The 72089-nt window shown below is 42.4% G+C and overlaps 3 protein-coding genes across 3 annotated transcripts; 1 reads left to right on the forward strand and 2 right to left on the reverse strand.

Annotated features, from left to right (window-relative positions):
• Positions 1-4133: 4133 nt before the first annotated feature.
• RPL37A (ribosomal protein L37a) lies at positions 4134-15514 on the reverse strand. Its single transcript, XM_089689381.1, has 4 exons — positions 15366-15514; positions 12760-12888; positions 12599-12681; positions 4134-4278 (listed from the first exon to the last, which is right to left on the reverse strand). Exons 1-4 carry the CDS (start codon positions 15366-15368, stop codon positions 4215-4217), a joined length of 279 nt encoding a protein of 92 aa, XP_089545507.1. The 5' UTR covers positions 15369-15514; the 3' UTR covers positions 4134-4214.
• Positions 15438-36186, forward strand: MFAP1 (microfibril associated protein 1). The gene is made up of 9 exons (XM_089689380.1): positions 15438-15632; positions 22051-22270; positions 22903-23035; positions 24254-24435; positions 26300-26408; positions 27814-27974; positions 30127-30286; positions 31786-31875; positions 32232-36186. Exons 1-9 carry the CDS (start codon positions 15554-15556, stop codon positions 32409-32411), a joined length of 1314 nt encoding a protein of 437 aa, XP_089545506.1. The 5' UTR covers positions 15438-15553; the 3' UTR covers positions 32412-36186.
• Positions 36187-39142: 2956 nt separating this feature from the next.
• Positions 39143-58588, reverse strand: HYPK (huntingtin interacting protein K). The gene is made up of 4 exons (XM_089689382.1): positions 58393-58588; positions 46243-46298; positions 44103-44154; positions 39143-39586 (listed from the first exon to the last, which is right to left on the reverse strand). The coding sequence occupies exons 1-4, from the start codon at positions 58552-58554 to the stop codon at positions 39491-39493; spliced, it is 366 nt and encodes a 121-aa protein (XP_089545508.1). The 5' UTR covers positions 58555-58588; the 3' UTR covers positions 39143-39490.
• Positions 58589-72089: the final 13501 nt, after the last annotated feature.

Below are 72089 nucleotides of genomic sequence, written 5' to 3' on the forward strand. Positions count from 1 at the left end.
GAAGGGACCACCTCAGTGTGTTGGGGGGGGGGGGGAAGGGGTGCGGTACGCACCTGGGGCAAGGCCAAGTTCTGAACCAGAGACTTAAAGGAGTCCTAAAGGAGACTTAAAAAGGTACTCATCAGCTCTCTAACAGACTTAACAAGGTCCCCCTGCGAAGGAATCTCCTCCCTAACCAGCCCTTCGATACAGGACCCACACAGCACCTTTTTCCTTGAGGGTCACTTTGCCTGAAGGGCACTTCCTGCCATTCCCTAAAGGAAATGGGTCCAAGAGGGAGTGGGAGACTACAGACCTGGGTTCTCCACCCCCCCTGCCCTAGCACCTCCAACCACCAGAGGGCTGGGAACAACCCTTGGAGCTAGGGGCCCACAGGTAGGGTAAAGGGCTCCACTGAGCCGCCTACCTGTAGCTGGCTGGTGCTGGCCTTGCCTGGTCCCGGGGCCTCTGCTCCGGACATCGTTAGGAAGGTGGTCACCTGAGTGCTGTATCACTAGCCTCTGCAGGATGCAGCACTCACACCGCCGTCCGACGCTCCCCCCCGTATCCTTAGGCCGCAGCTGGAAGCCGCGTCTCGGGAGAAGTCCTGCCTCTCCCGCCAGAAATTACGTCACCCGTCATCCGGCCCAGCCCCAATGCCGGCACAGCGTGGGACAGCGGGACTCCTCCTCCGGTCCCTCTGGACACCAGATACGAGGGCGCCCGGCTCCTCAGTGGGGGCCGGGACGAAGCCTGACCGGTGAGCACAGCCCCCATCTCCTACGAAGGGGGCCTGCCTGTCACTGCGCAACTGTGGGGGGTAGATACCAGCTCTCTGGCCCACACACCCCCACAGCTACACTCTCTCCCGCTCTCCTACCAGGCCCTCCCGGTCCTCTGATCGCACCTGGACTGGCCTCCATAGCATGTTTCCCCACCAGAGGAAACACCGAAAACTGAGGTCGTGAGGGGAGATTCAGGCCTTTTGTTTTGGGTGGAGGTGTTTCCTCAGGTGGGGAGGAGCAGAGGTCTCTCGAGGTGCTGTCCTGAAAGACGAAGAGGGGAAAAAAAAAAGGGGACATTTATATGCTGCACTGATTATCAGAGCAAATGTGTCTCGTCAGGCATGCTCGTTATCAGCTCTCCTTTCCTCACAGCGACAGCAGGTGAGGAAAAGAAATGCCAATAACCGGCAAGTTTGTTTACATGTGATCAGCTGTGACGGGGCACAGGACAAGAGACACCGTGATCATAAAGAGTCATGGGGCACACAGGGGGCTTCCAGGAGGACATCTATAGATGCCCTCCCAGAACTAGACCAGCTTGCTGTAGCCGTCTTTTGGCTATGGCACAGTCGAGAAGTGGTTAAGAATGTTTTGACTTTGGAAACAAGTAAAAGTCAGGGGAATAAAGGTGGTTGGTCAAGTTTTGATCAAGATTTCTGGCCTAGGAACTCTCAAACACTTAACACATCATGTGCAGGAGCATTGGAAAATACACTTGTCAGGCCAGAGTTCTGGTGTTTCCTTCCAGATTCCCATCACCTTTTCATTTTTCATACTTTGTGTATTTGGCTGCCCACTTCTTGTGTCAATGTAGACAGCTCCTTAAGCCTCCTGTGTCATTTAAAAACAATGAATAACTTCATGGAATGTTTACCAGAAGCCTGTTGTAACAGAGGAAAAGGGTCACCCGCACTTTTGCCAACTTTCATGCAAACTTTGTTGTTAATCAGCTGCTCCAGATTCCTTTCACTCATTTTATGTCAGTATCACAACACATGCGCACACGTTATTTCTTCTACTACTCTATAAAGACTAAGTCAACCGGTCTGCAACCCAGACGAGTGCAAGTTAGAACATGTGAGAACACGCTCAAGTGCACATGGCACCATAGTGCTACACTGCAGGCATTCCTGGATTTTAATTGTCACACCTCGTAAATATATTGGAGGGCAGGGATGCATTACCACGCTAACATTGCACTTATCCTTAACAGCCAAAGCAGGCAGATGATTCAATTCACCAAAAAATAAAAACGGAAATGCTAGTTTTGGGTGAACTCAAACTTGCAAAAGTATTCCATCACGTATAGCGCAGCTACTAAAAGACTTCCTATAAATAAAATGTGTCGAGCAAGAGTTAATTTTATATTTTGGGCTAGAACACATCTGTGTACGCACCTTGTAGTAGATTTATATTACCGAATCATAGTTCAAAATCATTAGCTAGAGAGTCACCCATAAGAGCCACTCGGTTTAATGCCAGATCGTCAAGAATTTTAATTTCCTCCACACCTGGAACTTGTGCCATTAGGAGATGAAGGACAAACTGATAAGGATAGCTGTCAATGCAGACAAGTAACATTTATGTTATTGAGACAAATTTGCACTAAGGCCGTTTTTCTATAACTGTAGCATACCAGCTGTCACAATTCCACCATACCCCTCATGGATTTATATGGAAGTATATTTGTACAAGAAAATTTACCTGATGTAACCCGCTAACCTTTTTTCGCACATTCTTCCAGGAAAGTACTCCAGAGAGACCCAAGGAGTGCGAGAAGCTATGCACACCAATGAAATAGTGAGAAAAGTCACAGTCTGTTTTGTATAATGTGAGAAAAACACTTCTAGTGATGTCTCAATGTGAAATGACTGCACAGCAAGGGAATAAAGTAAGATCATGCTTGCATTTCTAATCGCATATAAACAATATGTAACAAAAAAAAAACTAAACACCTGTATCAATGACACAATTAACCACTTCCCAAACGTGCCATAGCTGAAAGATGGCTACAGTGAGGTAGTCTAGTTCTGGGAGGGGCGTCTATAGGCATCCTCCCAGAACCTAGCCCTCTGTAATCGCGGTGTCCTCTGGACACAGCTGATCACAGATCGAGGTAAAGGGCCAATCACAGTGGCCCATTACCATGTGATCAGTTGTGTCCAATCACAGCTGATCACATGTAAACAAACTTGTTGGTTATCGGCCTTTCCTTTCCTCATGCGCTATCACTGTATGAGGAAAGGAGAGCTAATAACCAGCAATCCTAACAGGACACATTGCACATCAGTGCAGCCTGTTAGTGCACAACAATGAAGAAAACTTATTTTCTAATTTTATAACAAAGAAAAAAGGGTTTTTTTTTTTTTTTAAAATTGTCTTTTTTGCTTGTTTAGCAAACACTGATAGAAGTCACAAAGTTGCTATATACTGCTGATGAGAAAAAAGGTATTTAGCAGTTTCTATTTACTAAAAGTATTGCATTTCCATGTTGTGTGTATTGTGAGACCAGATAGAGTGAATGTAGGGCCATGAGTTTAGTAACACTTTAATTAGCTTTTGACCAAAACTCTATGCTGGTTGACTATAATCAAAACAGAGTGTGTTCATAGGTATTTGCAGTTAGCACACGCAAGATTGTGCTACCATCAGTCACTTTCTCAATATATACTATGCCTTGTTAAAAAAAAAAAAAAAAAACCACCACAATCCCTTATCTAGAGATTGCATTTTGCCCCTGTACCAAATAGTGACTGATCACCTGGGTGTGTGTGTCTATACACTTGGCAGACAGCCCTAGCTTCCAATTCTTAGCAATCTGCCAGTTAAATTCACTCTGGCAAATTAAGCCAATGGTCTGCTTTAATCAAATACTGTAATGACCACACATTTTTACAGTCATTAGACAGAGCCTAAATCTAGCCAATCCTCCAATGTCTGTGGCTACCAAAACTAATCAATTGGATATTTTGTGAATTTCAATAAAAAAAAAAAATTTGTCTGCACTTGTCACACACACAGTACTACAGCAAATGCCACAATATTTGAGGCTTGACTGAGACCGCAAAGGTGGTGGGGTGGGGGATGGAATACCATGATCACTACAGACCACTTATTTTAAAGCCTAAAGAATCAGCAGCAGATTCTACCCGGATCAAGCAGCAATCAATAAGAGGCTGTTTGGAAGGGCAAAAAAGTCATTAGCCAGGTTGGATAGAAATCTTCAACCGCTAAGCTCCAAAACCTGTGGCTAACTTAACCCTTGTAAGTAATCATTCAAGTGATGCCATCTAACTTGTGTTTTATCTCACAGATTTCTCCAACAAACACTTTCCCCAAGCCAGAATTTAAGATGTAAACATGAAACAGTTTCCATTTTAGAAGACATCCTTTATTAAAGAACAGTCCAGAAAAACAGACAAGGAGCAGAACTTCAGAAGGATGGTTGATCTATTGGTCTTTCAATTCCTTCAGTCTTCTGATGGCGGATTTCACTGTGACAGCCGAGGTGGTGCTGGAAGAACAGAAATAGATTCAGAGATACACAATAACTGTTCAATCTGCGTTCATCCTTTGTGCTTACATGGAACGCCAAAATGAAAAGAGCAATCTTGCAGGCAGAGGCTAATTACAATTTGCTGCTCAAGTAAATTAGGGACAGTAATTGCTTTTTGAGTACTACTGAGAATTAGGTTTTCTAGAAAAACACATTCAGAAGAACATCTTTTGTTGTTCAGATGCAAAAAGCAGTCATCTCATCAGCAAAAACACAAATCCGCACCTTTCGTTATTTTGGTCGCAGCAGTTATAAATTGTAGTTTAATACTGAATTTGCACTACTACTAATCCCTGCTAAAATGTGTTAGTTTGCTATACAGACTTTACAATGGTGTATACTTTTAGCTGATATTTTGCATGCAATCTTCTAAAGGTTTGATGTAGAATATGCAGGAAAGGGATGTTTAAACAAAAAAGGTATCTCAAGGTGAAACCAATAAATCAATATTAAGGAGCAACCATAGTGTAAGAAAAGCCTAAACTATATTTATTCTTAAAGTTGTCCCCCCACCTATCCTGCCTAATCTGAAGAAAAAACGTGTACTAACCCATTTCTGATTCAGTCCAGTCATGTGATCCTGCAGCTTTGGCTCCCCTCTGCTGGTGAGTGTCAGGAAGCACCAACAGCAGATGGGCCATGGAGTCTATGGGTTTATTTATTTCAGGTACTTCTATATCGCCATCAATTTACACAGCGCTTTACATATATGTTGTACATTCACATCAGTCCCTAACCCTTAAGGGGTGTACAATCTAAGGTCCCCAACTTACATTTATACACATACTAGGTCCAATTCAGAGAGGATTCAATTAACCTATCAGCACGTCTTTGGAGTGTGGGAGAAAACTGGAGTACCCGGAGGAAACCCATGCAGGCACAGGGAGAACATGCAAACTCCAGGCAGGTGGTGCCGTGGTTGGGATGACATGGCTCCCAGAATTCAGAGTTATCCTGTGCTCCCTTACATAGAGCTGCAGGATCACATGACCAAACCGTAGTAAAAATGGGCACATATACAGAATTTAACTCATTTATTGTTTTAAATACAGGTTAGGTAGAATAGAAAGGATGGGGAGGGGACATGTTTAAGAGATTAGTTAGGCTTTTCTTCCACTTTTTAACTTCATAAGCAGTCATAAGAGCCACTCTACTTTCCAAAGGCCCCATTCACACTAGCGATTCATTTGGGACTGGCTGTCCATTTTTCAGGCAGACCTGATCAGACCATCTATTCTCCTCTATGAAGCAGGTGATGTAAATGGACTTGTGTTTGTTTACACCCACCTACATCCAATCAGATCAACTAAAAATGATATGGGATCTGTTCCTTTCCATCTGTGCAGATCGCATCAGACGGCAGTCTGCTGTAAACCGACAACCAGTCTGTTTACATCCGACCACCTCTAGAGGAGAGCAGGTTTTGCCTGATCTGCATAAGCTGAGCAGACACAGACCTGTCATCAGCCTATGCTCAGCGGGGGATCAGCAGACACTTGCAGGGCAAGTGGATTCAAATGGATTATGTCCCCTGTGAAAGGGGCCTAAGGCTGCCCATACCTCTACAATTTTCTGTCCAATTTCCTTTGGATTTACCTTCAACTGTGTAGTGCAAGGGCCTGCCTGACTGGATACAACTGAAAGTGTTGTCTGGGCTTGACATCATATTATGGGATTTTTGGTAAATCTAAAGCAAATATATCAAGAAAATTGTATGATGTATGGCCAGCCTAAGATTCAGTGGCAAATAAGAACTCCCAATCGCAGAAATCCACTGCAATGAGATTTCAGTTTGCTGAAGCCAGATCAGTCACCCAAACAGGTTTCCAAAATTCTGACTTGCAGAATAAACCACCGTGTAAAAAGTCTGCATATGCAAATCCTTAATGGTGGTCTAACCAAGACTGCAGGTGCAATGTGAGGATGAAATGAGCCGAAATTCAACAACATTAGAGAGCATTATGGTTTATGGAAATCGTAGTGCAATAAAGAGCTACATATGACATCTGAAGGTATAATGCATCTGTACCATGGCCACTCAACTGTCCGCCAATTTGGATACACATGAAACGAGCTGCAAATTCACAGCTCACCCATATATGAAGGGAATAGCACGCTGTACGAAGGTGCATTTCCATGCATGTCCTGACCCCTGACAGTAATGTGTTACTAATCATTCAGTACCGCTTCATAATTGCCCACATATCACGGATATCCAGAACAGTCCCCAATGGCACATAGTACAATAGGGTAACACGCTCGATAAATACGCTTTAGTATGGACAGAATATTTCATGAGGAAAACATGAACAATCCACATTAAGCCCTGGATCACACTAAGTCTTTGAAATTTCAAAGTCTCATGTTAGTGCGACTTGTAAGACATGTGTGCAACTTCATGCACAGATGTCAAAGCATGTTGCACCAGACATTGTCAAAAGTAGTACTGGAACTACTTTTCAAATTAGACAAAATCAGTCGCACCAATTCAAATGTTTCCATTGCCAATCATAGGGTACGACTTGTCATGCGATTTGAGCTGTCAAATTGCATGACGCATCAATGTGAACAGGGGTCAAGTTTTCTGCTCCCATGCCTGACAAACAAAAAAGATCCACACCTTTTTGTGGTGTAGAGGACATACACAGCATTGGGTCATGAAGCGGCCATGGAAAAATATATCTGATACATTGCACATACTGTGAAATGCAGCATGCTCAATGCAATGCCCCACAAAATAGCGTGGGCAGCTGTACACCATACAATATCTCACAGAAGTGAGTCCACCAATCACATTTTTTTTATTATTTTATGCTATCTTTCCATGTGACAACACTGAAGAAATGACACTTTACTACAATGTGACGTAGTGAGTGTACAGCTTGTATAACATGTAAATTTGCTGTCCCCTCAAAATAACTCAAAACACAGCCATTAATGTCTAAACCGCTGGCAACAAAAGTGAGTACACCCCTAAGTGACAAGGTCCAAATTGGGCCCAATTAGCCATTTTCCTTCCCCGGTGTCATGTGACTCGTTAGTGTTATGAGGTCTCAGGTGTGAATGGGGAGCAGGTGTGTTAAAAAATTTGGTGTTATCGCTCTCACTCTCCCATACTGGTCAATGGAGGTTCAACATGGCACCTCATGGCAAATAACTCTGAGGATGTGAAAAAAATAATTGTTGCTCTACATAAAGATGGCCTAGGCTATAAGAAGATTGCCAAGACCCTGAAACTGAGCTGCAGCATGGTGGCCAAGACCATACAGTGGTTTAACAGGACAGGTTCCACTCAGAACAGGCCTCGCCATGGTCGACCAAAGAAGTTGAGTGCACGTGCTCAGCGTCATATCCAGAGGTTGTCTTTGGGAAATAGATATATGAGTGCTGCCAGCATTGCTGCAGAGGTTGAAGGGGTGGGGGGGGGGTCAGGCTGTCAGTACTCAGACCAAACACCGCACACTTCATCAAATTGGTCTGCATGGCTGTGGTCCCAGAAAGACGCCTCTTCTGAAGCAGATGCACAAGAAAGCCCACAAACAGTTTGCTGAAGACAAGCAGAGTAAGGACATGGATTACTGGAACCATGTCCTGTGGTCTGATGAAACCAAGATAAACTAGGTTCAGATGGTGTCAAGCGTGTGTGGCGGCAGCCAAGTGAGGAGTACAAAGACAAGTGTGTCTTGCCTACAGTCAAGCATGGTGGTAGGATTGTCATGGTCTGGGGCTGCATGAGTGCTGCCGGAAATGGAGAGCTACAGTTCATTGAGGGAACCATGAATGCCCACATGTACTGTGACATACTGAAGTAGAGCATGATCGCTTTCCTCCAGAGACTGGGCCGCAGGGCAGTATTCCAACATGATAATGACCCCAAACACACCTCCAAGACGACCACTGCCTTGCTAAAGAAGCTGAGGGTAAGGTGATGGACTGGCCAAGCATGTCTCCAGACCTAAACCCTATTGAGCATCTGTGGGGCATCCACAAATAGATGGTGGAGGAGCGCAAAGTCTCTAACATCCACCAGCTCCGTGATGTCATCATGGAGGAGTGGAAGAGGACTCCAGTGGCAACCTGTGAAGCTCTGGTGAACTCCATGCCCAAGAGGGTTAAGGCAGTGGTGAAAAATAATGATGGCCACACAATATATTGACACTTTGGGTCCAATTTGGACATTGTCACTTAGGGTTGTACTCACTTTTGCTGCCAGCGGTTTAGACATTAATGGCTGTGTGTTGAGTTATTTTGAGGGGACAGCAAATGTACACTGTTATACAAGCTGTACACTGACTACGTCACATTGTAGTAAAGTGTCATTTCTTCAGTGTTGTCACATGAAAAGATACAATAAAATATTTACAAAAATGTAAGTGGTGGACTCACTTCTGGGAGATACTGTATGTGGGTTTAGAAGGAAGAATTGAAGCAAGAGACAAATCGTGAAACTTATTCAAACACAGCATTTTTACTGAGCCTATGCCAATCTGTACCAATCAAATCTCATCTTGCTGCTGTACGATTCCTGATTAGCTGATATGTATTACTATATTATTTCCTCCTCTATTTACATTCTTGCTGATACAGCAGGTTCATGCCTTGTAGAAAATCTGATGTGGGAGGTGAAGTTGCATTTTTAGGTAAAGTATTTGTCTGTTTGTCTCTATTCTATTGTCAAAATGACGTCTGTTCAAATTTAAACAGAATATTCTCAACCTTCTTAAAGCAGAACCTAACCTTAAAAAAAAACAAAAAAAAAAACAAAACACCCCCCCCAGTTTTCTGCTCATCCTCCTCTCTCACAATAGCATCATTCTCTTCCTGCGAGCGAGAACCTATCTCTGACAAGTACCCACAGTCGTCTGACAATAGCAGAATTCCCACCCCAACCTCCTAGGACAGGTCACATCTCAGGATGCTGCTGGACCAGTCTGAAAACACAGCAAATCTCATGTATGCTCTATGGAGAACCACAGCAGAAGTCACAGTTAGCGTCCCACAAGCAAGATGGTGGAGCCAGGGACTTAAGACTGGTGAAGAACTGGCCCAGGTGATGACAAGATTCACTTCTGGACTATAAAGTCTATTTAAAAGTCAGCAGCTACAATATTTGTAGCGGTTGACCATTTGAACCATGACTGTAGTTTCCCTTACATATATATCTTTCAGTTACCTATATATTCATATGCAGGTTGCTGGTTCTTTGGCAAGTCTAGGCCTGCTCTATGGCACTGACAGTTTAAAGTAAAGCCCAAGTCCAGGTTTTCTGTCACTTTACCAAGTGATGCTGCTGCGAACATCAACTACACAGCTCTGTGTTACACTGCTGGGACAAAAACCAAATCAATAGGAGTGCTTTTCTGCCAGAAGAAGCCCTGTAATTTTATCATTGGACACAAGGCTTTTTCTGATTGGCCAAGATAGAGATGGGTGGACGATGTGTCACAATACAGCTCAGTCTGCCAAGTCACTGCCAGAACACAACGCACTGTACGTAGCTGATGCTTCAGTATTATACAGGGCTCACAGAAGCCACTCCACTCCGTAAAGGAAACAGTATTCCCCAGCTTCCCCTAAATAACTTAAAAGTGACAGAAAACTTGGGCTTAAAAATAACAAAACAAAAACTTGTCAGTGCCATAGAGCAGGTCTAGGTTCCCCCAATCAGCACTTGGCAACTGCATATATAGGCAGCTGAAAGATTCAGATTTAAAGTAACACTTAGAGAAAAAAAAAAAAACACAACAAAAACACAGTTCACCTTTTGGAACGTGTTACACATTCCACCTGTATTTAAGGTGGAACATGTTCCAAGCTCTGGTAGCCAATTTCCCCCTCATTGTGACAGCGGGTGAGGATTTTCTCCCTGTACCCACTGTCACAGTTCATAAGCAGCGTGGCCATGCAGGGAAACCCTTTTCAATTTTTTGCTGTTATTTGGGTCTCTGAAAGAAGTCCTAACTGAAAAAAAAAAGGAAAGGTGATGACTTGACATTAAGGGCTCGCACCATGATGCAGTGACATCAGTTTTTCTGCACACGTTCTGCAAGACCGCAAATCAAATCAATTGTTCCCTATGTGTCCCATCTACACCACAACACTAGTATCACGTACAGATTTTTTTCTGCGCAAGAATCTGCAACATGTATAAAACTCATTGAATCGTAAACTGTTCCTGCAAGTGGATTCTGCACATGAGTTTCCATCTGTTTTCTGCACATATGGTGTGAACGAGCCCTAAATAACAGACTTGGCAATGAACAGCATTTAATTGCCACCTCTTGCCCACCAGCAGGGCCCCTTTTGCATGTTCATCATGGGAGGAACTGTTCAGATGGTCCATGCTCCTTTATGGGCAGTCAAGTCCATAGAAGGGGGTGGGGGGGGGGTGTAGTATACCACTTCCATTTAAGCGGATCAGAGGGCAGTGGGGTATAAACCAACAGTGGAGTCCATTTACACTAGGCTGCCCATAAATTAGTCTAAAATCATATCTGCCGCCACATATTTGTTTTTTCCTTTTTTTGTAGAGTGGGAAAGAAAAAAAAACATAGTCGTTTTTATTTATATCTGTGACCCTACTGGGCAGATTGCCCTCTTTGCTGTGTACAAGAACTGAGGGCTCAAACCTGTCTCCACTTTAAAGCCAAATTTTACAATTAAAAAAACAAAGCAGAACAAAAAAAACAAACAAAACCACCAGCGCACAATCAGCGCAAAGGACATTACTTGACTCCAGTGAGATGTGTCCCTTGTGCTTCTGTGTCTTTCCCTTTTCGCCCAGCTGCTTTTCCATAGAAGCTATTACTACACGAATGAAGCATAAAGTAGAAATGGAGGGGGCAGACCTTCAACTGGTCTTCCTCCATTTATAGACATTTCACTCATGGAAGCCATAAATATGAATGGAGGTGCTGTGTGGAAAGGGTGGCCCTAGTTCAGCACACAAGTGCCTATCACAGCCCTCTAGTTCTATTAACCCCCGCTGCACTGGAAGATTACGGTGGCAGGGGGATCATCAGACTCTAGTGAAAGGACAAAGGAGTACAAAAGACATCCCCCTGAAGATAAGCAATGTCCATTGTGCTGGTTTTATTTCAGATAAGCTTAGGCTTTAAAGAGTTATTTTATTGGTGTCCCCACTGGAGAGGTCTCTCAGTTTCTGCCCTAACGGGAAGTAGGGGTAAATGTCCATAATAGGGACACAGACAAACTGGCAGAGGATCCAAATGTTTACTGTTCAATTCCCAACAAATAAAATACTTTAGCTGAAGTTCAGCTTTCAAGCAATGTAAACACCAACAGCTATTAAAGTGCCTGCAACATTTACATTGCCGCACCCCTGGAAGTGATCTGGAGGTTTAACAACCATCCAAATTGCTTCCACAAAAAGGCCAACAATTGGAGGACGCACAAAAACAAGCTGTGCTGCCACATATGTAGTACTTCCATGGCAGAAAAAGGGTTAAAAAGGAACAATTCTAACTATTTAGATATGTGATCAGATAAACATTAACCAGAGGATCATGTGGACAGACTAAAAATTGAGTCTGCAGATCCCCCCCCCCCCCACACACAGGTTAGAGAGGATAGGTAGTGTGGGGGTGGGAGAGACATCAAGCATAGGCTGGAATTCCATTTTAAAAGAGTGTCAGAGGGGGAACGGAGCAAACAACTGTAGGTAGGCACATACCTTGAGCAGTCTCCCAAGCTTCCCATCACAGTCAAATGCCAGGCCAATAAACACTTCTCTGAGTAGTCAGAGCTTGGCTATGCCCCAAGTAGACATTCCCACTGACCCATGTCTATGACAGGAAGCCTCAGTGTCCAATAGGAAACTGCATGAGGTAGGACGTGTTGGAGACGCTCCATCACTATGAGAAATAATAAAGCTTTACCAGCACTGCTGTGACAGTGCCAAGTACAAGCGCTGGAAGAGGTCTACCTTCCAATAAACTGGTTACCATGTGCCTAAGTCAGCAAAGTACAAGTTCACTTGGTAAAAAGGTTTTACACACCCCAGAAGGCAGACCATGACTGTCAACTCCAACTGAGACTTATGACAACAATATCTGAATCCAACCAATTGCTGCAAGGAATATCCTACACCGAAATGTCTCAATCCCCCAACAGAGAGAACTCACCAATACCAGAGTTTTTTTTTTTTTTTTTTTTTTTTTTTTTTTAATTCATCCAGTTTTTAATTTTCTGGGAATTAGATTGTGAAAACCACACACATTTTCATCCAAATTTGGTTTGGCCTTGCAACTTCACTTACTTGTAGGTCCAGGCTCCTCCAGCTACAATTTTCATGCAAGAACCGCAGTGCCAGATTCCTACAGCCTTCCTCTTCATTTTGGTCTAAGGAAAAAATACAGATGAGACCCCACAATAGAACACAATATCCTTTTCCCCCTCAATGACTGAATGAGCCTTTACCTTGCCACAGAAGGAGCAGGTGTACTTGGCGTGTTGGCTGATTTCAATTTTCTTGACCATCTTCCTTAGGGAAGCACCATAACGGGTCCCATATTTACCCACAATGCCAACCTTCTTTGTGCGTTTGGCCTGCAAGAATTAAAAAAAACAAAAGAAAAAAAAACATAAGATTTACACACAACTACAACTCTCCACAAGGTTTGGATTGTCTGCAAACAGAACACTTTCAGTAATGCAACCATCTTCCCACATAACAAATCAATGAGGGGAATAAAGTCAGGAACAGAAACCAGTCCTCCTCCAATCAACGAGGGCTCTATCCAGCACTAAAGAAAGAGCAGGGCCCTCGATCCCCTCATGTTTTGCATTGTATTGGTATTGTTCTGTCACATGTTCTGTCCCCCTTTGTAATGTAACTGTTGGCGCTTTATAAATACTGTATAATAATAAGAATAATAAAGAGGAACTCTACCCTCCAATGATTTTATTTTTTTAATCCCCTCTTATCTTTTTACATTAGTTTCCACAAGAAACATACACACACAAGAAGTGCCAATTTACACCAGTGCGTTGATCGAGGTTTTAGTGCAGCTGTAAAACGCAGATTAACGAAAGGACAGCTGAAAATTTTTTAATGTGTCCTAGTCACACCATAACGCTGCCTTGCGCTAAAATACAACATGTATGCAATGTAGCACAACACAGTGGATGTCACACAATGCACAGGATATCCTATGACAATGCAGTACTCCAACATGCACTAAAATGTATGTCAAAGGACATCAGCACGCGACTAAAATGGATGGAAATGTACATCCATTTTCCATACAATTTAGGGGCGTTCATACCTGAATGTAGGTAACCTCCACCCCAGTAAAAAAATTCCAAATATGATGGGGGGGGGGGGGGTTTAAGAGTAGGGATGCACCAAAATTTTGGTGGCCGAAACAACCTTTTCGGCCATTGGCCAAAATGAAAAAAAAAAAAAAAAAAAAAGCACTGATACAGGTGCTGAAAAAATCCCGCCCCTCGCCACTCAGTAGTTCTCAGCCTTACCTGATAAACCATCGATCCTGGTGCTGGGCATAGAGATGAGTGAAGGAAAGATGGCCGCCACTCATCTCTATGCCCTTGAAGGACCGGAGTGATGTCACTCTCCGTTCCGGCCATTATTTTTTTTATTTTAAAGCACTAGGTTAATCCTTTTTTTTTTTGCTCCAATGCTTTACATTGCAGAGGAGAGATGTGGGGTCTTATTGACCTCATATCTCTCCATAAAGAGGACCTGTCACTAATTATTTCTATCACAAGAGATGCATGCATTTCTTGTGAGAATAAAAGTTTTTTTTTTTTTTTTAAAAGGGACAGTGGAAAAAAAACAAACAAAACAAACATTAAATAAATTGGAAAAAAAAAAAAAAAAAAAAAAAAAAAAAAAAAAAAAAAGAGTGCTCAGACATAGTGGTGAACGCATACGCAGGCCAAGCCCACATATGTAGCTGGTGTTCATACCACACATGAGGTATCGCCAGGAACGTCGGAGCAAGAGCAACGATTCCAGCACTAGACCTCCTCTAACGCTACACTGCTAACCTGTAGATATTTTTAAAGCATCACCCATGGAGATTTTTTTTTTTTTTTTTTTTACGTACGGCAGTTTCACACCATTCCACGAGCGTGCGCAATTTTAAAGCGTGACATGTTGGGTATCTATTTACCCGCCTTAACATCCTCTTTTTTTTACAAAAAAAATTGGGTATGTTTTCTTTTTGTTCTTTATAATCAGCATTTTTTCCCCAAAAATATATTCATTTTTCAAACCTGGGCATGTCAGTTTTCGGCCAAGTACATTTTGAATTTTCGTTTTCAGCACCAGAATTTTCATTTTGGTGTACTACCAGTTAAGAAAAAAGTGGAGCTTCCCCATCAGAGCGATGTTCTACTTTGAATTATATCTAAAGGAAAAACATTTTCCATTTTATTTTTGCGAAGAGGAGATGGATCCTCAGTCGGGTTTTTACTGCAGTTTCCCCATTAGGAAGAATCCCACTGTTCATCCAGGTGATCATTCTCACTGAACACAAAGAAAGCCCCCAGCTGTGGGTTGTCACCAGAACAGGAATATTAGGGAACTCTGCCAATGGGGACACTAGTTCACTTCCTATGTAGGTTCTGAGACAGGAAGTGAAGGGAAATCTCACCAATGGGCAGAATAAACCTGCCCAGAGTCATACCTGTGCCTGGCTCTATCCAAACTGGAAACCCAATGCCGTGCCCTGTGGAAGCCCTCCTGTGTACACACAGCCCAATGAGGGTGTATGAGGAGCCTGGCCGCACAAGGTGTACATTTCCCCCTCACTGGAGGCCTGTATGGGGGGGACCCGGCCTGTGTACAGACCACCATCCTGGAGAGGACACGGCCATCACCCTCTATAGAAGGTCTATCCGAGGCCTACCAACCGCCCCCAGCACATCCATAACGCCCCGGCCCGGGACAGTAGAGCCCCCTCAAGCAGACACATTGCCCGGCTATAGAGCGGGACCTCCCCCGGGAAAGGATGACAACAGATTACATGACCGGCCGCACACACACACAAAACTCTCACCATCTTCCTCCAGTACCCGAGCGGAAAGGGAGGAGCCTAGTGCGCATGCGTCCTTTACGCACCACGCACCAGGAAGTGACAATAGAGAGGGCGGCCGTCTTTCCATCATCTCTGTGGTCTCCGTTCCTCCCAGTGTTTTGATCTGTTCTCTGTAGGTCTGTGTGTCGGTTCTCCCCGCTACCGGAACCATGGCGTCCTCCAATGCGCTCAGCAAGCAGCCGCCGATCCAGTCCACGGCCGGGGCCGTCCCTGTCCGCAATGAGAAAGGTAGGGGCTGAGGTAGGCCGCAGAGCCTAGTATGGGGAGGTCCGGACCCCCGGGAGGGGAGTTCTGTATCCGGGACTGGGCACTACAGAGTATTGCTGACCATACACCAGCCAATCTGATTGTACAGTCAGGTAAAGGCGATAGTATAAGCCCTTCTGCCTGACCATACAATCTGATTGTACAAACCCTTCTACCTGACCATACAATCAGATTGTGTGGTCAGGTAGGAGATTGTACAGTGTATGGTCAGATTGTGCAATCTTCACTACCTGACAATTTTTACCATACAATCAGATTATATGGTCAGGTAGAGGGGTTTGTACAATCAGATTGTATGGTCAGGCAGAGGGGTTTGTACAATCAGATTGTATGGTCAGGCAGAGGGGTTTGTACAATCAGATTGTATGGTCAGGCAGAGGGGTTTGTACAATCAGATTGTATGGTCAGGCAGAGGGGTTTGTACAATCAGATTGTATGGTCAGGCAGAGGGGTTTGTACAATCAGATTGTATGGTCAGGCAGAGGGGTTTGTACAATCAGATTGTATGGTCAGGCAGAGGGGTTTGTACAATCAGATTGTATGGTCAGGCAGAGGGGTTTGTACAATCAGATTGTATGGTCAGGTAAAGAAGATTGTACAGATTGACAAACAGGAGGAGACGGGAAAGTCTGTGGGGGACCTGAGAAGGGAAGGATTTCGGGCTGCTCTGTGCAAAAAAGTAAAGACATGTTTGTTATTTTACGGATAATAATATAAAAAAAAAAAGAACCGTTTAAAATCGCTTTAAGGATTTAGAGAAGATCTGTAAAGAAGTGTGAACCAAAATCCCTCCTGAGATGTGTGCAAACCTGGTAACCAACTACAAGAAACGTCTTACCTCTGTGCTTGCCAACAAGGGTTTCTCCACCAAGTTCTAAGTCATGTTTTGCTTGGGGATCAAATACTTATTTTACTCACTGAATTGCAACTCAATCTATAACATTTGTATCGTGTTTTTTTCTGGGTTTTGGGTTGATATTCTGTCTCTATAATTTAAAATACACATATGATAAAAAATTATAGACCCTTCATTTCTTTGTAAGTGGGCAAACTTACAAAATCTGCAGGGGATCAAATCATTATTTTCCCACTGTACATAGTTTTTGTAGATCAAAAAGATATTGTACAATCAGATTGTATGGTGTATGGCCAGCAATGCTTTCTAGAAGTCTTTATAAGACAAATGTCCAATCCAACTAGAGAACTCTCGAGTCTCTCACTGGAGAACATGGACATTTTGTTAAAGGATAAGTTCACCTTTTGGAATATTTTATATGTTCCACCTGTCTTTAGGGTGGAACGTGTAACATGTTGCTGCTCCTGCTGCCAGTTCCACTGATTTCCACCTCCCAGCCCCCTCAGCGTGACATTGGAAGGGGATCTTCTCCCCGCACCCACTGTCACTTTTTTTAAAAGGTGCGGTTGTGTGGGGCTCCGCCCACACAGCTACGTCATTCATTCACAGTTCCCTGTGGATAAATAGACTACAAGTACTGTCAGCCATTGCGTCTGATGGCTTCTAGTGCTCAATGAACTGTGAGGGTGCTGGTGAGCGCTGTCCTAGTTCATTGATCTTCCTGCTGCTTGTCTGTATGTGAGGTACAGGCAGACCGCTATCCTGACAGTCCGCAGGAGCCTGGCATTGCACTCATGATCTGCTGATTGTGGGTGCAATGCTCTGCCCGCTCCTTAGAAAAGAAATCAGAAACGCACATTTTTTTTTTCTTTTTAGCTTCAAAAAAATGTGCATTTATTATTTGTTGTGGTTGTTTTTTTTGTTTTTTGTTTTTTTTTCCCAAAAGGTGAACTTATCCTTTAAAGCTGAAGGAGATAATACAATTTGATTGTATAGTGTGTGGTGAGCTTTGCACAATAACATGACTCCTGGGGATCAATGTTTACATTTTGCAGTACAGAGTCTCCTCTGTGAGCTCTGTGGTGGACCAGGGTCATCTTCATGCATATTTACATCTGAGAAGTGTACTGTCTGATGGTGCCACAGGTAGATCAGAGGACAGTTCTGGGTTACACCACAAAAGACGCACTCCAGATCTGTTCTGGAAGTGTTTTTGATGCATACCAGATTCCTTTTTTCTTTCTTTTTTTCACTGCTTGCAACCCGTGTGTTTTTGATGCATTACTGTGAATTTTTGATGCGTTTTACTGCGTTCCAGTACAGGAAAAATGGTGTGTCTGTCTGTCTGTCTGTCTGTCTGTCTGTCTGTCTGTCGGCCCAAGAATTGACTGCACTGGTGTGAACTATGCCATTGGAAACCATAAAACCTGCTTTCCATGTGTTTTTGTTATGCAGAAAAGAAATGCACTGGACTCAGGGTGGATTTGATTTAAATCCTAGTTTTCTACATAAAGACTAATTCTTGCTGGTATAACTTTAATATACAAGTAGATGAAGATTTTTAGAATAACAACTTTTCATATTAGTTTTTTTATCCCCAGTTTAATAGGTTAATCATTCATATTTGGACAACTTTTCTGTTGTACTTAGGAAGGAGAAAAATAATCATTCCCTTAATAATAACAATTTAAATAGATTTATTCAACTGAAACAATAACATTCCAGCATATGTGATTTGCTTAAACATCCATGTTTGGTAACTAATTTGGCTAAACAAAATATATATATTTTAAGAAACGTAGACTGTCAGCCCCTTCCTCCTCACACTGTCAGCCCCTCCCTCCTCGCACTGTCAGCCCCTCCCTCCTCGCACTGTCAGCCCCTCCCTCCTCGCACTGTCAGCCCCTCCCTCCTCGCACTGTCAGCCCCTTCCTCCTCACACTTAGTTTCACTTTCTTCTTGTGCAGATCTATTCCACTCCAAACAATCAGAAAAATATTGTTTCTATTCTATTCACTGAACTTCTTGAAACTTAGCACTGAAGGGGTTGATTCTGTATTCATAGGTTTGTAGAAGTTAGGATGAAGGTCTTTTTCTTAACTCTGTTCATGTTATAACATTTTTGCTGTGAAGAAGAGGCCTGTGATCTCCGCTGAGTCAAATTCAGTTTTGAGAACTGCAAAAGTAAACCAATCATCTGTGATAATATCTTGTAGGCAGAGAAACTGCCCAATAATCTTACAAAAACCTCTGGAAGAGCATGACATTGTGAATGGATTCATGGAATTTATTTACCAAAATAATTAAACATATACAGCCTTATTCTACATAATTAAAAAACTAATCTTTATTTCATGATGGAATAACCTTTGGATGGTAATATATTTTCCTCAAAAAGCTTTTTATTTAAAAAAAATCCAATTTAAATAAAAACTGATTTTTTTTTTGATTTTTTTTTAAAAAATCATTGATTTTTATCCACCCTGGTTCCAATACAGGAAAAATGCATCATGTTCTCGTGTGTTTGTGTGTGTGTGACAGCCCAAGAATTGACTGCACTGGTGTGAAATATGCCATTGGAAACCATATAACCTGCTTTCCATGTGTTTTTGTTATGCAGAAAAGAAATGCACTGGACTGTATGGTGGTGTAAACTGAGCTTCAGTACAGTGAATGCTCTGATTGGTCACTGCAGTTTTCTTAGTCCGTTTAGCTTTGATCCCTCACTTTCCATGAGTGTCAGCTCAGCTGCCACCTTGTCTCTTGTGTCACCATGTATTGAAGATGGCACAGCGAGTAATGTTTTGTAGAGTTGTATGACCATGTATCCTGAGGGCGATGCTAAAACTGCAAGTGTTGGCCCAGCCAGTAATCCCGACCTATACAGGGAAGATCCATCATTACTATAATATAGAGGAGAAAAGAAGAGGTCAGCAGTAAACACAATCGCACTGCATAGAAACATTGTATGAAAGGCTCAAAACCTCAAAAGTAGAGGGGCTTTTGAAGTGTAAGTTCACCTTTTTAAGATTTATGAGGAGGTGAGCTAACTGCAAATATCCTGTCCACCCCTCCAGACCCTCTGCACATAGAGGCCGTGATGTCCCCCGCTGCCAGTGTAGGAGTCCGTACACCATAATACACAGCCCTAGAGTGAGGAGACATCTTAATGCTCGCAGTGGCAAGCACTCATTGGTCAGCTTAACCACGTGAGCTCGCTGACCAATGAGAAGTTCCTCTTTCTTCTGTGACAGGCTATCACAATGACAAGCACTGTGCTGACCAATCAGAAGCTCCTCTTTCTTCTGTGACACGCTATCACAATGACAGGCACTGTGCTGACCAATGAGAAGCTCCTCTTCTGTGACATGCTATCACAATGACAAGCACTGCGCTGACCAATGAGAAGCTCCTCTTTCTTCTGTGACATGCTATCACAATGACAAGCACTGTGCTGACCAATGAGAAGCTCTGTGACATGCTATCACAATGACAAGCACTGTGCTGACCAATGAGAAGCTCTATGACATGCTATCACAATGACAAGCACTGTGCTGACCAATGAGAAGCTGTGACATGCTATCACAATGACAAGCACTGTGCTGACCAATGAGAAGCTCCTCTTTCTTCTGTGACACACTATCACAATGACAAGCACTGTGCTGACCAATGAGAAGTTTTGTTTAGCAAAAAATAAAAAACCCAGAGGGAGGTGATGAAATACCACCAAAAGAAAGCTCTATCTGTCTAAAAACAAATGCTAAAAAGTTCATATGGGTACAGTGTTGCATAACTGCGCATTTGTCATTCAAAGTGTGACAGCGCTGAAAGCTAAAAATTGGCTTGGGCTGGAAGGGGGTATAAGTGGCTGGTAGGCTAGTGGTTATACGTGTATTACAATATGTGTGAACCAAATATCCCTATTTATTGCAAAGTCTGCTGGAAGGGTATATACCTGTGTGCAGAGGGCCTTCAGAATTTCTAGCTTATGATCCAAAGCACACAACGTCATCTGCAAAACATGGCGGAGGCATTGTGATGGCATGGGCATGCATAGCTTCCAGTGGCACTGGGTCATTGGTGTTTATTGATGATGTGACAGAAGACAGAAGCAGTCAGATGAATTCTGCAGTGTTTAGAGATATACTGTCAGCCCAGATTCAGCCAAATGCAGCAAAGTTGATTGGCGCTTCACAGTACAGATGGACAATGATCCAAAACACACTGCAAAAGCAACCTACGAATGTTTGAAGGAAAAGAAGTGGAATATTCTGCAATGGCTGAGTCAATCACCTGATCTCAACCCCATTGAGCATGCATTTCACTTGCTGAAGGCAAAACTAAAGGCAGAAAGACCCACAAACAAAGAACAACTGACGACAGCTGCAGTTAGAGCCTGGCAAAGCATCATAAAGGAGGAAACCCAGTCTTTGGTAATGTCCATGGGTTCCAGACTTCAGGCAGTCATTGCCAGTAAAGGATTCTCAACAAAATATTAAAAATGAACATTTTATTTATGATTATATTCAATTGTCCAATTACCTTTTGGTCTCTTGAAAAAAGGGGGGATGGCTACTCCTTAAGAACTGTAATTCCTAAACCCTTCCTCCAATTTGGATGTACATACCCTCAAATTAAACATGAGAGTCTGCACTTGCAGTATATATCTATTATATAACTATAGCTTGAATATGTTTTGGTAAATACCTGAAAAAAAACTCTAAAACCTGTGTCCAAATATATATGGGCCTAACTGTGTGGGTGTATGTGTGTGTATATATATAATACAGGATTTATATAGTACCAACAGTTTGCTCAGCGCTTTACAATATAATGGGAGACAATACAGCAACATTACTGTTCAATACAAGCGGAATAGGAGGGCCTGATCCTTGGCGCTTACAATCTAGGAGGTGTGTGTGTGTGTATAATATATATTAGTATACATACACACTGTATAATTATGGTATTATTAAATTAGAGCTTTACAAGAACTAACTTTTTTCTATTTTTTGCTACATTATTTCATTTGCTTTAAACTTCAGATATATATTATATATACAGCAAACGGGCAGCATGATATGTACCAGAAAATACCATAAAGAAAGCTTTCAGTGGAAATTTACAGAATTATCTCAGCTCCACTTGACCTTCTGAATTCTGGTGATTGAATGCTAATGATGAGCACTAATGAAGTACTTATTGACCACTTCAAAACCTTCCCTTAGGCTTGACCTGATGTCAGGTGCATGGACTCGTACAGGCAGATGCAGTTCTCAGAAACACAGGGGACCCTTTTTAAATTTTTAATTGTGGATTAAAGAGAGGTGGGTGATGCCAGTGGGATATGTTCTGATGCTATAAATCTTTTGATGGACTGAATTATTTAGATGAAAATTTCTGTGTGTTGTGTACCCAATGTGTTTGAGGAGTTGCTTACTTTACAGTTCGTTTTTAGCTAAAACTTAACTTGCATCAAAAGCTCAACTGTTGCCGTAAGTAAACATGTTCCATTTCTTCCAGGTGAAATTTCGATGGAGAAGGTAAAGGTAAAAAGATATGTCTCTGGTAAAAGACCTGACTATGCACCCATGGAATCCTCTGATGAGGAAGATGAGGAGTTCCAGTTCATAAAAAAAGGGAAGGAGCAGGAGGTAGAACCGGAGGAACAGCCAGAAGAAAGCACCAGTGATCCACGTCTGCGCCGGTTACAGAACCGCATGAATGAGGATGTAGAAGAGAGGTAATGGATTTGTTTAAAATTGACTCATAAGTAACTGTGCTCTTCAGAAGAGTATAGAGTATATTGTGTGTAAATAAAAAGATTTCTTACCTGCAAAGGTATGTGCATTTATTCATGTATTTATTTTTCTACACTACTTCACTCAAGCTTGATAGCCAATTGACTGCTATACGTTGCTGCAGAACTGCCTGCCTTTTACTATTTTATGAGCACGTTTTGGAAACCTTTTTATGAACTGAAAGTTCACAAATGTCAATATATGACTGCCCAATTGTGCTAGTTATATTCATTCAAAGAACTGAATATTGCACCCTATTAACCTCTGAGGAATCCTGGAAATAATGTTCTGTTCTTGGGGAACTCTTGCTAAAACCAGCTCATCGGGGAAATATGCCACCTACATCGGTGGTAATTGGAAAGCTTACAGTGCTGGTCAACATGCACCCCTTCCAGATAGCTACAAAGATCAATGGTGTCATGCTGCTTACTCTGCCAAGTGGCATTGGTCCCAGAACTATGTAGGAACTGACAGATGGGAGGTCAGTTAGCCACAACCGAAGGAACCCCTAGCAACCTGTGGAGGAATCCTGGTGGAGAATGGCTGCTGTAGCATATGTGTTTGCTCATTGCAGGTTGGCCAGACACCGTAAGATCGTGGAACCAGAAGTGGTGGGTGAAAGTGAGCCAGAATCTGAACCCGGAGAGGAATGGCGAGTTGACAGAGAGGACACCACTGAGGAGGAGGAAGAGGAGGTGGATGATGAGGTAATTCGAATATCTAGAAACTGGAGAGTTACCTTTTGTTCTTTACTTTCTGCTTAACCTCTTTGAGCCTAAGGGTAAAACAAATATTAAATGCCTAAGCACAGTTTTGCAACTTTGACATGTGTTAGTAAAACCGTGCATATCATCACAAGGTACAGGTGGATTATACCTTTTTTTTTTTTTTCCAGATAAATTGCACGTTCATTTGGTGCTAAATAGTAATGAAGATCTCCTCCTCCTGATTTTTTTTTTTTTTTTTTTTATCATCCACCTTAAATCACACTGACACTAACTGATACTAATTTAAAAAATAAAATTTCAAATCCCACCCAAAAACCACTGACCCTGACCCAAACACTACACCTGGCACTGACCAAAATCAAACCTTGATCTAGGTGGGTTTTTGTTTTTTTGTTTTTTTTTTAAATTTATATATATATTTTTTCTCTCTCTCTAAATGGAGAGAGATGCAATGTATCTCTCTCCTCCATTCAGAGAGAGAAAACACGGGGGCGGGTTTCACGCTGACTGATTACTGTGATAGCCAATCAGATGCTATCACAGCAATCAAGTGACCTGGAATTGGGAGTTCTGGGTCCATATCGTTAATTTCAGACCCGGGGCTCTCTGCGAGACCCCTGTCTCTGTGCTGGGAATGCGGTGCGCTCTCAGCACAAAGATAGGTACGCATTAGGTGGCCCGATGGAAAATAGCCCAGTCCAGTGGAGCCGCATATTTGAGTACGCTCAGCGGGAAGATGCAGATATGCATAACTTCTGCCTGAATTTAGTGAACATATAGTCGGAACGAGGATCACATTCTGCAACTTTGTGATTTTTAAAGTAAACCAGGCAGAAACATGGGCGTTACCATCAATGATCTTTTGACAATGCTAGTTGCCCTGCTCTTATGCTGAGAGTGTAGATTATCGCTGCATTTTTCAAAGTTTCCTCTTAATCTGTTTTACTCATAAGAAACTGAAACTGAGTGGTGGAATAATTGGCATACATTAGACTGACCTTAGTATGTGTGTATCTGTCTGACTTTGGTAACACTATTGAATTGTAAGTCCCTTTTGGGATTGATGAGAATGATTGTTTTCTGTACAGTGCTGAAGAATAGGTTGGCACCATATAAACAAGTGATATAGATGGATACTTCTACAACTCTTGATTCATGATTTTGGCTCATCTTCACGCTTGTATTCTTTTTTTCCAGGAAATTGAGCGTCGGCGTTCTATGATGCGGTTAAAAGCCCAGGAAAGGAAAAATGAAGAAATGGAAGTGTTGGAGGTAGAGGATGAATGGAAGTCTGAGGAAGAGATGGTATCTGAATATGAAGAATACACAGATAGTGAAGATGAACCGGAACCAAAACTTAAACCAGTATACATTAGGAAGTAAGTGAGGGGGGTACCAGGCACTTTCCATAGTAAAATAAAACCCAGTGATGCAGGTGATAACATCCGGGACCAGATATGTCATATAACGCCTCATATTACAAACTTGGCAATGCTTCAGTTATTTCTTAAAACCATATATATAGCTAATCGCCTCTACATGTAATAGGTCATTCATCTCTTTGAATGTTCTGTGTAACCACTTGCCCTCCAGAGGATTTACCCCCCCCCCCTCCCCCTTCTTGACCAGGCCATTTTGCAATCTGCGTTATTTTAACTGACAATTGCTCGGTCATTCAAAGTTGTACATAAATTAATTTTATGTCCTTTTTTCCCCAAAAATACAGCTTTCTTTCGGTGGTATTTGATCACCTCTGTGTTTGTTTTTTTTCTGCTATAGACAAAAAAAGGCTGACAATATTGAAAAAAAGAAATATTGACTTTTTGCTATACACAATATACAATAAAAAAATTTTAAAAATCAAATTTCTTTATAAATTTAGGCCAAAATGTATTCTGCTACATGTCTTTGCTAAAAAAAAAAAAAAAAAATCCCAATCTGTGTAAATTAATTGGTTTACGTGAAAGTCATAGCATCTACCAATGGCGGTATATATGCTTTTTTTGTTTATTTTTATTTATACTAGTAATGGCAATAATCAATGACTTATTGCAGGACTGTGGCGGGCATTCTGACACTGATTGGGAACTGACTGACACTGAGCAGGAAGGGGTTAACATCTGTGGCAATCAAAGGGTTAACTGTGTGCTGTGTTTTACTACTTGTTTTTTTGTTTTGTTTTTTATCGCTCTGCTTTGCAGAGAAATACAAAGCAGCATGTCCTTGCTGACAGGAGAGAGACCTGTGTTGTTTACATACAGGTCTGTTCCCTGTCAGTTTTCCCCGACGAGTGCCAGCTGGGAATCGCCGGCTGGGACCCGGTGATTGACATTCCTAGCTGCCAATAGCGGCACGGGTAGGGTGGCGCACATGTGCTTGCCCGCGCCCTACCGGAAATGCAAATCGTGTATATATACATGATTTTACGCAGCCCTGCTGCCCTGTAGCAGTATTTCTACCATAGGGTGGCGGGCAATCGGTTAAAGTATGGAAATCTGTCAGGTCTCCAGTTTGGGAGCTGCCACTACTGAATTATTCTGCTGTGACCTCCTCTTACTACTTAGGAAGTCCATGACCCACCTAGTATGATTACGCTTGTCTTGGGCTAATGACCTTATAAATGGTGCAGTAAGCATAGGAATGAGACAGCCCTGGAATTTGCACCTTCAGTCACTACCCTAGTAGTCCTTTTTAACTTGAATCTTAAAGCCCAATTTGGTTTATGCTAAAAGCTCAATTTGAAGCCAATGGAGCCTATTTCCTTGCCCCAGCTTTTAGAGCCCATTCACACTAGGAACTGCATGTATCTGCGATTCACATACAGTTCTATGCAGTGCAATTTCAGCTCCATTCATTTTAACAGTGCACCAAAAGTAGTGCATGCACTACTTTTTGAAACGCACGGCAACCAGTTCAAAAGTACCATGAAATCCGGTGCGGGGAAACGCACTGCGCTTGTGACCAGCATTTGGGGTGTCCTAAACTTCATTCTAGTGTGAAAAGGCCCTTAGTGTTCTTCTTTACCTGGAAGCACTGACCCTGCCATGTACACAAGCTTTACCAGCCAGTAAGGAATGCAAATAGAGTAGGTCTTGTGTCCATGTACATGTGTGAATGATCTCTGATGTTGGAGTGGCTTATATAATGATCCACATATAAAGTAGGATAACGTAGCGCAAAGAGAAGCACAGATGTTTTAAAAACCACTTTTATTTGGGTTATTGAACACATCCACTTTTTCAGGAAGGATAGAGTAACCGTTCAAGAAAGAGAAGCTGAAGCCCAGAAACAGAAGGAGTTGGAGGTTGAAGCTAAGCGGATGGCAGAGGAAAGACGTAAATACACCTTAAAGGTAACAATATGCAACAGATCTGTATGTCTGTCTGCTTGATGGTAAAGTAGAATTCCAGGTTTAATATGACTTTAAATAGCTCATTTGGGCCACAGGATTATCCTAAATGGCGGAGAAGCATTCAGCCTGACTCTATTCAGTTTCGGCAGATAGGAAGTTGCCCATACTGTTGCCGTAACAGAGCACCACACATTGTATGTAGCTAAGGCTACTACCATATATTACAGTAGTAAAATTTTATGAACACAGTTTGTTTGGGCCAGCTTGGAATGGAATTCTACTTTAACCAGTTCAAGTCCGGACACGTTCACCCCCTTCCAGTCCAGGCCATTTTTTAGCTTTCAGCGCTATCACACTTTGAATGACAACTGCGCGGTCATGCAACACTGTACCCATATGGATTTTTTAGCATTTTTTTGAGACAGTTAAAAATATTTTTTGGTGGTATTTATTCACCACTGGGATTTTTATTTTTTTGCTATATAAACGAAAAAGTCCAAAAAAAATTAAGTGTTTTTCTTATAAAATTTTGCAAATAATCTTTCTTCATAAATCTTGGCCAAAATGTATTCAGCTATCTTTTTATTAAAAAAAAAAAAAAAGTAACCCAAATTAGTTTATAACCAAAAATTATTAAAATTTTTCCAAAAACATTTTATTTTTTTTTATATATATATATATATATATATTTATTTTTTTTTTTTATTCTGTCACCCTAGTAGTACAGTGTCACCATAATGACACTGTACTACTTGTGGGGGGGTGATGATTTTTTTTTTTGTTTTTTTTTACATTGATTGCTGTTACATCCATAAAGGCTGTAAAAGCAATAATTTCTGCGCTCTGGCTGCATTCTTGCAGTCATTGAGAAATACTGTGAGAGCTTTGATTGGTCACAGCTTGTCACATGGTACAAGGCTTTTGTGAATAGCCTTGTACCATGTGACCTCTGTGATCATTCACAGATTTCACAAGTAGTAAGCAATGATGTCAGGAGTGACATCATATTTATTACTATTCATGTGATCACTGATTGGTCAATCAGTGATCACATGAATCGGGACCTCGGATATAGGTCCCTTACAGCGATCGGTGTTCCACTGTGTCCAAAGAGCACTGCAGGCACTGATTGTGGTGCTTTGACCTCCCAGGGAGCGCCCACAGGCAAAGAATGCAGGGGGACGTTTAGAAACATCCACCCGCATCGGCAGCGCTCCCGTGTACAGGAAGTGGTTAAAGCTGGAGTTACATTAGTGGTTGCATCTCTCCGCTATTCTCCGAGATTTACCTGCTTGTTGGCAGTCATGTCATGCAGTACAGTGAAATCTATGTGATGCTAATGATAAATGTAAACAATCACCTGTGTAGCTAAGATTTGCTTCCTTCATTTTCTCCTGTCTTGCAGATTGTAGAGGAGGAGACAAAGAAAGAAATAGAGGAGAACAAGAGGACTCTGGCAGCTCTGGATGCCCTGAACACAGATGATGAGAATGATGAGGAAGAATATGAAGCCTGGAAGGTTCGAGAACTGAAACGCATTAAACGTGATCGTGAAGAAAGAGAAGCGTATGTGTTTTTTTTGTTTTGTTTTGTCATAGTGTGTACTATAAATGTTTAATAATTTAGTGTCTACAATGTTTACCAGCATGTTCTATATGTTTTCATGGGACTATCCTAAGTTCATTACAGGAGATACTAGTATTTTCTTGCTTGTTTAAGGCACACTAGCATTCTGCTTCAGGAATGTTATTTTTTGTAATAAGTTTGTCTTCCCTGTTAACTAATCCCAGTGCATTTGACAGGGCTCCTCGTATGTTTCCTGTAATTTTTTTTTTTTTTTTTAATTTGGACTAGCTTGGTTCAAAGGAATGCTTACCTTTTACAGAATGGTCTGCCTACTGTGGATGATGTAATATGCCATAAGCTGTGTTGTCATTCTGCCAGAGTCCTATCGACCTCCCTTCCTAGCAACAAACCGAGTCAGCCCTACATGATCTCATCCATTCAGAAAAAGCCTTGTATTTTTATAAATGAATGCCAGACATTCTCTGATTGGCCAAGATGAAGCACCTAACGCCATCTGCACCTATTCTCTACCTTGGCCAATCAGAGTTTTAAAGTATGTAGGAGCAAACGTGTGGTTTTTTTTTTGAGTGGGAAAGGATTAGACTCTCTTCCAAGTTTTTATTCCATTTTTTTTCCTGATAACCATTTTGTCTAAGTGACAAGACAGACAGCAAAAATAAATGCTTGATAGGTGTGTAAACCGTCTTCTACTCTTCTACAAAAAGGAAAATAGTTTACTTATACATAGACTTTAAACGTTTGTAGCAATAATACCATCTCTCACCAACCACCATATTGCTTATATTTGCCTTCCCTTTTGCACAAAGAAGTTCGTTTTGCAAGGACAAGATGACTTTTTATATGCTGGGGTGAGGGGGAATCAAGTCACTGGGTATTTTTCTTTCCTCCTAACAGCTGAAAGGATAAGTTCACCTTTTTAAAAAAAAAAAAAAAAAAATGCAAATTTGTTTGCAGGTAAAAAAAAAAAAAAAGGTGCATTTTTATTTTCTTGGTAGCCTGTAAAGCATTGCGCATGCAATCAGCAATGTTCTGTTGGTGCAATGTCAAGCTCCTGCAGACTGCCAGTATAGCCGTCTGCCTGTACCACTGATACGGGCAGGCAGTTAGTAAAGTCAGGATGATCAATGAACTATGAGAGCACTCTCCAGCACCCTTGCAGTTAATGTAGCACTACAAGCTATCTGCCACAATGGCAGACAGTGGTTGTAGTTCATTCATTCACAGATCACTGTGAATGAATTATGTGGCCATGTGGGTGGAGCCCTGCGTGGCCGCACTGTTTTTTGAGTTTTGACAGCGGATGTGGGGAGAGGATCCCCTGCCCATTGTCACGTTGGGGGATTAAGTCGGGGTAGCGGCAGGTGATTTAGTAACATTTTGCACCATAAATATGGGTGTAATATGTTATATAAAGCGGAGTTCCAGCCATTTTTGTGTTTATTAAAAGTCCGCAGCTACAAAAACTGTAGCTGCTGACTTTTAATAAACACACACTTACTTGTCCCGGAGTCCAGCGGTGTTCTCACCCGCGCCGTCCCTTCTCTCCTCCACGGTGCTGGCATCTCTATTGTGGGCACCTGGCTGTGACAGCTTGCGGCTCCACAGCCGGGTGTCCACTGCGCATGCACAACCCGTGCTGCGCCTAATTGATCTGGCAGTCTTCTGGGACTTGTGAAAGTTTGCAGGAAGGTGGACTGGGCTGAACTTCCGGCTCACTTCGCCGTGGCGAACTGAGCCAAAAGTGGGAGTGGGTACTGGTGAAAAATCGGTATCCACTCCCCCCCCCCCCCCCCCCCCAAAAGGTGCCAAATATAGCAGTGGAGGGGCAGGCAAATAAGCAGAGCTTCCACTTTTGAGTGGAACTCCGCTTTAAAGGTGAACTTACCTTGATCCTTTAACTGAGCATCCAGAGAACAGCAAACCTGTTCTGCTGGTGGGGGCAAGCATTACTGTTGCTGTGCCTTGCAGGGACAGCTCATAAGTTCTTCTTTTTTTAAGGTAGAAATGATTCCTGTTTGATATTCTAGTTATGCTTTTCTAATATAGTATTGTGCCTACAAACAACACACATTTTTCATGATAAACAAAAATTCTGTAAGTATAATAATCTTTCATTTTATTTATGTACTAGAATGGAGAAAGAGAAGGCAGAAATAGAACGCATGCGTAACATGACTGAAGAGGAGCGCCGCGCTGAACTTCGTGCCAATGGCAAGATAATAACCAACAAAGCACTAAAAGGAAAATACAAATTCTTACAGAAATACTACCACAGAGGAGCTTTCTTCATGGTAAGAAATGATTCTACACTTATACCCCGAAGACCTTGCACTACAATCTTATCTCCTCTCAATGTAAATCTAATTGCATCAAAAAGGGAATGTATAAAGTTTTTGCATAGAATGTTTTGCTTTAGAAATATTTTTACTCAAATTATTTGCTTGATAAAGCATTACACTAAGATCATGAGACCTAAAAGATTGTAACTACAACCATTTTATTTTCCAGGGTGTTTCTAATTTTGAGGATTTTTAATCTTTAGTCTTAAAATGACTTTTTAAACATGTATGCAAAAAGTGCAAAAAAAAAAAACCCGGCTCTGGCAGCGTAAGGGTTAAAGCAGGAATATCTAAACACCGGAAAATGTGATCTGGAAAACATAAGTCAGCGGTCACTCCGCTGCAATTTAAAATTGTGCGATTTCTGAAAACTTTATTGCTACTTGTGAAGATTTTCAACAATTTGTTGCAATTTGCAGTGATTTCCATTATATTCTATGTATGTGAAATCGCAACAAAACTGCAGAAAAAGTAATGCTACTAACTACTTTAGAAATCGCACTGCAGCACATCGTATATGTTAAGACACTGACATTCACATTCCTTAGATGTGATTTCAGGTGCGATTTCGATTTGCAGTGTGACCGGGCACTAAAAGTTGTTTTAGCTTTTCTAAATGCAGAAGTCATCTGAAATTCTAAAGTGGCACTCTGAATGTGACCTAAGAGAGGATTTCTTCTGTTCTGACATGGGAAAGAAGTCCTCTCAACAATATTTACCTTCAATATGTGTATGTATGTGTATAACATCTCTTTAACCCCTTCCCACCAACCCAGGCGCCTCCCTTTTAAAGGTTTGTAACGCTCAGGGGAACAGGGAGGATCAGTGATTATGTGACTACTGTGATTGGCTGTCACAGTGGTCACTTGATTAGAAGCCAGTGCCACTAACTGGTTTTTTTTTTGTTTTTTTTTCTTGGGACAAAGTGTCTTTTTTGGCAGCTTGATCTTTGTGCTGGGAGTGCGAAAGAAATGTGCTCCTAGAACATGAACATTGCCTGCCCAACAACACAAATGTGCAGCAGGCGGGTGTTAAAGCCTAGCTTTTTGCTGCCGCACATATGGGTTACTGGGGCATAAAGGGGTTAAAAAGGTTAGACAAGTAACACAAACCAAAGTTCCTTTAATATATTTACATACCGGTATTTGTTTTACCATTGTCTGTCTGTATTCCTCATGGGGAGGGACAGTATTCTGGGTGTATTGTATTTATAAAACTTTTTTTATTTTATTTTTTCATGTTAATTCTCCTGAGCCTTCAGGCAGTGGGAGCAAGATCTATATGTAGTTCAGAGCTGTGGTAGATAGAGGAAGTTTTTTTTGGGTTACTGGAAAACCCAGGAAATGTGATGTAGGGTACATTAAAAGCATGGTGTTTTATTTTTGTTATATGTGGGGTTTTTTTTTTTTTTTTTTTGAACATAGAAATTTACAATTCTTTTCACGCCACAGGATGAAGATGAAGATGTATATAAGAGAGACTTCAGTGCTCCCACGTTGGAAGACCACTTCAATAAAACTATCCTACCCAAAGTCATGCAGGTAACTTTTTTTTTTGTACACAAGCATTGTGTTGTGGATGTGCTTTTCTGTTTATATACACAAATTCCGCTGTACTATTTGAGGACAGTGTGGAAAGAATACATCCCTGGTTGTTACTGCCTGGGGGGTGGAGTGATCTGTAGGGGTGACCTTTTTGGGTATATCAGCTAAACTCCAAAACATTTCAGAGTCCTAAATTACTCCTAAAATACAAAAACAATTATTACATTTAGAAATACATTAGCACTAGCTCAGTGTTTTTTGTATGGACCGACCACCTTTTTAGATGCATTAAATAGTTCAACTTTGGAAAATCATTGTCTGATACACTTGCTCATACTGTGTTCTGTCTTCAGGTCAAAAACTTTGGCCGTTCTGGTAGAACAAAATACACTCACTTGGTGGATCAAGACACAACGTCATTTGATTCTGCGTGGGGCCAGGAGAGCGCCCAGAATACAAAGTTCTTCAAGCAGAAGGCGGCTGGTGTGAGGGATGTGTTCGAGAGACCTTCTGTAAAGAAAAGGAAAGCTTAGATGATCAATTTGTGGACTTTGGATCATTTTCCCGTATTCAGGGATAAATCATTTTATGTAAATATTTTTTTTCTTTTGTATGAAATTCTCAGAACTTTCTTTTTCGATGAAGATAATTGTGTAAATATTCACAATGTTCTGTACCTTAAAACATATTTGGTTAGTTTTATGTGTCCAGCCTTTTCGTTAATTTAATGTCAAACATGAGGCATTTAGGTGTTTCAGATTGCTTGGACTACTTGATCACATACAGTCTTCTAGGTCTGGGATGCTTTACAACTGGGGTGGGACACTTTGTCAGTGAAATACAATGTTTTTAGTAGTAAAGACATGTAGAACCCAGGATTTCAGACCCTTATCTGGAGTCTATAGTTTTGATTTAAAGGATAAGTTTGCCTTTGGAACATGTTACACAGTCCACCCGTATTTAGGGTGGAACATGTTCAAACCAGCTTCGGGGAATCCTCTCCCTTCACCCACTGATGGAATTTAAAAATGGCAGGGCTCTGCTGATTTGGCCTTGTCATTCTTTCAGAGTTCTGTGAATGAATGAACTACAAGTACCATTGGCCACCCACAAAAAAGAAGTGCATTTATTTATTTTTATAATAGGTGAACTTTGGCCTTTTAAGGATTCTGAGGAATTTGTCAAATTGGTATTGACGGAATTTAGAACGATGGTTGGTGGCTAATTGTGGTCTTCTGGCCAAAGGTACTTTTTTGTGACAGGTACACTTTGTTTATTCAGGCCAAAGTAAAAGATTCAATTGTAAGTCTATCCCTTCTGCAGCTATTTGCCTTTCCCTTCCTACTGGAGCTCTGAATGAAATTCCCCCCCCCTCCCCCACCACACCATGGTGACAATGCTAAGACTTGAGGATCAGGCTTCTCAGGTAATGCATGACCTCATAAGCGTAATACCCTTCTGTACCCAGAAGTACTGAGTATCTCTCAGGGCTCCAACTGGCAAGCTGTTGTGGGACCATAGGGAAGATGTCTTTAACCACATCCCGTCTGGCCATTGTATATAAATGGCCGGACGGTGGCAGTGCAGGGTCGGGTGGCCGTTTATAAACGGCCACCCCGCACCCTGCTTGTGCGCGCTCACTGGGAGCGCGCAGCACCGCAATCCGGTGCCCGCTGTGTCCTCCGGACACAGTGGAACACCGATCGTCGTACGGGATCTCTGTGCGAGGTCCCGATCATGTGATCACTGATTGGCCAATCAGTGATCACATGCAGAGTAGTAAGCAATGATGTCACTTGTGACATCATTGCTTACTACGTGTGAAATATGGTACAAGGCTATTCACAACAGCCTTGTACCATGTGACAAGCTGTGACCAATCACAGCTCACTCAGTACTTCTCAATGGCTGCAAGAATGCAGCTAGAGAGGAGGAATGATTGCTTTTACAGCCTTTATGGGTGTAAAATTAATCAGTGTAAAAAAAAAAAAAAAAAATGTTCATCACCCCCCACAAGTAGTACAGTGTCACCATGGTGCCACTGTACAGCTAGGGTGACCGTATGTAAAAAAAAAAATAATAAATTTAAAAAAAATGTTTAAAAATTATAATTTTGGTTATAAACTAATTTTTGTTTTGTTTTTTTAACTAAAAAGATAACAATAAATTTTGGCCAAGATTTATGATGAAATATTATTTATTTGCACAATTTTATAAGAAAAACACTTTTAAATATTTTTGGACTTTCATTTACATAGCAAAAAAAAAAAAATCCCAATGGTGAATAAATACCACCAAAATAAAGCTTTCTGTCGCAAAAAAAATGCTAAAACATTCATATGGGTACAGTGTTGCATGACCGCGCAATTGTTATTCAAAGTGTGAAAGCTGAAAATTGGCCTGGACAGGAAGGGGGTAAAAGTGTCCGGACTGGAAGTGGTTAATGCAGGAAAATGGTGACCAGTTTGACAGGGCTAAAGCATTACGTTTACACGTCATGGACTTATCTGTTGTACAGTTTACATTTTTGTTGGGAAATGGGAGTACAGCTTTTGCTATACTCCTGGTGATCTGAGGGGAGGGATGCTGCTTTTTCTCACAGCAGCTGCTTTCCCACCACTCCCCTTTGTGGTCCATTCACAGAATACTTTGTTTTTTGAATTATGTGACCCCATTAACAAGAGCTATGTGACTGGGCAAGTGGAGAAGAGGAGCAGCTGAAGTATAGTGATAGCTGTACTCCCAGCACTCTGTAAAACTGCAAACTTTAAATAAAGGAGTCCACAAGGTGGCATATGGCTTGAATGTTTTTAACTCATTGTATTCCAGCACCTTTTACAAAGTGGCTGATTTCCTAGGGTCTTTTCATTCAAGACCCAGCTATGTTTGAGAATGAGGAACACTGCACAGTTATGCTACACATGTTCTCTTCAGACAAACATAACATTTACATGTTTCTAAACAGAAAATTAGTATAAAACATGTGAAGAAGGCTTACGTTGGGGTTTTATTAATGGAAGGAAAAGCCGAGATACAGATCAAATTTGTCAATGAAATGTTACATTACAAAATGTCCCCCCCTTTCATAAAAAGTGTTTTCAAAGCACTTGTAAAGCGGGACAAACGTAACATGCTGAATTATTAACCGTTTAGTGTAAGGGTCTACCTAATTGGGACATCTAACAGATTGTATGGTCAGATTGTAATTTGTGTGGCTAGCTTCATAGGTTTTCTTGTGTCCATGTGTGAGACTGCTCTGATGTGCGCAAAAGTAAAATTGTCTTCTACGCAGCTTTTATTTAAAGTTCCAAAAGAAAATCAAAGTAATATGTCCTAAACCATAAGTAATAAAGTTGTATGGCATTAGTAATTAACTGATGCAGTAAAGCAGAAATATGTACTGATTAAACAATTACTCATTTTATTGACTAAAAATGTTAGGTAACCCATGAAGGTCATTCCTCCCACATAGTCTACACCAAACTTTCTAAGCATTGGTTTAAATGGAAGGAATTCCCACTGTTGGTAGCAATAGAAAGAATAGTGCTCCAGTGATGGTGTCAGCGGGAGGAATAGTGCCCAAAGGGCCAAAGTTTAGGGACCACTGGTCTACACATACGCAGTGTGTTAATATGTTGTGTTAAGGCAGCAACTTGATTTTCAGGGTCCATGCACACTGGGCTTAAATAATTAAAAAAAAAAAAAAAAAAAAACCCACAAAACGCAAGAGCATTTTTGTACACCAGTTTAGGCACAAAAAAAGCCCCATACACACTGGCCGAATATGGGACGGAATCAGCCGGTTCAACAGAATCTGGCCTGTGTGTGTACAGCAGCTCACCCTTCTGCCAAAGGAGCATGACCAAAAAAGGTCTGCCGATCGGCTTTCAATCAGCGCTCCCAGTCAATGGCCTAGAGTGCTGACTGGTGTGTTCTGGTGGTGGAGGGCAGTCCTGTCAGAACACAATAGCACAGTGGGGGAGACCGCTTGTGTTAGTACAGTGATCTGCCTTTGTTTTGTTTTGTTTTTTTTCCGTTCAGCCTGCTGAGTTTAACTAAAAAAAAAAAAAGATAGTTTGTATGGGCCTTTTGGAGCAGTCAGTATTATATTCTGTAGAAAACACCTCAAAAACCACAAACGAGAAGGGTTTCTTCTTTCTGCCTCTAAACGGTCTAATGCATGGACATGTAGGATAACAGTGAGCTGCTTCTACAGGCAAAACTTCTATAGTAGCATTTATTAAGCCAATTTCCTTAAAGTGATTGTAAAGGATACTTTTTTTTTTTTTAATAAATGCATCAAATTTACCTGATCTGTGTAATGGTTTTGCATCCTCCTCTTCTTCTTGAGTCTCCTGCTCCCCTAACCCCCCAATAGCAAGCCATTTGCTACGGGGGCACTTGTGTGGGCTCAAGCCTGAGCTGTACTGTGTGTCCCTCCTCACTGGCAGTGCTTGACTGCAACACTACTGTCTGTCCAATGAAGAGAGTGTGGAAAGAGCCTCTGCTCTCGACCACAGCGCTGGATCGGGCTCAGGTAAGCAAAAGGGGGGGGGGGGGGGCTTACATACAGGATTGTACCTTAAGGCAGAGAATGCATTGTTAAATAAAAAATCAACCTTTAGAACCACTTTAATGGGCTTGACCATTTTCTTTGTCCGTGAAATGCTCTACAATGCAGTTGCATTGTGATGTGTTGCTGTGCGGGTCTTTTGGTTGCTAGTGCGTGTGTGCTGTGCTGCCATTTACAATGGTGAGCTCCAAACGGGTCGGATGCAGCCCTTGGGCCACTATTCCACCAACTGACATCAGTGGAGTACCATTATCCCTGCTGATACCATCGAGGTATTATTCTCATTGATATCACCAATGGGTCACTATTTCTCCCATTAAAACAAACGATGGGGAACTGATGCCGGGGCATTTTCTACTCCTACTGACCACAGTTCAGCCCCTCTAAATCCTTAAGGACAGTAAGCTGGCCCCTTGCTTAGAAAGTTTGGAGACCGCTAATTTAAATTGACTGTCATTCTACCAGTACTACACTCCGGGGGGGGCTTGGGGGGGAAGGTGCACGGCTGAACACTGGGTCAACTAGCTGGGAGTGCTATGTCTGCAAGAGTTCTGCTGGACAAGTAGAACTGCCAAGGTATTTCTGTCCCCAACAAGGATAAGTTTTGCACAGCAGGATTTCTCAGCTATAGTCTCCAAGTCTGTTTTTTATCACCCTATTCATAGATTTTCCTTGTCTTCTGGTCTGGCTAAACCTTCTCTCATAAGGTCCTCTTCTCATTTCCAGGCTTCCAATAGAACTTAAAATGCAGATGCTGACAGAATGGGGGATATCTGAGACTATTTTCTTTATCGCCCATTGAGGCATATAGGAATTTAGATAGAGTCGGGTTATACCGTTACCTAAAGGAGGATTTAACGCTGGCAAACAAAAACATTGTACCCCAACCGTCATAACCTCTCTACCCAGTATACCCCATTTTTTGCTAGTGTCCAAGGATGGTGCCCTTTCCTCAGCTCTGCTGTGTAAAGTCTGTTTTGCTAGCCTCTTTTTTTTCCCTCTGGAACACAAAATCCACTACTCCACAATTACAACTACACTGCTTGAGCTGATTTGTATATAGCAGGCATCCTGATTGTTTTTTTTCTTAGCACTAGCTTTGGAGGCTGTACCTAGACCCCGCTGGCTTTAATGTGCATGTTTCCTGGAATGTGACCTTCAACCATTAGGCTCCTCATGGTGGGGTTTTCCAGACCCGATTGTACTGTTATTCTAGGTCCAGAGCCCTAGCACAGTCCCAGGATTAGCCCTGTCGCCTAAGACACAGCACTGCAAGTTGGGCTGAAGTGGTAACAGCTACCTCTTTGCACGGCTGAGCCCCTATGTAAATTTTCCACCACCACTTTACCACAATAAAGGTTAAGAGCTGTCACCATGCACTCTGCGTTTTCTTTTCTGCCATTCAGCCTAGAGGAAGCATAACATACAGTAGCTGTCTGGTCTGTTTCCACTGCCTCCCTACAATTACCTAGTTACCTCTGGCCACCACTAACCCTCATCAGCCTTAACTCCCTGGATTTATCAAGAGGCCTTGCCTCCCATTGGGCCTACTCGCATTACCTGGGCCTGAAAGCAATATATCTTTGTAAAGACAGTATTGTCCCACTTCCACAGGGGACCTCAACCCATACTCCCATAGCGGTACTAGGGACATTTCCCAGGTGTCGCCAGAAGGAACCATCTGGTATGTAGAACCTGGGACCCCTATTATTGTAAGGTCATCATCAGAGTCATAATCAGCAGCTTTATCAGGTGCATGTCCCTGAACTCATACTGTGTGTTTGGGGGCGGCAGCAGCACCCACACAGATGTCAAATTGGGAGCAGTGGCAGTGTCCATGCAGCTGCTGCATCTCAATTGGCATGTATGGAACACCTGTATTAGGAGAAAGTACTGTGGTCAGATGAGACCAAAATTGAGCTCTTTGGCATTAACTTGACTCGCCGTGTTTGGAGGAAGAAAAATGCTGACTGTGACCCCAAGAACACCATTCCTACAGTCAAACATGGAGGTGGAAACTATGCTTTAGGGCTGTTTCTATGCTAAAGGTACAGGCCGACTTTGCCGCATGGAGGGGCCATTGGACGAGGCCATGTACCTAAAATCTTGGATGAGAACCTTCTTCCTTCAGCCAGAACACTGAAGATGGGTCTTCTAGCATGACAATGACCCAAAACATACCGCCAAGGCAACAAAGGAGTGGCTCAAGAAGAACATTAAGGTCATGGAGTGGCCTAGCCAGTCTCCAGCCCTTATCTTCCTATAGAAAATTTATGGAGGGAGCTGAGACTTCGACTTGCCAGGCAACAGTAAAAAAAACCTTAAGTATTTAGAAAAGATCTGTAAAGAAGAGTGGACCGAAATCCCTCCTGAGATGTGTGCAAACCTGGTAACCAACTACAAGAAACGTCTGACCTCTGTGCTTGCCAACAAGAGTTTCTCCACCAAGTCACTCACTGAACTGCAACTCAATTTATACCATTTGTATCATGTTTCTTCTGGATCTTTGGTTGGTATTCTGTCTACATCATTTAAAATACATCTATGATTAAAATTATAGACCCTTCATTTCTTTGTAAGTAGGCAAAATTACAAAATCTGCAGGGGATCAAATAATTATTTTCCCCACTGTCCATGATAATAATAGAGTAAAAAAAAAAAAAGAAAATGCACGAAGAATCACACAGCAGACATAATAAAGTTGTCCTTTATTCAAAATAACTTATTGAACACAGCTATTTGGGTTTCAAAAATGGTAATAAACACTTGAATAGGACCCAATGCATCTATTAGTTGGTCCATTTGTTAAACGTGTTGTTAACCAACATGGTATTATGTGAAGAATCTCTGTCAGCTGTGGAATTATAAGTCCCAACACATCTATGTCAGAGCTTGCTGGGACTTGCAGTTTCACAATCATCAGGGAGATCCATCCATGTTGTCCCTCTCTGGTATAATGAAAAGTCCACCATCCAGGCTTGCTCCCACTTCCACAGGTTTCCATAAGGGGAGATGAAGCTTTAATAAATTTGATTTCACTCAGTTGGTTAGAGCGATGAGAGCTTCTACTACATTTCCCATGTGTTCCCTCAAACTCCGTTCAGCTGCTGATCGTGGAATTTCCATTTCATTCATCTGAAAGAAGAAAATGAAGCTTAAATCATCGCTGCAATATAATGCAAGTCATAGCTGAACAGTTTGCCCTTGTTTACCTTAGTATTACCCTCTGAAGAGTGATCTGCATTGAATCACAGGCAGTGAAGTTTCATCGCTTTCTCACCACCTGTTTCTGCAGAGTTTCAGGGTGCTCCCGTTCATTTGAGTGGTGTAAATATTTGCTAGCACAGCACGATTCTTTAAAGTCCAAATGGTTCTTTATTGACATGCCTGATGAAGGGGTCCAGCGCGGCTCCAAAACATTGCACTTTCTTGCTGTGATGTAATCTCTCTTCAATAAATAGCCCTTCAGACTTTGAAGATCCGTGGTGTGCTGGCAGATATTTGGAACATGCGCACAACAGTGTAGTCTACAGATGGCGGTTGCTGCAGCACCCATTACTTTTGATCTTATTCCGGGAAATATTTGATATTTGAATATTGACGATGTCATGAAGTTAAATGGGTCACATACAGTAATCGATACTGCCCACCAAACATGGCAGTGGGCACTAATTTTTTCCTTTGCATCTCGACATACAAACACCCTCCAACGCCTTTGCAGCTTATGGGGGAGCGGCTGGAAGTATAGTATAAACAGGAGGCAAGTATGAGCTAGGCCTTACCCATGCATATAACTTTGGCTTCATTCACAAGTGCAGCTAGTGGGTAAAAGCAGGTGGTTTAGCTGAAGTTTTACTGCCTGCCTGAACCTGGCCATGCAGCCGCTAAGGGCTATACGCACGGTGCGGCAAAATTTAAACAGCATGTCGCATTTGGAGTGTTCTTACACCTGTCGAACAGAAATCTATGGCGGCCACACTGCAACCTGCCCAAAACTGCACGGAATGCACATGACTGATCTGCGTTGACCACCTATTTTAATCCCGTAAATGCCAAACTACTGCACAGCACTCTTCAGAGAACACTGCACATGTGAACAAGCCCTTAAATGACTAAAATATGGAAGATTTTGCTTTTAAAACCAAATGTTCAGCCATGTGATCACCAGCAGGACTCTTCATTCCCCCAAAAGTGATTTCAGGTGATTACGTGTAAATCTACTTTTAGCCTCGTTTTGCGGGCCACGGCACGGAAACCTATTCATATGGATGGGCTGCCATGCTCGCAAGATGCAGGGTAAAGGTCCCTTGCACCTTTCCAGAAATCGCAGCCCACACTGGGAACTGCACTACAATGCGGGCGACGTGCCATTAAGATTAATGGCATCCTCCTGTGGGTCCCGCATTGTGTGTGGGTGGTTGCAGCTGCGGGACGAAGTGCGGGTCCCACAGGGACTTCTACCCGCACTAGTGTGAACCAAGCCTTATACTACTTTATGAACTATTCCCCAACCAGCTCTAAGGTTTTCTCGAGAACAAGCGTAGGAATTACAAGTTTCGCTTTCGGAACTGATAAATCTGGTTTTCTTGTATCAACTCCATAGGAACCCCTGGATTTTACTTATTGGATTCCCGTCTGCCAAGTAATGCAATCAGCAGTGTGACTGAAGGCCATAGGGACCCCTTCATGTTCCTAAACACTCAAATAGGAGAATGTTGATTTTCTTGAAAATTACTGTTAAAGAGGAACTAAAGCCAAAACTTTTTTTTCCCCATTTTGGGCTGAAATTGCATCACGCAGAACCACATGTTAATCACACAGGAACACACAGCTCATTCCTGTGCAGGCATGGTGTGAACCGGTCCTAAGGGATGGTTATAACCCCTGTAAATTGTTTTTTGCCATCTGTGTCCCATTGTGGAGATTTCCCTTCACTACACCATCCTACAGCATAAACAGGAAGAGAAAATTCCTCCAAAAGCAAGGGTAATACATGGTTGTCAGCGCGGCCACCAGAACTGGCAATAACAGCAAACAGGACCAAACGAGGGGCTGAATCTCCCAAGGACACAAAACAGCTCTAAAAACCAGACAGACTTCCTAATTCCTCTCTAATCTATCCAAAACGAAAAAAAGTTTTGTCTTTAGTTATACTCTAATAGGACAGTTGTAAACGGTTATGCCATATGGATCTATGACTGTTATAGAAAAAAAACAGGAGGACAGAAGGACTGGGACAAGCAAGGTATTTTGGATAAATGCTACTTATCTGCACTGCCTTATCCCTCTATTTTCTTTTTCAAAGTAAACCTGTCACAAAGCTGGGCAGTGATAGCGACACATAAAGATCAATAGATACATAGATACAAGCAGCTGACATTATATGCAAATTTAAACTTTTCTTGTAAAAACTGACCCACCTGTTGTAATAGCACTGGACCCTATTGGTGGACAAAATGCTTATGCGTTTTTTGGAGGTCCATCACTCCTAAAACACACATCTATATTTTGAAAGAACAGGTGGGGCAGTTTTTACAAGAAAAGTTGAAATTCGCATATAATGTCAGCTGCTTGTATTTATAGATCTACATGATGACAAGTGACTCAAAAACCACACCACGGGTGCTTTTTTGCCACGTTTTCCATGCATTTTTCTTATTGTACCAAACCTGCACCAACAATGCAACAAACAGGGCTTTGAAAAATGCCAGACCTGCAACGGATCAGTGTGAAGAGTTCCACAGGCGTACATGGTCACACCTTTTTTTTGCCCTTTTCCGCTATTTTTAACTCAAAAGCAGAAGAAAAATGGTTTAGTGTGAAAGCAGCCTGGCTAAGCCTAGCTGAGGCTGGATCTGATACAACCGTCGGACCTCTTTTGGGGTTATGTTGCTTCTTAGTAGGAGCACAGGAGTGGCCTGGTGGCTTCTCCCTTTGTTTATTTAAAGGTGGACTGTATAGGTGGGCCTCCTTAAGGAACTTCTATGAATATTAAAGTGTTATGGCTTGCCACAAATTTTTATTTTGACTCTTATAAAAGTAGATTCTTGATATATAAAATTGTTTGGTGGCTTCTGTATGCCTCACAGCTCGGGGTGGGGGCATTGCTTGGTGACATGCTTCTGGTTGGCCTCTTGCTTCCCCCGGCTTTATTTATATGTTATGGCGGTTCAGCACAACCAGAGAAAATTGGTTTGACCAGTCTGCGCATTTCCAAGGGTGTCCTCACAGCACCGGCTCCCTATTCTGGGGGTTCACACCAACTGGCCACTGAAACAGGGTCACATGTAGTGTCCCCATCACACACACTAGTATTTCCTATAGTAGTGGTTGCTCAGATGTGGGCCTTGGTGGAAGGGAAGGGGAGCCGGATGAGTTCAGATCTCTACCCTGTAACTCCTTGGATCCTCTGCCTCCTTTGGTGACTTAGGGTGGGGATGTCTCTGAGGATGTCTTTACAAATTCTGCAAACTCAACCAACCATATTGCCACTGATGAGTCATTCTATCATTGCTGGACATTTGGGACCTTTTCATTTGTTGCTTAAGTGTTCAATTTGATGGAACCGGTGTTCCTGGTCTCTAACTCAGCTCTCAAGCCTGATCTGATGGGCCACTTTTGATCATTAAGCCGACCACTCATCTTTGATGCCAAAAGGTGGAGACACCGATGGTCACAACCACCTTTCTTTCATCCCCCTCTAGCTTTCTTTCCCTTTCGTCCTTTTATTTTACATACACACTTTGGTTCTATTGTATGTGTTCACTGTGATACCTCAGGATGGTGGAGGCGGTAGCCCGTGGGTAAACGGAATCTTTCCAATTAGTATCCACAGTGGTTACCTCCTAACCATTTTTCCCAGCTAGTTCAGCTTTTACTTGGCAGTGCTCTCATCCCTCATAGACATTGTTTTCCCTGTCAGTGTTTATACTGCACAAAATCTTGTGTATGCAGCTGCAGCACTGAGATTATCCTTGTACTTGAAGAGCTTCAAACCAAACCTGTTGTGTGAGCCATTTTGTGTGTTTTTTTTCTGTACAGTGAAAATTTTATAAAGAATTGAGAAAAAAAAAAACACCCATACAGGACAGCAAATCGGTGTGCGGTTCTCATTCTTCCAATATTGTGTGTTTGTTTTAGGATTCGGATCAATTTATTTTCCAATTTCACAATCGTGTGAGCGTACACAAAATCAGCAATGCCATGTACTGTATGCTTTCATATTGTTACGACTCCTTCACAGGGCTGTTTAGCTACATACCCTGGATAGCAGAGGATTCTAATGACCATTTGTCAGTGGTCGCTGTTCGCATGAAGCTGCACACTATGGGGTTAACCTGCAGTTAGGGAGGAATATCTGAGCCTAGATGCAGTCAGCTGTGTCCATACTCGGAAATCATACCAGCCGTTGTTATTCGCATGCACCTGTCATTCCAGCAGCAAGAGTGTCGATTCTTGCTGCTGGAATCCAGTGCATACAGTTAAACGGCCGTGAGAAGGATGCCTATATAAAAAAGGCATTATATGCGTTATATAAAGATCAAAAAGAAAAAAAAAGCCATGCAAATCTGACTTTCAGAAGAATCTCACATTTAACATTTTTCAAGTCTCTATTGAACGATGTACAGATCACAATGAAATTGATACTCACAATAAGCTCCACATCTTCCTTCTTGATTGTGACTTTGGCAAGTTCCTTTTCTCTAAAAAAAAAAAAAAAAAAAAAAAGTCTAATAGGTAAAAACTGACCTAACCTGACCTCCTCTTTTTAGATTTATAACCTATCTAGATGTAATAACACTAGCACTTGCATGCCAATAGCCCCAAAAATTGGTGTTATGTAAATGATTCCTGTCACTAAGCATCTCAGGATCTTCAGTTTCCAGCATTTAAAACCTATGAAGAGCTCAGAAGCCATTAGAGTCTATAGGTTTAGAAATAGAATGATCCCTGTACGGGGTCTAAAATGTATATTTCCTATGATCATCAGCTCCATTTATTGGAAATAATGCGGTATTGCCACTACATGCAACTGATAATAAGAAATATACATATTAGATGTATTACAGAGATTACTCATGACAGCTGTACAAATGCTGCTGATGTATTTGCACAGCAAATCTTTTCATAAATAGTCCCCTTAAAATGTATGTATAGGCCAATCTTGTTTTTTTTCAGAAAGGATGGGTTAAAACCTCTAGCAATTTATTTTTTGCCGTCTGTGTTATATTAGGGAATCTGCCTTCACTTTCTGTTCCAGACAAACAATAGGAAATACCCAAAGAGGGGAACTGCCTTTTTAGATAGTGGTGCCTGGAACAGGTGTTGGTATTGAAAGATTTCCTTTCACTTCTAGTTCTGGGAACGCAAAAATTTTGGATTTCCTTTTATTTATTTTATTATTTATTTCAGGTACTCATATACTTCCTTTCTTTCGCAAGGACAATGGTCACCAGTGTGAATGGGGTGGTGGTTGGGGGGTGGGGGTGTCAATCATCCCAGTGTAGACAAAGAAACAGAATCATCACACTTCCCCACTCTATCCAACACAAACTGTTGACCATCAGAAAAAATGAAATGAAATATGGTGCTAGATTTTTTTTTTTTTTTTGTATCAGCAGCAGCTGCACAATTACTGCAGTTCTCCTATCCGTTTTTCAGGAATAAGTCCCAGTATGATTCAGATTCGCCACCAGACTCCACCTATTTCCTAACCTATAACCCTTTAACAAAAAGCTCAGACTAAATTTAGTTATTAAAAGAAAATCAAACTTCTAAAGATTTTAAAAGATAAGTTCACCTTTCGTAACATGGTAGACTGATATTCAGGGTATAACATGTAACACATTACAAACAGACTGACCCCCGCACTCCTCCGATCCCCCGTTGTGACAGCTAGCGGGGAATCTTCTCCCCCCGCTAGCTGTCACAAATTTTAAAAATAACCTGGCCATGCAGGGCTCCACCCACCCAGCTGTGTCACTCATGCACAGTATTCTGCAAATAAAAAATCTGGAGCGCTGTGTTAGTTCATTGAGTCTTAATGTAACAGTATCTGCTTGCCCGTACAATGGCACATGGATACACTGACAGGTCTGCAGGAGACCTACATAGCACCAGTTTTAGAGCAGGGGTCCTCAAATTATGGCCAGCGGGCCGGATACGCCCAGCAAAGCTTTTAATCCGGCCTGCCAGGGAAAAAAAAAACCCCCAAAAAACCGACTGACAAATAGCTAGGCTGCTCACCGGGTCCTTGGCCTCAAGGACCCAGCGAGCGGCAGCCTGGAAGCCCCTGATTTCACCTGCTGCAGCCAGAGGAGCAACAGGAGGGGGGGAGAGCACATCAGGCACCAGGTACAGTGCATTGCGGTGTCCAGTGCATTTTAAATATTGTATTGTTTTTTCCTGTTTTTTTGCACTACATTTAAGATATGTGCAGTGCGCATAGGAATTTGTTAATATTTTTTTAAAACTATAGTCCGCTCCCCAACTGTGTGAAGGTCCGTTAACTGGCCCAGTTTAAAAAGTTTGAGGACCCCTGGTTTACAGGCTCCAGAAAGAAGCAAAAAAAAAAATAGTAAATACACAATTTTTTATCTGCAAAAAAATGTGCATGTATTATTTTTTGATAAATGTGAACTTATCCTTTAATTTATATTTAATCTTTAAACTTTTATATAAAAAGTCCTAGAATAAAGTTGTAGTCAACAAAAACAGCTTGTTGGCCCTTGATGATAATCCTGAGAATTCTGAGACACTATGGGAAAATAGGTGAAGCAGGACAAACTGACCTTTCTTGCTTGGCTTTTTGTTCTCTGGATCGTCTGTCTCCGATCACTGACATAGCCTAAAAAGGTAATAAAATGCATGTTCAGTTGTGTTTGATGCCTGCAATTTTGACAGTTTTCATAGAAATCTTTAACAGACAATGGTGTGACCACAATTAAAGGCACAGTCCACCTTTTGCCCCATGTTTCATGTTACAACCATATTTATGGGTGTAACAAAGCATGGTCATGTTCCTCAACCAACCTCCTCTGTTCACTTATCTTAATCTTGGGGTGTTTCTCCCTGCAGCATCCTGTAATATTTGTAATTATGTGTGACTGTGCATGGTGTCATCAATTCACAAGGCACAAATGTGGTGACATCAGCACAATGTAGTCCACCATTTTTTTTTACCAGCTATGAACCAAAAGGCCTGTACCTCCATACAGACCTAAAGCTTGGGAGAAAAAAAAAAACATAAAAAGTGCACCCGTACTACACTGATTGCTATTGCAATGCTCTGCAAGCATCAATCCAAAAACGTCATAAATGTGCAATTTTTTTGTTCTCTTGTTGCTGCATTTAACGTTTTAAAAAGGCGGACTATGCTTTAAAGGAAATTTCTGTCATTAAAATCCCAACAATGAACTTCTCCTATTTGTTCCCATTTGGTCTGTATAGTAAATCATTGCAAGCATTTTGAGAGATCTCTGTCTCATATATAGATAGAGAGAGAAAGAAACACAAACACACAGACCTGTCTTGTTTATTTTCTGCCCACTCCCTGTGTAATTTCAAACAACCTTTCTAGTTGCTATATTGAACTACAGAATAACTGGACCTTATTGTTGTCAAGATCTGAGGGTGGGAGTCAGGGATGTTGCATTTGTATCGCCCGACGCCTGGGACATGTAGTTGATGTACACTGCATTACATTCAGTGTAGCACAGCGGAGACATGCAAAGACCCAGCATGTTTCATTACAGAGAACCTGTCATCAAACAATCATCACATGGGGACTTTTTGTCCCCTATGTGATATAAAAAAAAAAAAAAAGTAAAAAATTTTTTTTAAATAGTAAAAAAAAATATCAAAGTTGCACCCAAGCACATAACATTCCATCATTAAAAAAAAAAAAGTGAGGCCACCCCCACATATACGCATGTACAAAAGTAAAAGCACGCGCTTGGGCACCTACGCATGAAAATGTTCATTGTGATAAACGTTAAATATCGCCGCACACATCAGAATGAGAGCAATAATTCTAGTATCTACTAAGATCTCTTCCGTAACACTATACTGATGACCTATAAGGGGCGGTAAAACAGTCGCCTATAGAAAATATAGGGTACTGAAGTTTCAATAAATTTTTTTATGTTTGGGGGTTTTGTGTAATCTTCAAACCTAAAATTATTTTTTAAACGTGTGCAAAAACCACTAAAATATCTCTGGCAGAGAAAGTAATAAAGGATAAGCCCGACACTTCCCTTTCCTGACAAGCACCCAATCGGTGCTCATTACACTGCAAGGTCTCTCCCTTCCCTGCTAGTTCCCGGGTACGGTGCTGGAAAGAGGCAGGGAGGGGAGGAGGAGATAAACAGCGCAATGTTAAAAATATTAAACATTTAAGTCGCCCCCTTTTGATTTTAAAAGTCCCAGACATTCCTAACAGCACCTCAGATTTAAATACGGTTTTAGTTAAAATTGATTTTTTTTGTTATCAGGACAAGTAGATTGTCATGAGGGACAAGTAGATTGGGGCCCCCGATTTAGTCCCTGAACAAGTAGTTTTTTAAAAAAAATTTCCACACCCCTGGGAGTGGTGGAGTACTTTATCAAAAGACACTGGGAAAGGCCGACACCACTCTGCGCACGTCAGCCCACAATAGGGAATCGGAGCTGAATGCATGTCTAGCAGATCACAGTGTTTTCTGTACATGCAGAGTAAACCACAGAGAATGCAGAAGCTGATGGAGCAAAGATTGTGATTCATTAGCTTCCTCTCCGGCTACAGCAGCCAGGAAAAGTGACAGCAGAAACTGGTAGTGACGTAATGCATACCCCTTCCAGGTTCTTACTAGGTTCCTCTCTATCCAGTGGCACCCAATCTGCTTGGACACTGATTTCCCAGATAAGAACACAGAAGCCAGGAAACATGACCAGGGATCAGGAAGATGAATGTACGAGGAGTGTGAGAAATCTATCCGATTGCTTCCGCCTGTCAGCTGGCTTCTCAGATTTACAAACACTTGTGGCTGTTGTAATGTGCATGAAACACCTCGCTGCTGCCAATGTATAGCATACATCCATGGCGGCTAAAGTGTATCTAAACCCAAGGACAAAAATTGATAGTATTTCAGCTTACCATTCCTTAGATATGGCGGCTACCCTAGTTTCTTCTTCACTTTTTCCTTTACTATAACCTGATAATCCTGCCATTACACACTTCCTGTCTTGGGGTGACAACCGTACTGAGCACTGTTGTCACCACAGGATAGGGAGCGTGTTAGAACTACAGAACACCCCCCTCTCTTCTTCATAACAGGGAGGAGAGGAGTTTTGTAGTCACTGGAGATAAAGCTGCCTGATAACAGTTCAGAGGCACAGAGCACAGGAAATCCTCAGCTCACAGCAGTCTGAACAGCTATTGTTTTTTCGTATTTGTTGGATATAAAACACATTCAATTGTATAATTATCAGACCAAAAAGGGAGCAAATATGGGAAACTTGTTGTTAGAGTTTACATACAGTTTAAGTTGTTACCGGAATAAGGGGTGGGGATCCTTCTAAGGCCTCTTGCACATGGACATATTGGGGCTGTAGATCACAAAATGTTCACTTTTTCCAGTGCCGGAGCTCAGGCAGTGCAGACAGCCACCTATTGACATGAAAGGCTATGTGCAGGTATAGGTCAGTACTAAAATAAACCCACGTGTACCACATGGAAAGCCTGCATTTGTGCGCTATATGTGAATGTACACAAGTACAGGTGTATACCCATTTACAGCTGTTCATGCCTATGGCTTTCTATGCCCACAACATGGGCTTCCTGGATGCAGAATTTTACATTGTAAGCCCCCAATACACCTGTGTACATGAGGCTAAGGGTAAACCTGTTCTGGTGAAATCTAAGAGAGATGTCTCCCCGCTTTGAATGGTTAGGCAGGTCATTGATGATGCAACTTTGCGTGGAGGTTGCAGGAAAAAAAAATTGCTTGATTCCAACATCAGCACAGTCAATGTTGATGGGGGAATCCCTCCTGGAGCACTATTGTGTTCTGCCAGTGGGGAGCCATCCCTGCCAGCAGAACACAATGATTACTGCTAGTGACTATAGCTATGTTTTCAAACCTTTCTACAATCGAGGCACGCTGTAAAATTTTGGAAGGTCTTGAGACACCCTATTCTAAAATGTAAAAGGACTATTCTAATAGATTTACATAATGCAGCAACATCAGAACCAGGGTGGATTTGATTTAAATCACTAGTCAGTAAGGCTTGATTTAAATCCTAGTTTTCTACATAGACTAATTCTTGCTGGTATAACTTTAATATACAAGTAGATGAAGATTTTTAGAATAACAACTTTTCATATTAGTTTTTTTATCCCCAGTTTAATAGGTTAATCATTCATATTTGGACAACTTTTCTGTTGTACTTAGGAAGGAGAAAAATAATCATTACCTTAATAATAACAATTTAAATAGATTTATTCAACTGAAACAATAACATTCCAGCATATGTGATTTGCTTAAACATCCATGTTTGTTAACTAATTTGGCTAAACAAAATATATATATTTTAAGAAACTTAGACTGTCAGCCCCTTCCTCCTCGCACTTACCGTATTTTTCGCTCCATAAGACGCACCTAGGTTTTAGAGGCAGAAAACAGGAAAAAAAAATTCTGAACTAATGCACTGCAGACACAGTGCAGGGGGTGACCAGAGACTGCGGACACAGTGCAGGGGGTGACCAGAGACTGCGGACACAGTGCAGGGGGTGACCAGAGACTGCGAACAGCGCAGGGGGTGACCAGAGACTGCGGACAGCGCAGGGGGTGACCAGAGACTGCGGACAGCGCAGGGGGTGACCAGAGACTGCGGACAGCGCAGGGGGTGACCAGAGACTGCGGACAGCGCAGGGGGTGACCAGAGACTGCGGACAGCGCAGGGGGTGACCAGAGACTGCGGACAGCGCAGGGGGTGACCAGAGACTGCGGACAGCGCAGGGGGTGACCAGAGACTGCGGACAGCGCAGGGGGTGACCAGAGACTGCGGACAGCGCAGGGGGTGACCAGAGACTGCGGACAGCGCAGGGGGTGACCAGAGACTGCGGACAGCGCAGGGGGTGACCAGAGACTGCGGACAGCGCAGGGGGTGACCAGAGACTGCGGACAGCGCAGGGGGTGACCAGAGACTGCGGACAGCGCAGGGGGTGACCAGAGACTGCGGACAGCGCAGGGGATGACCAGAGACTGCGGACAGCGCAGGGGATGACCAGAGACTGCGGACAGCGCAGGGGATGACCAGAGACTGCGGACAGCGCAGGGGATGACCAGAGACTGCGGACAGCGCAGGGGATGACCAGAGACTGCGGACAGCGCAGGGGATGACCAGAGACTGCGGACAGCACAGGGGATGACCAGAGACTGCGGACAGCACAGGGGATGACCAGAGACTGCGGACAGCACAGGGGATGACCAGAGACTGCGGACAGCACAGGGGATGACCAGAGACTGCGGACAGCACAGGGGATGACCAGAGACTGCGGACAGCACAGGGGATGACCAGAGACTGCGGACAGCACAGGGATGACCAGAGACTGCGGACAGCACAGGGATGACCAGAGACTGCGGACATCACAGGGATGACCAGAGACTGCGGACAGTACAGGGGATGACTGCTGACCTTTGGGGAGGGGGGGGGAGCGGGTACCTGAATTTGACAGGTACCCGCTCCCACTTCCACGGAGTTGTTCTTTCATCTTACCTGTTCCTCTATCCAGCCGCGCGCTGTCTTCCCGGCTTCTGTAATGGCGCTCGGCATGACAGCCGGGTGCCCAGTGCGCATGAGCGAGAAGCACTTGCGCTTTGTGATTGGTCTGGCGGCTTCTGGGATCTGTCATGTGTCCCAGGTGCCGCCTTACCATTCACAAAAAGCACCGCTTCCTGCGCACTTGGCACCCGGCTGTCATGCCCACACTACAGAAGCCGGGAAGACCGCGCCGCTGGATAGAGGAACGGGTAAGATGAAAGAACAACTCCACGGAAGTGGGAGCGGGTATCTGTCAAATTCAGGTACCCGCTCCCCCCCCCTCCCCAAAGGTCAGCAGTCATCTCTATAAGGTCCCGCTGTAGAGCTGAGCGGCCGGCCCGGTATTCTGACACGGTGGCAGTGGAAATACCGGACCGGCCGCTCCATATTCGCTCCATAAGACGCACTGACATTTTCCCCCCTTTTTTGGGGGGAAAAAGTGCGTCTTATGGTGCGAAAAATACGGTAGTTTCACTTTCTTCTTGTGCAGATCTATTCCACTCCAAACAATCAGAAAAATATTGATTCTATTCTATTCACTGAACTTCTTGAAACTTAGCACTGAAGGGGTTGATTCTGTATTCATAGGTTTGTAGAAGTTAGGATGAAGGTCTTTTTCTTAACTCTGTTCATGTTATAACATTTTTGCTGTGAAGAAGAGGCATGTGATCTCCGCTGAGTCAAATTCAGTTTTGAGAACTGCAAAAGTAAACCGAGCATCTGTGATAATATCTTGTAGGCAGAGAAACTGCCCAATAATCTTACAAAAACCTCTGGAAGAGCATGACATTGTGAATGGATTCATGGAATTTATTTACCAAAAAAATTAAACATATGCAGCCTTATTCTACATAATTAAAAAACTAATCTTTATTTCATGATGGAATAACCTTTGGATGGTAATATATTTCCTCAAAAAGCATTTTACTTAAATCAAAAAAATCCGATTTAAATCAAAAAAATCCGATTTAAATCAAAAAAATCCGATTTTTTTAAAAAAATCATTGATTTTTATCCACCCTGATCAGAACACATAGGACATCAACTTTAGAGGTGACAATCTTCCAAAGCAATACACGTTTGAACACTGGTCCTGACTATTATTCCAGTGTTTAGCTTCTCTCAGTTCTTCCACCACTCAGCTAATGTGACCTCACTGCTGGAGGGGGGCTGGAGACAGGCAAACAAGGATACCGCGCAGGGGTCCATCTTCATTATCATCTGATGATGCCATTGGTTGTTCGGATACCAGTGGCTAGAAAGTCATAATGATGCACAATGACAACCTGTGGCTTTTTATAACCAAAATGCAGACTTGATCCACTCACTGGCTTGTATACAGTTTTTGAGCAATTTTTAGGCATTTTTCCAAGGCTCCCCTGAAGAACCTGAAGGCACCCAGGTTTAAAAAGGCTGGACTATAGCCAATGGTAGTGATTGCATGTAAAAAAAAAATCCAACAGGCTGGTTGTACTAAAGTTATACAATGGATCGACTTCAGTACAATCATCCTGCCCATAGATGGATCAAATCAAGGCTGGTCCCTGCTGAACTGGCCAAGTTTTGATACATCTATGGCTGGCTTTATCTTCTTACTTCATGTTGCTTCTCTGGGACAGGAAGTGAAGGAAAATCTCCCTGATGGGATGTGGACAGGAGAAAAAAAAATAAAATATGACAGTAGCTTTAAAGGATAAGTTCACATTTTGCACAAAAATAATAAATGCACTTTCTTTGCAGGTAGTAAAATGTGCATTTATTATCTTTGTCTGCAGAAGCCTGTAAAGTACTGCACCAGTGATCAGTAGATCACTGGTGTCATGCAGGTCTCCTGCAGACCTGTCAATATATCTGCTTGTAGGAGCAAGCAGATATATCAACAGGAAAGCTCAATGAACTACCATGGCACTTCACAGCTGCTAAGGCTGTCAGGACTTGCAGTCCATTTATTCACGGAACTCTGTGAATGAATGATGCGGTCATGTGGGTGGAGCCCCGCTGTTTTCAAATCTGATAGATAGTACAGGGGACTTCTCCGTATACTTCTGTCATAGAGGGGGAACAGCGGGCGACAGCTGCAGCATTGGGAACATGTTCCACCCTAAAAACGCGTGGAACATGTAACATGGAACTTAACCTTTAACCGCTTCTTCTGCTACAGGGCAGTAGGGCTGCGCAAAATCATGTATATATACGTGATTTGCATTTCCGGGTAGGGGGCACATTGGTGGCTACAGATGTCAATCACTGGGTCCCAGCCAGAGATTTCCAGGTAACACTGACAGGGGAGAGATCTGTGTGTAAACATCACAGGTCTCTCCTGCCAGCAGTACCATGCTGCTTTGTATTTCTCTGCACAGCACCATGTTTCCCTAGTAAAGCACACACAGCACATTATGTTAAACAGCACATAGTTAACCCTTTGACCGTCCCAGATGTTAACCCCTTCCTGCCCAGTGTCATTAGTACAGTGTCAGTGCTTTTTATTAGCACTGATCACTGTATTAGTGTCATTCTGATGTCAGTGGCAGTTAGTCAGTTCCCACCTAGTGTCAGAATACCCCCCCTTTAAAATTCACTGATCAGCGCCATTACTAGTATAAAAAAAAAGAAAAAAAAAATCCCAGTATATATACCGCCATTTGTAGACGCTATAACTTTCACATAAACCAATTAATTTACATGTCTTGGGATTTTTTTTCTTTTTAGCAAAGACATGGAGCAGAATACATTTTGGCCTATATTTATGATGCAATTTGATTTTTAAAAAATGATTTTATTGGACATGTTTTACAGCAGAAAGTCAAATATATGGTTTCTTTTTCAAAACTTTTTTTTTTTTTTTGTTTATAGCGCAAAAAAAAAAACAAAAAAAAAAAAAAAAGACAAACGCAGAGGCGATCAAATACCACCAAAAGAAAGCTCTATTTGTGGGGAAAAAAGGACATAAATGTTATTTATGTACAGCGTGGCACGACTGCGCAATTGTCAGTTAAAGTAATGCAGCTGCGTATCGCAAAAAAAATGGCCTGGTCAGGAAGGGGGGGGGGTAAATCCTCTGGAGGGCAGGTGGTTAACTAAGGAAGAGCCCGGATTTGGTCTGAGCCTGAAAGAAGTCAGTGCTGGCCCACTCAGAGGTTTTGACATGCCTTGCAGCTGCATGTAAACAAAGGAGGGGGGGTGTTCATTGCATCATTGACCTTCTATGGCCATGTGATCAATGATGTCATGAGAAGGGATGAGCTCAGATGTGTACAGATACAAGTCCAATCTCACCAGGAAGCTGTTACTGAGGACCACCATTCATAAGGCTTTAAGACAGCCATTGCCACCCGTCCTACATGCGGTCTCCTTTTCTTAGCACGCCTGCATCCGCACAGCCTAGTGAGGTGCATGCAGATGCAGCAGCTGCACTGACACAGATGCTTGTCAACACTGGACTGTGGAGAGGAGCAGGTGCACAGATCTGAGCACAGGCTCCCTGGAATTCATAAAGACTAGTGCAGGCAAAATTAGCAAAAGCATCTCTCATGCATTCTAAAAGTAGTAAAGAATGCACCAAATTCATGTATCTGTCTAGAACTTGTACTTGAATTTGGCTCATGCTGCACCACTTTTAGGCTCCAGGCATACTGGCTTAAAAAAACGAACACAAAAAAAAGCTGCACCCAGAGTTGATCAGTGTTTTGCCTGTAGAAGTAATGTTATCCTATGTGTCCTTACACATTAGGTAGTCTAGAGCAGCATCTCTCAACCAGGGTGCCCAGACATCCTGGGGTGCCTTCAGACTTCTTCAGGAGTGCCTTGGCAAAATGCCCCAAAGTTGTATAGAAGCGAGGAGGTGGATCAATCCTGCCTTTTAGCTACACAAAGTCACAGGTTTTCATTGTGCGCTTTTATGACCTTCTAGCTGCCAGCATCCTAACAACCAATTACATCATCAGTTGATAAGGACATCGGGTGCATGCACATCCTCCTTGTTTGGCCCTCCCCTGCCCCTCTCTGTCAGCACTGGGGTCACATTAGCAGAGTGAGGGAGAGAAAATGAGCGAGACACATTGGAATACTAGTCAGTACCGGCATACAAAGGTGTATTTGCTTTGGAAGAATAAATCACCTCCAACGTTGGGTGTACTGGATGTGTGTAGAATAGTTTTTTACATTTTAGCTTGGTGTGCCTTGAGATTGTGCAGGGTTTTAAAGAGTGCCTTGGTTGAAAAAAACTGGTCTAGAGGCATTTTGAAGTTCAGTGTTTAGAGGCAGAAAAAAAAAAAAAAAAAAAACACTAAACGCTAGTACAAAAAGTGCTCAAAACTAGTGGTATTTCCTGCCAAGAGCAATGGTGGGTTTTTTTAAGCCAGTGTGCATTGAGCCTTAGAATGCACACGAGGGACAGTCACAAAATCTGAGCCAACTTTTCTCTCTGAGCAACAAAAGAGAGTTGGTCTTAATTAGCTCCACTTTTACATTTAGAGCGATTACTGCGACACAATATAAAAAAGGCGCATTTAGAACGGATCTGAATTTGGTGCACGAGCCGCTGTTGGGACCAAAATTGTAGAAAATGCTTCAGGAATTCAGTTCAATACATGAAGAGCCAGTTCACAACAGAACACTGTGCGGGGAAACCCACGTTCTGTGCGTGTTTCCCGCACCCTGTTCAAAAGGCAATGTGGATTCGATCTGCAGCGGGTGTCAATAGTGTTTGCCCGTACTGGATGGCATGGTACAAAAGTATCATGCAACCCAGTTGCAGTGCGTTTCTAAAGGTCTCTTAGATTGTAAGCTCCTAACCCTCTTGTATTGAACTGTATTGTCTCCAGTTATATTGTAAAGTGCTGAGCAAACTGTTGGTGCTATATAAATCCTGTATAATAATAATATAATGCAAACAATACTTCTGGTACAGTGCCATTCTAATCCGTTCAGAATGAACAAGCTGAAATCACACCGCACACACCTGCATCTGTTACTGTGTGGGCATGGTGTGAACCGGCCCTAAGAAGAGGGATTCACACAAGAAAAGTGATGCAGCAGCTTTACTGAATTCCTTTCACTGCCTGCATTCACATCTGTGCATCGGCTCCTGCCAACATCACAATTTGACATGTGTCCCTACAGCCGCTGCATCTGCCTCTACAGGCTGTCCGCATGCAGTCCGGGATGGATGCAGGCAGGCCCAATAACAATGGGCGGATGCAGGCAGGCGGGCCCCAATAACAATGGACGGATGCAGGCAGGCGGGCCCCAATAACAATGGACGGATGCAGGCAGGCGGGCCCCAATAACAATGGACGGATGCAGGCAGGCGGGCCCCAATAACAATGGACGGATGCAGGCAGGCGGGCCCCAATAACAATGGACGGATGCAGGCAGGCGGGCCCCAATAACAATGGACGGATGCAGGCGGGCCCAATAACAATGGGCGGATGCAGGCGGGCCCCAATAACAATGGGCGGATGCAGGCGGGCCCCAATAACAATGGGCGGATGCAGGCGGGCCCAATAACAATGGGCGGATGCAGGCGGGCCCAATAACAATGGGCGGATGCAGGCGGGCCCCAATAACAATGGGCGGATGCAGGCGGGCCCAATAACAATGGGCGGATGCAGGCGGGCCCAATAACAATGGGCGGATGCAGGCGGGCCCAATAACAATTGGCGGATGCAGGCGGCCCAATAACAATGGACGGATGCAGGCGGGCCCCAATAACAATGGGCGGATGCACGCAGGCGGGCCCCAATAACAATGGGCGGATGCACGCAGGCGGGCCCCAATAACAATGGGCGGATGCACGCAGGCGGGCCCCAATAACAATGGACGGATGCACGCAGGCGGGCCCCAATAACAATGGACGGATGCACGCAGGCGGGCCCCAATAACAATGGACGGATGCACGCAGGCGGGCCCCAATAACAATGGACGGATGCACGCAGGCGGGCCCCAATAACAATGGACGGATGCAGGCGGGCCCCAATAACAATGGACGGATGCAGGCGGGCCCCAATAACAATGGGCGGATGCAGGCGGGCCCCAATAACAATGGGCGGATGCAGGCGGGCCCAATAACAATGGGCGGATGCAGGCGGGCCCAATAACAATGGGCGGATGCAGGCGGGCCCAATAACAATGGGCGGATGCAGGCGGGCCCAATAACAATGGGCGGATGCAGGCGGGCCCAATAACAATGGGCGGATGCAGGCGGGCCCAATAACAATGGGCGGATGCAGGCGGGCCCAATAACAATGGGCGGATGCAGGCGGGCCCAATAACAATGGGCGGATGCAGGCGGGCCCAATAACAATGGGCGGATGCAGGCAGGAAGGGTGACAGCAGCCATCTAAATAAAGCCTAAGCAGCCAAGGCATTCTCCCCCATCCCCGATGTAGCTATACAAGACGCATATACTGTATATGTCTGGTTGCGGACGGGGAATGTCTCGGTTGCATCTGATTGGCCGGCATTTCCAGCCTCCTCCTGAATTTGGACCAAACCCTGCTCATCCCTAGTCCTAAACCAGCCATACACTATACAATCTGATTGGGCAATTTCTATACAATCTTCTTTAGAATTATTAAAACTACCCTGGCCAATTCTAAACAATCCAATCAATACGTATTCAATCAGAACCCTTGTGCTACATAGATGATGGAAGATCTGAGGGAGATTGGCCAATCAGATTGTATAGTGTATGGTCAGCCTTATCCAAAACGATAAATGATTATAACCACAATATAGATATAAATAGAATATGACCGAGATATAAATAGAATATAACCACAATATAGAGCTATAAATAGAATATGGCCGAGCTATAAATAGAATATAACCACAATGTAGAGCTATAAATAGAATATGACCGAGCTATAAATAGAATATAACCACAATATAGAGCTATAAATAGAATATGACCGAGCTATAAATAGAATATAACCACAATATAGAGCTATAAATAGAATATAAATGTTTCCTGAAGATTATAACAAGAAAAGCAAAAACAACAATAGAAGCGATTGCAGGAATGTTGGGGCCCCTATCCAGTCATCACAAATGGTGGGGGGTGTCAGTCTGTCTCCATGGTGAAGGGCCCCCACAGTACACCGAGCGATGTGTGACCGATGCCCCAGCCGGCCTCTCACCGTTTCCAGGTTGGAGCTCTGGATCTCCTTCTCCTCCGCATAGTCGGTCACCCTCTCCAGGTCGGCCGCCCCGCTGTCATGTTTCCGAGGTTTATCGGCCGGCCGTTCGCTGCAGTTCTCCTCATTCTCCAGCTCCAGCTCCACATCCCCCTCGGCGGCCATGTTTCCTCCCACAAAACCGGAAGGCAAGGACCGGGACAGAGCGTGGCCCTCTACTTCCGGCCGATGTGACGTCACATCCCGTGATTCGCCTCGGCGGCCATTTTAAATTGTAGCAAAGAAGATGTTTGGTGCTCGGTGTCATTATTTCACATTATGTCAAACCAATCAATAAAGTGTCATAACACATAAGCGGGAAGTCCCTCCATCCGGTAACAAACCTCCCTGTCCCCCTTTCTTGCTCACCAATCCCTGTTTTTAGTAAACAGCGGCCATATAAAGTGAAAACAATGCTGCAAAAGCTCTTGTGGGGCTTTCCTTTCATTCCTAGGCTGACAAACATGCATAGAAACGGCTCTGGCAGCAAAAGGGTTAATGTGTCAGAGGAGGTTGGCAGAAATGGCAGTTGGAAGGATGTAGTCATGACATCAGGCTGTTTGTTTTGAAAAATCAGGCTCTGTGAGGCACACAGACCCGAAGTATTCTGCCATCCTTCTCTAATCTCAGAATATGACATCAGGGAATTGTAAACAGCGGGCAGTTCCACATTAACACTCACTACACTCATGTGAAATGACACAAATACGGCATACTGTCTTTATTATATCCTATTCCACCTTCTAGGCAAAAGCAATCTATCCCCTGTACTGCACAGCTCGGCATTTCACACATCTTGCCTATGAAGTCACAGTGTAGGTGGGCGGGGCCAAAAGTGGAAGGGGTTAGGGTGCAAAGCAGGCGTGTACCTGGGGATCTGTTAGTTTTCATTAGCCACTGGATTGTTGTTAGGTGTTTCAGTAGTGACATGAAATCAGCTATTTCTATGTTAGCTGTCTCAAAAAAAAGAAAAAGCACAGGACGTATGAGGAAGGAAATGGTTTCTACTACAACCAGCATGGAAAAAACCATGATGGAGGAAAAAGGTGTCAACAGAGAGGAGAGACTCTGCTGTGGAACATCTAATAGGCCAGATACGAGGACGAGAAAGCGGAGCAGTGAGGAAATATTCTTCAGTGCTCAGGAAGAGTCAACCATGACTCTGAGGAAGTCAAGCAGCGAGGAGATATTTTATATCGCTGAGGAGGAATTAGAGGAGTCAGCCATGACTCTGCGGAAGTCAAGCAGCGAGGAGATATTTCATAGCACTGAGGAGGATTTAGAGGAGTCAGCCATGACTCTGAGGAAGTCAAGCAGCGAGGAGATATTTCATAGCACTGAGGAGGATTTAGAGGAGTCAGCCATGACTCTGAGGAAGCCAAGCAGCGAGGAGATATTTTATATCGCTGAGGAGGAATTAGAGGAGTCAGCCATGACTCTGAGGAAGTCAAGCAGCGAGGAGATATTTCATAGCCCTGAGGAGGATTTAGAGGAGTCAGCCATGACTCTGAGGAAGTCAAGCAGTGAGGAGATATTTTATTCCGCTGAGGAATTAGAGGAGTCAGCCATGACTCTGAGGAAGTCAAGCAGTGAGGAGATATTTTATTCCGCTGAGGAGGAATTAGAGGAGTCAGCCATGACTCTGAGGAAGTCAAGCAGTGAGGAGATATTTTATACTGCTGAGGAGGAATTAGAGGAGTCAGACACGATTCTGAGCAAGTCAAGCAGTGAGGAGATATTTCATAGCGCTGAGGAAGCAAACAGCTTTGTGGAGGGGACAGCTGATCTCCCAAGGAAGCAAAGAAGAGCGGAAAAAGAAGAGATCTATACAAAGAAGAAAGGCATGTCTCTGAGGAAGAGGAGGAGAGAGGAGCCAGCAGAGATCTCTTTAGAGAAAACAGGCATGGTACTGAGGAAGAGGAGAAGAGTAAAAGACAAAGAGGTCTCCTCAGAGAAGACAGGCATGGTTCTGAGGAAGAGGTCTAGAGTGGAAGAAGAAGAGATCTCTACAGAGAAGATGGACATGGTGCTACGCAAGAGGAGGAGAATGGAACAAGAAATCTCTGCAGAGAAAACAGGTAAGAACCTGAGGAAGAGAAGACTGGAAGAAACAGAGAGCTTTGCAAAGGAGACAGATGGGCCTCCAAGAAAGCAAAACATATATTACAGCACTATGCAGGAAGCAGAAAGCTCTACACAGAGCAGAGACAAGCCTACGAGGAAGCAGAGCATATATTACAGTGCTATGCAGGAAGCTGAGAACGCTGCAGAGAAGAAAAACGGGAAGAGAAAATTTTCCCAACAGGCTGAACATGATGATCATTGGAGGAAGAAGCAAAAGACAAGTGAAGCAGATAAGAATTAAAAAACAAATAGCCCCGTCAAAAAAAAAGAAATACACTGGCAATTTTTATTGCTGCATGGACCCATAGTTAATTGCGTTCTGAAGTTCCGCTTTAAGCAGTACTCTGAAAAAGTACTGTTTTGCAGGGAGCAGTGAATTCTTAACATGCAACATTAAAAATGCGCCGTTTAAAAAAAAATGCTTGGGGGATGAAGGGGAGTCTTCTAAATCTGCTTGTGAAGTGTCATATCTCTGCAATGTGAACACTGCGCAAGCAGCCTTTATTTTATAAATAATGCAATGGGGACCCCTCCAAAATACAGATCAAGCCCTCATCAAGGAAGCCTATATGTCACTTTTGATATATATATATACAATTGTGCTCAAAAGTCTGCATACCCTGGCAAAAATTATGACATTTTGACATTGATATTGAAAATATGACTGATCATGACAAAAAATGCTCTTTTATTGAAAGATGATGATCATATGAAGCCATTTATTATCAGAAAGTTGTTTGGCTCCTTTTTAAATCATAATGATAAAAGAAATCACCCAAATGGCCATGATCAAAAGTTTCCCTCCCCTGGAATGTTTGGCCTTGGTACAGACACACAAGGTGACACACACGGGTTAAAATGCCAATTAGAGGTTAATGTCCCACATCTGTGGCTTTTTAAATTGCAATTAGTGTCAGTGTATAAATAGTCAATGAGCTTGTTAGCTCTTACGTGGAAGCACTGACTAGGCTAGATACTGAGCCATGGGGATCAGAAAAGAACTGTCAAAAGTTCTGCATAACAAGGTAATGGAACTTTATAAAGATGGAAAAGGACATAAAAAGATGTCCAAAGCCTTGAATATGCCAATCAGTACTGCTAAATCACCTATTAAGAAGTGGAAAGTTCGGGGATCTTTTGATATCAAGCCAAGGTCAGGAAGACCAAGAAAGATTGCAGCCATAACTGACAGAAGAATTGTCCGGGATTCAAAGAAAAACCCACAGGCAACCTCAAAAGAAATACAGGCTGCTCTGGAAAAAGATGGTGTGGTTGTTTTTAAGGAGTACAATGCGGTGATACTTGAACAAAAATGAGCTGTTTGGTCAGGGTGCCAGAAAGAAGCTTTTAGTTCACCAATGCCACAAAAAAGCCTGGCACCTCGACCATGCAGCTCATTTTTGTTGAAGTGTCATCATATTGTGCTCCTTCAAAACAACCACACTGTCTTTTTCCAGAGCAGCCTGTATTTTTCTTGTGGTTACCTATGGGTTTCCCTTTGTATCCTGAACAATTCTTCTGGCAAGTATGGCTGCAATCGTTCTTGATCTACCTGACCTTGGCTTGTTATAAAGAGATCCCCGAACTTTCCACTTCTTAATAGGTGATTTAACAGTTGTTTTTATGTCACTTAAATGTTTTTTTTTTCACAAAACTTTATTGCTGTCACATAGGGAACTTATGGGCCCATATAATAGCATTTTAAGTGTATTCAGTGACAGATGTCTCTCCTGAGCTCCACCAAAACTAACAGAACATAAAGTGGCCACAGACTTAATGATTAATTTTCAGTTATACCTGGAGTAAACCATTTTATATCCACCGTACTCTGGTTTAAAAGTTCTCCCTGTTTTGGAGGCTTCACCTGCCAGTAGAAATAGATAGACTAATATGATTTGTATTGGGATGCAGTAGTAACTTTGAATTCTCTTTCTCTGTCTAGGAATAATCGGGTCAACAGAATACACACTGAGTCCAGAGAGTTTCATCTTCCATAAAATACTTGGAAAGGGAGGCTATGGCAAGGTAAGTAACCAAAAACTATTGCATGAGAGTATAAAAAATACAGTGAGCGCTCCAATGGTCAGCAGCTGAACATTCAAGGAAAACACATAAAAGTCCCAAAAATATATATATAAAGAAATTGCAGCGCTGTGTGATGTTACTATATTGCAGGCAGATATAAATAATAAATGAAACCAAAGCAAATGAATAAATAAATCAATAAATAAATAAATCACAGTCCAGTAATGGTGCTCGCTGATTCCCAGTGCAAAAGTTAGAAATGCGCACTAACCAGAAACGTATTAATAATACGCATGTGTATATGATATCATGGAGATTCCCCTCTCTTTTCTGGTCTGGTAATGGGCAGGAGCTGAAGATAGTAGAGATGAAGCGCCCTTGTGTGGCGAAATGGAGGTCCAGCAGGTCACAGAAATCCTTATAGAAGTGTGTGAAGTGGAAAATTCCTCCTCTCCAAGGCTGGTGCAGGGATCAATCTGGGTCCGCAGAAGCTGAAAAGGCTCATCGCAGAAGACACAGGAAAGAACCCATAGTGTAGTAGGTTGATGAAAATGATTTTATTCAAGAAAAACAGGAGTGTTCAGGAAAAACTCTCAATGGTGCCAGGTTTAATCAAATGACTGACCCTTTAAGATTAAAGATGGCCGCCGGGCCTCCACGTGGCACCGGCGGCGTAGTGTCAATGGCATCCTGGGCTCCACCTGACGCGTTTCGTGCGCACGCACTTCTTCAGAGGTAGAGCTGAGAAGTGCCTGTGTCTTCTGCGATGAGCCTTTTCAGCTTCTGCGGACCCAGATTGATCCCTGCACCAGCCTTTGAGAGGAGGAATTTTCCACTTCACACACTTCTGTAAGGATTTCTGTGACCTGCTGGACTTCCATTTTGCCACACAAGGGCGCTTCATCTCTACTATCTTCAGCTCCTGCCCATTACCAGACCAGAAAAGAGAGGGGAATCTCCATGATATCATATACACATGCGTATTATTAATACGTTTCTGGTTAGTGCGCATTTCTAACTTTTGCACTGGGAATCAGCGAGCACCATTACTGGACTGTGATTTATTTATTTATTGATTTATTTAACCAAAAACTATTACTAAGGGGCTCATAGACATAGGAGGGGGGCCCATTCGACCAGCTTCAGGAAAAATTGTATGACGGGTGATGCATAAATACTTATGCTCAGCCTATGGGGCAAAATGGAGAATAAAGTACGAGGCAAGGTGCGCTGTTCTCCCTTGGGTCCCCTTCTACATTGCAAGGGTTAAATGATCATTTTGCCTAAGGGGTGATGAATAAGGTGATATCCTTAGCTTATTCCCCACTCTTCTGGCAGCTGGCACTCTCTTCCTCTGTTCCACAATCGATCATGTAGTTTGGAAGAAGCCTGTGAAAGTAAATCTGCCCATAGAAGAATTGTTCTGTTTTGTTCAGCCGACAGGCAAACAAATCAAAAATATGAACACGTTCCCCCGCCCACACAGTTGAGGTAGATGGAGGAATTCTCCCCACTGTGATACTGTATTCTGACAGCGGGACTCCTCCTCTGTCAGAATACACTGATCAGTAGCTGCAGTCTATTGACTGCAGCCACTGATTGAAAAAAGTTTTCCAACATTCCCGCTTGACAGAAATCGATCGTTAGATTGACTGCTGTCGTGTGTAAATGGCAATAGATGGATCAAAATTTGGTAAGTCCCCGCTGAACTGGTCAAAATTCGATCCACCTATGGTCAGTCTTAGGAATAAAGTAAGATAATCACCTTTTTCATCAACCACTTGGAAAATGAGCAAAGTCTGACTTCTGCAGAGCGAATCCTGAATGGTCGCTAGTTAAGACAGCTAAAAATCAACCTGCTGTTTTGAATAAGGCTGACAGAGGATCTTTTTAACGTGTACAGGGCACTTACGTATGTCGGTAATAATTTGGCAAATGGCAAAGCCAGCAGGACAGAAGAGAGGTGGGAAAAAGATAATTAAGCACAGAACATGAGGAATATCTAATAATGATGTTACAGGTAAAGCACGTTTAAAAGATAATGTACTAATTGTCCCTTTCCTACAGGTGGCGCTGGCAACTCACCGTGATAGCGGCAAAATAGTGGCTGTGAAGATCGTGAAAAAGAAGACTTTAATTGAGGATGACCCGGACTCCGTCCTCCTTGAGCGCCAAGCCATGGAGATCGTTGGAAACAGCCGTTTCTGTACCCACACCTATGCTACATTCCAAACAGAAGTAAGTGTATTTCTAAATGATAGATAGATAGATAGATAGATAGATAGATAGATAGATAGATAGATATTGGTTGGATATAGATAGATAGATGTTGGATGGAGATAGATAGATAGATAGATAGATAGATAGATAGATAGATAGATAGATAGATAGATAGATAGATAGATAGATGTTGGATGGATATAGATAGATATAGATAGATAGATAGATAGATAGATAGAGATAGATAGATAGATAGATAGATAGATAGATAGATAGATAGATAGATAGATAGATAGATGTTGGATGGATATAGATAGAGATAGATAGATAGATAGATAGATAGATAGATAGATGTTGGATGGAAATAGAGATAGATAGATAGATAGATAGATAGATAGATAGATAGATAGATAGATGTTGGATAGAGATAGATAGATAGATAGATAGATAGATAGATAGATAGATAGATAGATAGATAGATAGATAGATAGATAGATAGATAGATAGATAGATATTGGAGATAGATAGATAGATAGATAGATAGATAGATAGATAGATAGATAGATAGATAGATAGATGCTGGATGGATATAGATATAGAGAGATAGATAGATAGATAGATAGATAGATAGATAGATAGATAGATAGATAGATAGATAGATATTGGAGATAGATAGATAGATAGATAGATAGATAGATAGATAGATAGATAGATAGATAGATGCTGGATGGATATAGATAGAGATAGATAGATAGATAGATAGATAGATAGATAGATAGACAGACAGACAGACAGACAGACAGACAGACAGACAGACAGACAGACAGATAGATAGATAGATAGATAGATAGATAGATAGATAGATAGATAGATAGATGTTGGATGGATATAGATAGATGTTGGATGAATATAGATAGCTATAGATAGATAGATGTTGGATAGATATGGATAGATAGATGTTGGATGTAGATAGATAGATAGATAGATAGATAGATAGATAGATAGATAGATAGATGTTGGATGTATATAGATAGATATAGATAGAGAGGCTGGATGGATATAGATAGATATAGATAGAGATGTTGGATGTACAGTGGGGCAAAAAAGTATTTAGTCAGCCACCAATTGTGCAAGTTCTCCCACTTAAAAAGATGAGAGAGGCCTGTAATTGGCATCATAGGTAGACCTCAACTATGAGAGACAAAATGAGAAAAAAATCCAGACAATCACATTGGCTGATTTGAAAAGAATTTGCACATTATGGTGGAAAATAAGTATTTGGTCAATATCAAAAGTTCATCTAAATACTTTGTTATATATCCTTTGTTGGCAATGACAGAGGTCAAACGTTTCCTGTAAGTCTTCACAAGGTTGGCACACACTGTTGCTGGTATGTTGGCCCATTCCTCCATGCAGATCTGCTCTAGAGCAGTGATGTTTTGGGGCTGTCACTGGGCAACACGGACTTTCAACTCCCTCCAAAGGTTTTCTATGGGGTTGAGATCTGGAGACTAGCTAGGCCACTCCAGGACCTTGAAATGCTTCTTACGAAGCCACTCCTTCATTGCCCGGGCGGTATGTTTGGGATCATTGTCATGTTGGAAGACCCAGCCACGTTTCATCTTCAGTGCCCTTGCTGATGGAAGGAGGTTTGCACTCAAAATCTCAAAATTGCACTCAAAATTCATCTGACCATATGACATTCTCCCAATCCTCTTATGGATCATCCAAATGCTCTCTAGCAAACTTCAGATGGGCCCGGACATGTACTGGCTTAAGCAGGGGGACAGGTCTGGCACTGCAGGATCTGAGTCCCTGGCAGCGTAGTGTGTTACTGATGGTAGCCTTTGTTACGTTGGTCCCAGTTCTCTGCAGGTCATTCACTAGGTCCCCCCGTGTGGTCCTGGGATTTTTGCTCACCGTTCTTGTGATCATTTTGACCCCACGGGGTGAGATCTTGTGTGGATCTCAGATCGAGGGAGATTATCAGTGGTCTTGTATGTCTTCCATTTTCTAATTATTGCTCCCACAGTTGATTTGTTCACACCAAGCTGCTTGCCTATTGCATATTCAGTCTTCCCAGCCTGGTGCAGGTCTACAATTTTGTTTCTGGTGTCCTTCGACAGCTCTTTGGTCTTCACCATAGTGAAGTTTGGAGTGTGACTGTTTGAGGTTGTGGACAGGTGTCTTTTATACTGATAACAAGTTCAAACAGGTGCCATTGATACAGGTAATGAGTGCAGGACAGAGGAGCCTCTTAAAGAAGAAGGTACAAGTCTGTGAGAGCCAGAAATCTTGCTTGTTTGTAGGTGACCAAATACTTATTTTCCACCATAATTTGCAAATAAATTCTTTCCAAATCAGCCAATGTGATTGTCTGGATTTTTTTTCTCATTTTGTCTCTCATAGTTGAGGTCTACCTATGATGCCAATTACAGGCCTCTCTCATCTTTTTAAGTGGGAGAACTTGCACAATTGGTGGCTGACTAAATACTTTTTTGCCCCACTGTATATAGATAGATATAGATAGAGATGTTGGATGGATATAGATAGATATAGATAGAGATGTTGGATGGATATAGATAGATGTTGGATGGATATAGATAGATATAGATAGATGTTGGATGGATATAGATAGATATAAATAGAGATGTTGGATGGATATAGATAGATATAGATAGATGTTGGATGGATATAGATAGATGTTGGATGGATATAGATAGATATAGATAGATGTTGGATGGATATAGATAGATATAAATAGAGATGTTGGATGGATATAGGCAGATATAGATAGAGATGTTGGATGGATATAGATAGATATAGATAGAGATGTTGGATGGATATAGATAGATATAGATAGAGATGTTGGATGGATATAGAGGAAGTGATCCCAAATGCGAGAGGTCAACAACGCTTGAACACAGGACTCCACCTGTCAGTAGCCAGATCGCACCCAGAACAATCCAATCCCCTGCTCACCACCACCTTCCAGTTTTAAGACCCAGGTCAACATCCAACTCACACCAACCATGGTCCAATGACCAGACAGACTATAGTGCATTACCATCTAAAATGCTTGCATTTCTTTAATAAAATGCATACTCACAAAGGACAAAAGAATACAGCAAATAAGATTCTACCATGGCACCCAGCCAAGCATGCATGCATGATAACATGAGCACCCAAAGGCGGCGCTCTGATGGGTGGTGTGCTAGATTTTATATGCTGTATTCTGTTGTCCTTTGTGAGTATTTATTTTATTAAATAAATATGAGCATTTTAGACAGTAATGCACTATAGTCTGTCTGTTCTTGCTATGACCACTGAACCATTGTTGGTGTGAGTTGGATGTTGATACGGGGCCTAAAACCAGAAAGTGGTGGTCAGGAGATCTTGTAGTTCCGGGTGCTGTCTGGCTACTGACAGGTGGACTCCTGTGTTCAAGCGCTGTTGACTTGTTGAATTTGGGGTCAGGCCCTTCAGCAAGTGATTGAAGTGTATGTATGCTGGTGTAACACTGAATTCAAGCTTTGGATTGTTGGCATGTATGTTTCACAACGTAATTGGACTGTTTGGAACATTGATTTATACTTGCATGTTATATCATTATATTATGTGTAGATGATGCATATTTCACAGCAAGATGTTATTATTATTTTTGTCATTTTGATAGAGACTTGTAATGTTACTTTCAAATGGACCTTTTTAACCTTTCTGCTGTCCCTTCCACAGCATCATGTATTCTATGTAATGGAATATCTAAGCGGAGGAGATCTGTGGCATCTATTTAACACCAGGCCACCATATGACCTTACCACCATCAGACTCCTGGCGGCAGAACTCCTGTGTGGTTTGCAGTCCATGCACTCCAAGGGTGTAGCTCATAGGTAAGTTTTTTTTTTAATATAGACTTCAATTATTTTACAATTTGCCCCCCCCCCCCCTACTGCCTGAACACCTAAACTTTTACTGAACCCTATTTGTGATGAGGACGATGTTAAGTACACACTTACCCATTCGTCCTCCTCCATCCAATGTCTGCCTTTTTGCTGGATGTAGACATAAGGATAAGAGGACTGCTTAACTCAGATTCCTAGATTGTAAACTCGAAAGAGTAGGGCCCTCGAACCCCTCGTGTTTTGTCTTGTTACTGTATTGTCTCATGTACTGTCCCCCACTATAATGTACAGCGCTGAGCAAACCTTTTGGCACTATATAAATAATGTATAATAATAATAATTATTTGAAGCGTTTTGCCTACACAATAAGGAAACAGGCCAATTTAGTCAGATTTGATTGGATTATTGACCAGGACTGATTGATCAAATCTGATGAAAATACATATTTAACTACTTGTGTACCAGCCTGTAATTCCCCCTTCATTACCAGGCCATTTTTCAGTGCTGTGATACTTTGACAGATTGGTTCAGATTAGCTCTGCCCAATGGGGGTTATTTACTAAAACCGGAGATTGAAAACTGTGCACAGAAACCAATCAGCTTCCAGGTTTTATTGTCAGAGCTGGAGTGCTTCAGTTTTAGTAAATCTCCCCCACTGTGTCTGTGTACTGAACCGTCCAAGGACATCTCAGTACATAGTGGTTAGTAGGCGTAACAGTTGCCTGACGGCGATTTCAGTAGTACTAGTTAAAAATGGCCGTACACCAGTCTGTGTGGCAGTAGAGAAGGAATTAATGATCATGCACATCATGTAATGCAATCAGCTCATGAAAGATACAATTGTTTCCTGGATTGTAAATTTCTGCATATGGGCAGAGATAGGAAAGGGAACTTTGTGACTGTTCATCCCTCTATTGATCAGTAATATTGGTATATTAGGGTAACAATTGTCTGAACTGCAGAGCTAACATTCTTTTTTTTTCTCCACAGAGACCTGAAGCCTAATAACATTCTTCTAAATAGCGCTGGCCATGTGAAATATGCTGACTTTGGCTTAGCAGCAACAAATATGTTTGGATCGAAGACTTTGACGGAACAAGCCACGACAACACCTTACACGGCCCCAGAAGTAAGTATCAGACCATCTGCTGGTCCACAATTACAAGACAAGGGAAACTACAACCCAGATTAGGGCCTAAATAAACAGAACTTGTATAGATAGTGCAATAAAAGACTAGGTTAGTTCTGTCTGGAATCAGGCCTTATGCACACTGACAATAACTTCTAAACTCCCCTAGAAGCCAGCAGCGTTTTGCCCCCAAAAAAGATTGATGTTTGTAAAAGTGTGCACTGCGTTTACACGCGTTTACCTGCGTCAGGCATTTGATAGTTAATTAACTTCTTTGGCTAAATAAATAATTTATTCTGACCATGGAAATAAATTAATGCTCAAGCGCTAAACACGCCTAGCGTTAACACACGTTTAGAAGCATTTAAGTGCGTTAAGTGTTTCGTCAGCCAAAATGCTGTTGTTCCACCCTGGCAGTTGTTTTTTTTCTGCCACTAAACTCTCCTGCCATAAAACACTGCTAAAATCCTATATGTGCATAAACACATAGGATAACATGCAGGGGGCTTAAGAGGCAGTACAAAAAAAAAAGCCTGACATCCCTAGGAGCAGTTGTAAAAACGTCCAGCGTGCATGAGGCCCTAAAGAGAACCTGTATACTCAGGGCAATTATAGACCCAAAAAAAAGCCTGAATTAAAGAAAACCTTTATCTAAAGAACAATTATCAACCAGATTAGGCCTGAATTATAGAAAACCTGTATTTCCCTTACATCTCTGTGTGCACAGGGGGTGAGCCTGGACTGCGTGCAATGGCTTGTTTCTGTCCACTACACATAGAGGTAGATTGCTAAACTAATTAATAGTTACCAGTAAAAAAAAGAAAACATTTGGGTGTAGCCTTGTTTTAAATGATGCTGCTGGTTTCCAACCAGAATTGTCTTTCTTAACCTTCTCTCTCTGATTTTCCCACAGATGATTCGTTCTAGGCCGTATGACACCACCGTGGACTATTTCTCATTGGGTATTATACTGTTTGAGGCAGCCTTTGATCATCATCCATTTGGACGCTTGGATTTCATGAATACCATATGCCATAATATGCCAATTTACCCGAATTTGGCTAATTCCCACCTTGTGGACCTTCTAAAGAAGGTAAGTAGAATCCCATTTATTCTTATTATTAAAAAAAAAGTGTGGTGGAAAAAAAACCTATCACATGACGTTGAAACAAGTCATGTGACATCACTCTCCTCCTACAAGCAAGCATTCTTTGCAGTATTAAGCAGAGAACACACCACAGACCCCACATTGCACTCTGCATTTTATTAATAGGATGTAAATTGCCAGTGCTGTGTGGAGAATTTCCTGCAATGTGTGGAGAGTGGAAACAAAAAGTCTTTATAGATAGATTTCTTAGAAATTTTGTGCCATTACTATTATCTAATGTTTTTCTCTTTTCTTTTTTCCCCACAGCTCTTATGCAAAGACCACCAAAAGCGCAAAGCAGAAGTTGCCAACTTACGAAAGCACCCATTTTTTAAAGGCATAAACTGGGAGGAGGTGGAGGCAGGGAGGAACCCTCCACCATTTATTGCACCTCGATCGGTAAGTAGAGATTTGAGCTCAGCATGTATGGGGTCCGCCTGGCCTGTCACTGTACACATGGCTGTGCCCCATCATGACATTTGGGGGGTGTTTATAGAGGAAAGATATGATGCTTGTGAGGTGATTTCACTATGCTTAAAGGGTAAGTTCACCTTTTCACACGTTTCCCATAAAGGTCTATTTTGAACTGCGTGTAAAAGTGGACTTACACTTTAAAGAGAAGCTGCCAGGACCAAATTTAGGAAAGAGTCCCAATTTAAATCTTTATTTATTATCATTTGCAGCATTTTATTTACATCATTAAAGTAGAACTATAGGCAAAACTTTTTTTTTTTCCATTTTGGATAAATTACGGGAGGGTCATAACCTCTGTCAGATTTATTGCCATCTGTGTCCCATTTTGGAGATTTCCCTTCATTTCCTGTCCCATAGCAAAACAGGAAGTGAGAGGAAATCCCTGCAAATTAAGGGAGTCTATTGCCCCCCCATCCCATAACTAGTGTCTCCATTGGAAGATTTCCCCTCTATTACTTTTATGGGGACAACCCGAAATTTGGGATTTTTTAACTTTCACTTTCAATGATAATGACACATAGGAAAAATAGAGAGGCTGAATCTCCCAAACGGGGGGCACAGACAGCAATAAACACTGACAGGTGGTCTAATCCCTCATCACTCTATGCAAAACTAAAAAAACTTTTGCCTTTAGTTATAA

This window comes from Staurois parvus, unplaced genomic scaffold, assembly GCF_062004578.1.
Source record: "Staurois parvus isolate SC_StPar_1 unplaced genomic scaffold, SC_StPar_1.0 ptg000472l, whole genome shotgun sequence".
NCBI classification, from domain to species: Eukaryota; Metazoa; Chordata; class Amphibia; order Anura; family Ranidae; genus Staurois; species Staurois parvus.

Bases quoted from the DNA above. Each gene is read 5' to 3' on its own strand.
- RPL37A (XM_089689381.1), bottom strand. The intron at 12,682-12,759 runs GTAAAGGCTCAT...TTTTTTCCTTAG, and splicing joins CCTGCTCCTTCTGTGGCAAG to ACCAAAATGAAGAGGAAGGC. The intron at 4,279-12,598 runs GTAAGTGAAGTT...CTGTTCTTCCAG, and splicing joins GGAGGAGCCTGGACCTACAA to CACCACCTCGGCTGTCACAG.
- MFAP1 (XM_089689380.1), top strand. From the start codon at position 15,554: ATGGCGTCCTCCAATGCGCTCAGCAAGCAGCCGCCGATCCAGTCCACG. The intron at 30,287-31,785 runs GTAAGAAATGAT...TTCACGCCACAG, and splicing joins ACAGAGGAGCTTTCTTCATG to GATGAAGATGAAGATGTATA. The intron at 31,876-32,231 runs GTAACTTTTTTT...TTCTGTCTTCAG, and splicing joins TCCTACCCAAAGTCATGCAG to GTCAAAAACTTTGGCCGTTC.
- HYPK (XM_089689382.1), bottom strand. From the start codon at position 58,554: ATGGCCGCCGAGGGGGATGTGGAGCTGGAGCTGGAGAATGAGGAGAAC. The intron at 46,299-58,392 runs GTGAGAGGCCGG...TTACCTTTTTAG, and splicing joins AGAGCTCCAACCTGGAAACG to GCTATGTCAGTGATCGGAGA. The intron at 39,587-44,102 runs GTGAGTATCAAT...TTCTTCTTTCAG, and splicing joins AGGAAGATGTGGAGCTTATT to ATGAATGAAATGGAAATTCC.